Source organism: Watersipora subatra, chromosome 10 (genome assembly GCF_963576615.1).
Source record: "Watersipora subatra chromosome 10, tzWatSuba1.1, whole genome shotgun sequence".
Classification (NCBI taxonomy): Eukaryota; Metazoa; Bryozoa; class Gymnolaemata; order Cheilostomatida; family Watersiporidae; genus Watersipora; species Watersipora subatra.
Window position 1 is genome coordinate 57,273,764 of NC_088717.1, and position 72,089 is coordinate 57,345,852.

The 72,089-nt window shown below is 35.8% G+C and overlaps 5 protein-coding genes across 9 annotated transcripts in view; 4 read left to right on the forward strand and 1 right to left on the reverse strand.

Moving 5' to 3' along the window:
* The first annotated feature begins 1,103 nt into the window (after positions 1-1,103).
* Positions 1,104-23,043, forward strand: LOC137407415 (organic cation transporter protein-like). Of its 3 annotated transcripts, none has more exons than XM_068094066.1 (15): positions 1,104-1,237; positions 10,142-10,183; positions 10,991-11,134; positions 12,571-12,711; positions 13,929-14,053; positions 14,246-14,349; positions 14,951-15,105; positions 15,330-15,498; positions 15,746-15,878; positions 16,494-16,617; positions 17,945-18,109; positions 19,097-19,200; positions 21,063-21,140; positions 21,313-21,430; positions 22,470-23,043. In XM_068094066.1, the coding sequence occupies exons 2-15, from the start codon at positions 10,174-10,176 to the stop codon at positions 22,559-22,561; spliced, it is 1,662 nt and encodes a 553-aa protein (XP_067950167.1). In that variant the 5' UTR covers positions 1,104-1,237; positions 10,142-10,173; the 3' UTR covers positions 22,562-23,043. The 3 variants fall into 3 exon arrangements, with proteins under 3 accessions (XP_067950167.1, XP_067950168.1, XP_067950169.1); XM_068094067.1 differs by having other exon boundaries at positions 13,932-14,053; XM_068094068.1 differs by lacking the exons at positions 1,104-1,237; positions 10,142-10,183 and having other exon boundaries at positions 11,014-11,100.
* A 2,984-nt stretch (positions 23,044-26,027) lies between these two features.
* Positions 26,028-37,975, forward strand: LOC137407251 (polypeptide N-acetylgalactosaminyltransferase 15-like). The gene is made up of 12 exons (XM_068093857.1): positions 26,028-26,185; positions 28,949-29,158; positions 29,581-29,752; positions 30,022-30,129; positions 30,678-30,838; positions 31,953-32,118; positions 32,392-32,537; positions 32,778-32,868; positions 34,226-34,349; positions 34,915-35,018; positions 36,219-36,385; positions 37,727-37,975. The coding sequence occupies exons 1-12, from the start codon at positions 26,028-26,030 to the stop codon at positions 37,929-37,931; spliced, it is 1,812 nt and encodes a 603-aa protein (XP_067949958.1). The 3' UTR covers positions 37,932-37,975.
* A 1,386-nt stretch (positions 37,976-39,361) lies between these two features.
* On the forward strand, positions 39,362-44,125 carry LOC137405684 (myosin catalytic light chain LC-1, mantle muscle-like). Its single transcript, XM_068092026.1, has 6 exons — positions 39,362-39,457; positions 39,734-39,761; positions 41,503-41,649; positions 42,409-42,576; positions 43,096-43,182; positions 43,586-44,125. Exons 1-6 carry the CDS (start codon positions 39,455-39,457, stop codon positions 43,621-43,623), a joined length of 471 nt encoding a protein of 156 aa, XP_067948127.1. The 5' UTR covers positions 39,362-39,454; the 3' UTR covers positions 43,624-44,125.
* Positions 44,126-47,927: 3,802 nt separating this feature from the next.
* LOC137407252 (putative ascorbate peroxidase) lies at positions 47,928-57,189 on the forward strand. The gene is made up of 8 exons (XM_068093859.1): positions 47,928-48,089; positions 49,421-49,498; positions 51,721-51,880; positions 53,552-53,677; positions 54,215-54,403; positions 54,815-54,936; positions 56,408-56,538; positions 57,051-57,189. Exons 1-8 carry the CDS (start codon positions 47,928-47,930, stop codon positions 57,187-57,189), a joined length of 1,107 nt encoding a protein of 368 aa, XP_067949960.1.
* Positions 57,190-64,144: 6,955 nt separating this feature from the next.
* LOC137406088 (calpain-15-like) overlaps positions 64,145-72,089 on the reverse strand; it is a 25,566-nt gene continuing 17,621 nt past the window's right edge. For 2 of the 3 annotated variants that reach the window (XM_068092615.1, XM_068092612.1), the window contains exons 10-14: positions 68,703-68,864; positions 68,270-68,442; positions 66,958-67,085; positions 65,606-65,787; positions 64,145-64,665 (exon numbers count right to left, since the gene is read on the reverse strand). In XM_068092615.1, coding sequence (XP_067948716.1) covers positions 64,491-64,665; positions 65,606-65,787; positions 66,958-67,085; positions 68,270-68,442; positions 68,703-68,864 — 820 coding nt within the window. In that variant the 3' untranslated portion in view covers positions 64,145-64,490. Of the gene's footprint in view, positions 64,666-65,601; positions 65,788-66,957; positions 67,086-68,269; positions 68,443-68,702; positions 68,865-72,089 lie in introns of all 3 variants that reach the window. The other variant, XM_068092614.1, reaches the window with a different exon arrangement.

The following is a 72,089-nucleotide window of genomic DNA, read 5'->3' on the forward strand; positions in this document are numbered from 1 at the left end:
ATGTGAAGTAGTGTGATTAAACCATATAATCCAGGAAATAATAATTGTAGTAGATTATTGTGGCGCCATTCCTCAGTGCGTGTGTGAGAAAAAAAGGGATGTAGTTAGGTATAATATTTCTGATTGGTTAATATCCGTTGAGTATAATTGGTTATTATAAATGTTGTTATCCAACCAGGATGGTTGTCTTCATAGAGTATGTAGTTGCTATGATGATAATATAGTGGAGTAAATATATATATATACAGGAGAGGGTAATTCCCGTTGTATATTAACATATATGAGCAATCTTTATTGTGGTAATCAATAGTCATATTTTACAATATGTTTTCCACCAATGATATACAGCCCCCATATTTGGGCTGTATATCATTGTTTCCACAAGGTGCCACAGCAAGTAAACTAACTAAAAAGCAGGGTACAACAAAAAAATAAAAAAGAACGCAAAGTAACTATAGTCTGAATAAAAAAACTAGTGAATCGTCTAACTAATATAATAATGTTGGAACTGAATGCATAAAATATGTAATACGCAAGCTTGAGGATTGATATGAATATTGTTTAGACAAAAGTGGACAAATAAAACCTTTGTGAAAATAGTTATGCATATCTATGACAACAAATTTCTAATTAAGACAACAACGTGTAATATAAAAATGTTAAAATAGGTAAGGCTATATGGTGAATGGTATTCTTGGTCAGAGAATAAAAGATTGCAGAGGCAGAGTTCTTAAATGGGTGCAGAGGTTTTTAAATGAATTTCTAGGGAAAGGTATATGAGTGAATAGTACACATTCTGGGCTTTTCATTGGTTACTCCTGTTAGAGCCTTTGCTTCTAAGGAGTTAGATATTTCAAAGGCCAAAATTACAACAGTTCGTATTAGCTCTAATGGTATAACTGGATATCCGCCGCCAATGCTTTACCAGAAGTCGACCGATGCATCCACTTTCACTCTTCCACTCAGCCGTTTTCGAGAAGTCATGTGGGCTCATAGCCTCAGAGTATGTAATTAGCTGACTCAGGCGTCTTAACTGGAGTCCGATAAAATGAATTTTAGCTTTAGCACCCACGTATCGCTAAATTGAACTTTAGCTGCGGTATTGGCCGTCTCTACGCATTTTAAATAAAACCTAAGATATTTTATTAAAACAAATTGCATACCTAAGGCAAAATTGTTTAGCTAACTAAAGTGCAACCTGGTAGTAAATGTTGCACTAAAAGATAAGTTTGTAATGGTAAGTTATATTATTGTTGGTTCGTGTTACTTTGAATGGAAGTCACTGAGATCGATTCAACGGTAGCATGTGTATTACGATCAAGATTTTTTGAATGGAGCTAACATCTTAGCATATTATAGTTAAAAAGGCTTGGATAGACCAAATGCACTGTCTTCCACTGGAAGTCATTAGTGCTTGATATTATTAAATATTTTTGAATGAAAATGCATATAACGAAGAACATCGAGCGCCTTTATCATCTATCAGGTATCTGGAGAGAATTATCAATCTTAGTTTGATGATGCAATACAAAATACAGTACAAAGTACGAGTGCAGATCTGCCAAGTTCATATCAACTAGCTATTATGATGACTAACTGTGATGGCTAACTAGGACTAGACTAACTAGGATGACTAGCTGTCAAGTTGTTGTATTTTTCAAAATCCATGGGGGAATATTGTACACGGTATTGGCTTAAGGACCAAAAAGCGTAGTTTATTATATAACTATAACAAGTTACATACTATTACAAGTTACAAGACATACTGTTACAAGTGAAATGGAATTAGCCCTGGTTAGGGCTAATTATATAGTAAATATTGGTTAGTAAACATTGCCCATGATTTTAACTGGTGAAGTAAACTCAGGGTAACCCCTGAACCAGGTCAAACAAGAACTGATGCTTGGTTATAGTAGCTTAGACACCTCCAATTTAACTATACTTCCATCCCTGCCAGCGTAAGAGCCGGTAATACCGACTCGCTATCACACAGCCGATAGCAGACTGTCGATATACCAATGCAACTTCAACAAGAGCCGATAAATTAGAGTCTGTATAACAGCTGATAGCAGACTGTATATACCAGCGCAACTCCAACAAAAGTCGATAATATAGACTATATACTACAGCCGATAGCAGACTATAAATACCAATGCAATCCCAGCAAAAGAGCTGTTAAATACTGACTATATATTACAGCTGAAAGCAGACTATATATATATATATATATATATATATATATATATATACCAGCGCAACTCCAACAAGAGCCAATAAATACAGACTTTCTATAACAGCCGATAGCAGGCTGTACATATACCAGCGCAACTCCAACAAGAGCCAATGAATACAGACTCTATATACTACAGCCGATAGCAGACTGTATAAATACCAGTGCAAGTGATATCATAGTATGCCTCACCATACTAGCCAAGTCTTGACTGCTCCTCAAATGCAAAAACAACTGTTTATATAAGCGAGCAGAAGTAAACACAGCATATGATTGGTGGTTACAAGTAGTTGAAGATTGTAGGTCAAAACGGCAGTTACTTAAAAAAACGCTATTTACAAGTAAATACATAATATAACAATTTTGCTACATTTTTGTAATACAGTAATTAATATGGGAAAAGAGTTGATAATAAAACAAAGAACCAACAATTATTCTTTCTTGAAGTGGAGAGGATTTTCTGCTTCCAAGTCCAATGTAGCGGGTGCTTTATAGTTCTTTTAGTGGGCGCATTTTAGTTTGCATTTATTCCATTCTTTGTTAGCCATTCGAACACGTCATAATTTGAATTTCTTAGTTAGATAAATAAGCCCTGATATACTCGCTAGTGTAGTTTTAGCCTTTGCTCCTATCCTTTCCGCAGCCCCTCTCATTGCCACCAACATTTAATGAAGAGTTGTCCTTTTGCTTTAGTGGTCGAAAGTCTTTTTCGTAAATTTTACGCAAATTTACTACACTGGGATTTGCACATAGACTCAATAACTGCCAGGGTGTCTCAAAGGCTTGGTATGATTAAGCATGTTTTGTATGGCGTCCCCAGAGAAGTGATAAGGATCGCTACCTCACATTGGTTAGGCCAATAATGGACTATGCCAGTGAGGTATGGGACTCATATTTAATGAGACAGATAACACTTTTAGAAAATGTGCAAAGGAAGGCAATTCATTTTATTTCAGGGATTAAGGGTACAATGAGTGTATCGGTGTATGAGTGTATCAACATTCTTAATATCGAACTCTTAGCGCATCGACGAAAGAATGCTCGCATGACTTTAGTATTTCGGTTTTTATCCGAGGGTGTTCACAGTTCGATTATCAACAGTTTTGAACATATACAAGATTTTATTCACAACCTTGAAACCAGACAGGCAACAGGTTGGGCACCCCTGGTATTATCCACAAACCAAAAATTTTATCACCAAAGCTTTGCACTCTGAACTTCACGTAACTTGCGTGGCTATGATTAAAGGGCACCAAGTATTTTTTGCATGCCCATGTGCAAGCGTTTTTTTATGAAGCGTCATCAAATTGATGGCCTTATTTTACTTGGCCCCGGGGTCTAAAGGCCCTATTTCAACCTAGGGGCGGACAATTCACACTTTGGTAATTAGGTCCTTTTCCCAGTGATTATCTAGTATTATTGTCTTATGAGCCTACTTTAAAGATTCAGTAGCAATAACCAAATAATAAGACCACAATTAGGATCAAGACAACTTTAATTATTATTAAACACCATATGGATATAAAGGTTATCTAACCACTGTTGTCATAATTACCAAATATAAAGAAAATTCCTTAATACAAATAAAAGATACCAAGTCACAGTATAAAGTAAATGCGCGTGTCCTTTTGACAAGAAAACGTTTGCTAGACGGCCAAGCTCTTCAAAAATATATCCCAATCCTAATAACAACAAATCGATCCTAGCTTTTGCAAGGCTTTTTTAAAAAGCTAGCTTTGGTGCAAAAGCAGACTACGGCGAGGACAGGGCAACCAACCAGTGGTTGTGAGTTCACGGCCAACAAGCCACAAAACCAAATATCATTCACTTGCTAAATCCAGAAATCCATAACATTCCCTGTCTCTAGATGTTACATAGCAGAACAAAATGAAACATCGAAAGATAAAGGATCTCAGATACTAGTCTAAATGAGACCCGATTATGGCTTTAGCTGCGGAAACACTGCCCTGCGTACACTCTAGGTCAGACAGACCATGATGAACTTTCAGCAAAGTCTCTTCAAGCTGAGCATTCTTGGCTTCCAGGCGAGCACGTTCACACAAACAGCCAAGTCCCAGTCACCCTTACTAGATGTAGCAGACCTTGGAAGACTGTCTGTGATACTTCAACAATATTTCTTTCCAAGCTTCTTGAATTTTTGTGCCAATACATAATCTGAAACATAATCATAGTCATCAGAGTCATCATCCTCAGTATTTTCATCCTCAAATTCATCGTCATGGCATACGCTATTGTTTTCAGAATCTTCTGAGTAGTATGTATCTTCGCTTTCGGTATTTTATAACTCATAAAGCCTTGCATCCACTCTTTCACAAGCCTTCTTAAAAATAATTGCTGGATTGACATCATCTTGAGTAGGTGTAAGTTCTTGGTCCGACACCATTTATGAAGCAGTCTTAAAGCTATAATTTGTCCCCATCGAGCTCAACTGTACACGACTGACAGACTGAGGAGTACTGATTGCCATGCTTGGGCCAGCAACAGTTTGATTGTCCAACTCGTCTAGAAGCCGCTCGATCTTTTCAGCTATGTCCATGTTCATATTGGTAACGTGCCATAAATAAATTTATCACACACAAAAAGAAACAACATACAACAATTAAATTTTGCTTACACCTTAAGCTAAATTGTGATGCATATCATAGTGATAGTTTGCAAGACTAGCTATGATGTCTATCGGGGTACAGATAACTACCTGCAGTAAGTCTTAAACTGATGAATTTCCTCAAATCCCTTCACAGTTAATATTGTTAAAGATGAGGTTAATATTCATCTCATAGTTTGAAATAAGACAGTCATGAAGCCTCACAGGCCTCATGCGAACACGCCCCAACTTACCTCTGGGTAATAAAGACATGCTTAGTGGACAACTTCAGTCAGACGAGGCGCCAGTAAATGGGCTACCATCATCAGACCAAGCATATGTACCAGGAGAGGTAGGGAAACTTAGATCTTGTAAACTTGTTCTGTCTACTGCAACCTCTTGGGAAGGTAAGCTGACCTGCTAAGGCAGGGCATGGACTAAACAGTTTCAAGCGAGAGGTATTAACTGTTCCGCATTGATTCGTCCTGCATGTCCCATTCCCAAATACCCCCTGGAATGAGAAGGGCCCTTCAAGTTTTAATTGGACTAGGATTTAACCCCTTTCTCCTACGTTTAATTTGTATCAAAAAAAGTCACCAGGCTTGAATCTAGACTCCCTGACAATCTGCAGATCTCATGGGCAGCTGCTGGTGCTGCCGTAAAAGACTGGACCGACTCAAGGCGAGTTTGGAGTTTTAAAGCATATTCAGTCCTTAGTGATAGCTGTTGAGAATGGGTACCATAAAGCCCTTGGTCTGGTAATCTGCAATCTCAGCCGAGCATCAGGAAATTTGCATTCTATTCAGTGCTTGTCTGAGGAGTTGCCTGAAATGCTCTCAGGGCCTGAGGGAGGAAAATATCCTAGCTACATTGGTCATACGCGCATGGCTCAACAACAGGGTTTTTAGGGCATCACCCAAGGTACGGTTACCATGCTCGACTAATCCATTGAACTGCGGGTGATAAGGGGCTGTACAAGTTTTAGCGACATGTTACAACTCGCACAATTCTGTCATTAGGTCAGCCTCGAATTGAGACCCACGATCACTATGAATCTCTTCCGGTAACCCAAAATAACTAAACACCCAGCTATTAAGAACTTCCGCTACCACAAGAGCAGTTGCATCTGGTCTGGGTAACGCATCTTGTCATCTCATAAAGTGATCGTTAAGTACCAAAATCATTTGTTTCCTCTTGCGGTTGAAGATAATGGTTCAACTAGGTCGGTGGCCACTTTTTGTCAAGGTTTTCATTGATTTTTTTTATTTAAATCAATTTTTTTTGTTTCAAAAAAATGTTTTGTGTTCTAAATTGCAAGTTATTGCTATCAATTTGGAATTTATGATTTGCAGGGGTATTATGTAGTTTTATTACAACAATTAGGAAATGAAAAAACATTTACACATTTAACACACGACAAAAAGGACAGCATAATTTATGCGTTGGACATTAAAACCCAGAAACGAAGATGAAGACGAGTGGTTCGAGAGATCTTAGGTTACATACACACATATAAATACGCGCCTATCAAAACATACCCTTCCCCGACAAAGTCGTGGAAGGTAATTAGCATAGTGTGTTTCTCATCAATTGCCCAGACAGGATTAATATAAGTGCTAAGTAAAGTGATTATAAAAGAGGTTGAGATTCGGTATTTATGACTCAATATATTGTCCGAATATCAGCTTAATGAATAACTGCAATAACTCTTGGAGATGAAAAGCAAAATGTTTTCATAAGCTAATGCCTAGGCATCTAGTCTACTCAAATCAGTGCGGTCATTAAAGATTGAAATAAATTTAATTATCTACCAGATGACTTGTCTTCCCTTCCATTAGTTAACGAAAGGTGCAATGCTGTTTATAACCTCATCGTTATAAGCTATGGATATTAGTAAGCTTCTAACCCTTCCCTACCCACTGTATTGCTGCACACAATGAGCTAGATTGCTAGAATGGTCTGCAACAGAGCCTTCAGTAAGCTCAAGATACATAGCAAGGTTTATTTCAAACATCTACTGCATTATAGAATAAAAATCAGTAAAATAAAAAAATCAAGAATTTTTTGGGCGATTCAAATCAGACAAAAATTGCCTGATTTAAATCGGTTGATTTAAAGGCTGACTTGCAACAAAATTCACATTACAGTTATTTGGTATCATAAGATTAACCATGTCTTACTCTGTTGTGTTGTAGGTGAAAAATATATGGGAATGTGATTACAAGCTCTTAAAAGCTCGAAAACGAACAGTTAATCGCAGCCACACGAGACCGCCGTAGTTTGGATTCTCTTTCCAAAATGGCTCAAATGGGACGTAGTTGTTACAGGATGGTTTCTGTTTACACTTTCATGCAATCTCATTCGTTGAAATATTTTCACAAATATACTTCACGCATTTAATAAAACCATGTCTATTGTTCTTACGTGTCTGTTTTATCGTCATTGTAATGCTGTCACTTTTAGCACTGATATCTTATAACTTACCGTAAAAAATCGTTAAACTTTTTAACCTTAGCTCGAAGGAGTACATATCATTGTCTGATAATCATGACGAGCCTGTTGGTTACCTGTGATAATCGAAAAGTGCTGCAAAAATTATTTTCGAAGTATTGGGTCACATGATCAAATTACGACTTGACGATTAGTCCAAGCCGAAACAAAACTGTAAAGTAGCGAGCATCTATATTTGATACGGGGTCTTCGGTAAAACCCGTAGTGTTTGTCATAAACTAGTGCTACGCTAAGTTTTATATTGAGCTTTTTATTGGCCTTTCAATTCACGCGAGAACATCACATGACAAGATGATAACCAAACTGTAATGACTAAGTCAGATAAATAAAGAGATTCCAATCTACGGCGGCTTTTCGTTTTTGAGCTTTTAAGAGCTTGTAATCACATTTCCGCGTATTTGGCACCTACAACACAACAGAGTAAGACATGGTGAATCTTTTGATACCAAATAACTGTAATGTGAATTTTGCTGCAAGTCATCCTTTAAATCGTAACAACCCTGGTGAGTGGGCCACATAACCTGCTGTCTCATATTCTTTGGACAAACTATTGCTTCACGTGGTCTATTACGATGCATGAGTCAAACTACCAACACCATCCTCCCTTATTCTCATTAGAGAGCGTCATGTTAAGTTTCTTCAACACAGGACTATCCAAATTAACAACCAATTGATCAAGCTCTTGCTGATTGAGAACAGCACCATATATCATTGCTGCATGTTCAGACAACTTCCGTTTTTCCACCAGAGTGGATGCATGGTCACCATCTCTGGCATAATCTGGAAGGTCATGGCCATGGTTCCCGGATTGGTTAGATCAATGATTTTCACACTAGTGTGCCGTGAGAGATCCTCAAGTGTGCCGTGAAAAATTATCCAATGTCACTTTTTTCAATTTAAAAATTTTATAAAACATTTATTAATCACTTTCTGTAAAGAGTATGTCATTGTCACCGTGGTGTCCGTGCTATAAAGACTGGTAGGATAATTTATTGTGAAACCTTTATTTGAACGCCTTGACATTATATTTCTCAACTCTTTTTGATGATGACGTTTAATTAGAGGTGACCTTCAATTAAAAGGTGGCATTCAATTTTTCAACTAGCTGCTCAAGATTTTTGTAAGTTAAATTTCATTTAGCGACTAACGAACAATAACATAACATCCAACATGAAGTTATATTATAATTTAATGAACAACGAACGATAAAGTATTAACCAGCATAAAATTATAACACAAGAAATATAATACAAGACATATAATACAAAATAACATTATGATTACTGGTATGTAATAGAGTGTTTAATGTTGAAAATCAAATGATACATCGCTACATCATTCTTTAGAACTGTCAAATAGTTTTAGAATCACTCTAGAATCAGTGTTGAATAGGTTAATGTCATTTTTATTGGTGACGCCAGCATTTGCCTGCACTTGCTGGAAACACTCCAGTCTTAATCGGGCCGTCCAACCTGAAACGATGGATCTTGCTATCCTCAGAGCCGTTTAGAGCATTGGTCAGTCCATATCCCTTGAACGACTTGCCGATTAGCATCTTCGGATTCTGTCTGCCAAGGTTTATAGGTACGCTCTCGTAGTGCTCTGAGGAAGTTTAACACAACTTATCTGGTAGGAGCATTTTAATTGAATGCCCAGGCCTCGATGTAGTAGGCTCAATCTTCAGGCACCATGATCTAGGTGCGTCTATTCAAGCGTTTGATGCATGGTCAATGCATTTAATATTGGCCCACAAAACTCCAAGTTCATCGAAATCGGACTGGTCGTTTAGTACAATATGCCTAGTTAGATACTTTTGATTACTACTTAACGTGATGAGTGTCAAAGTATCTCTCAAGTATAAGTGGCCTTCAAATGAAGATGGCCTTCAAATTAAGGCTGGCACTAGGATATTGGCTTGGTGTTCATTTAAACAGGCCCAGGTTTCACACTGTCTGAGTATAAATAAATTGAGAAATTATATTGTGATGAAATATACTGTTCAGAGTGTCATTTTATAACATTTTTGGTTAGTGGTGTGCCACCCAATTTTTCAAATGTGAAACATGTGACCTGGCTCACAAAAGGTTGAAAAACACTGTGTTAGATAGTCCCTGGTCAACAGGAGGTGTTGCTCCAACAGGCTTTTGGCAGTAGAAACAGTTTCTCTCGCTCTTCCGCTTACGCATAGCAAAGTCTTCTAATGCTTCAAGACGTTGGGATATAGAATATAATTTTGTACCTAAATGACCTAACACCTCTTCTGTGTCACTAGGCCAACTGCACTGCTGAAGTATTCTATCCTGTTCTTTTATAACGGGGTGCTACTCATGGCTTACCCGGTAAAGTCGAAGAAAAAGGCCCAACCCGATCATACTCTTCAACTGCTTGTATGACATCTTCTAACTCTTTTGGTTTGACTGCAAGTAGGTGCCACCTGAGAGCCGGGTCAGCTGTAGCACGATCAAAATGTTCAAGAGCCAGCTGCTTCTTCACTTCAGGACCAGGAACGCCATACGCCAACTGGCTAAACTGGTCAATACGATACATTTTACAAGTTGAATGATACACAGTTCACCTACGTAGATTGCTTTAGCTGTGTTCAACTGATCATTCAGTAAATGATGAAATTTCTAGCAGCATAAATGACGTTGCAAAGGTTATTCCCATTGGTTGTTTCTATAGCATCAGAGCAGACGTACTCAGGAGTGTAGATACAAGTTGAACTTATTAGCATTACATAGGTTGGTACTAATGCTAGTGGCTATTCATTCTAATCTGATGCTAATATATTTTAGAGTGAAATAGAGGCAGCAGCTGGAAACTAAGCATGTCGTCAGGTGGGTAATGCTACTACATTCTTATTTTTACCCTGCCACATGTCCAGCGAAAATTGTTTTAACATTCTTTCATTGACAAAGTGTATCACATGTTTGTGTAGAATGTATTATCTCAGCATTTGGTCAAAGGTTGAAGTCTGTTCTCATTATTCCTTTTAGCAAATATCCACTGCACTGCTAATAAGTCCTGACTGACATCTGACGTTGTGATTGTTCAATATATCACCCTGTAACTTTCTATACTAATAATACTATCAGATTTGAGACGAGATCCGAAAACTTGATAACATTGACATGTATAATTTCAGTTACCATAATGATTGGAGTTTGATTAATTTAGAGTAAGCTTTTAATAGATAGTTTAGTTTCACCATATGGTTTATAAGACTCAACAGCAGTTACTGGTGAGTTTTACTTGTAGTATACAATATGTGGCTCAGGACTATGCTCTGTATTGCATTTGTCAGATAAACTAAAAACTCACCACAGAGTTCTTTAAAATAGTGAAGTAATCATCAGATTATTATTGGGGGTTTGAGTTCTGGTGATTGTGTTCAGCAGCAATTCTTAGCACTAGGCATCCTTTCATGTTTGCAGTGAAGTGTTCGCTTAGTTTATTTTGGTGGCGAGACCAATATTTGTGTGACGATAGCTTCAAACGTTTAGGAGAAAATCCTCTTTGCTTGCATGCATACGCCGTGTTTTACAAATTCGTTTATCTAGCCTGCTACCCACACATTTTGCACCCATTACCTGCAATATCCTGACCCAAAGCACTAAATAGTTTCTATAATATTTCCTTGTTAGAGGAAAGAAATCAACTGCTCGCCGATGAGTCAAGTACAGACGAGTTCAGCTCCATCAGTTCACAAGAACATCGAACTTTGACCTGGGAATTCGATGAGGCTGTCTGCAAGGTTGGCTTTGGACGCTACCAGTTTATCTTGTGGTGTAAGTGGTAGAGTCATCTATAACCTTTTGTACCGAGTCTCTGCTAAGATGAGACCAATTGTCCAGTAAACATTCTCAACTCATAACAACTTATCTAACAGTGACCTTTTGATCCTTGAAGGCAGTTCTATGATTTCTGATAAGGTATGGGGCATTCTCTTTCTCTGGTCATATGAGAGATTCTCTGTTTGTTTTATACCGGATGCTATATTCTACAGTTAGTGTGTGAGTATGTTATACCTTATGTTATATTCTAAAGTTAGTGTACGAGTATGTTATATACCTTATGTTATATTCCATAGTTAGTGTATGAGTATGTTATATACCTTATGTTATATTATATAGTTAGTGTATGAGTATATTATATACCTTATGTTATATTATATAGTTAGTGTATGAGTATGTTATATACCTTATGTTATATTCTATAGTTAGTGTATGAGTATGTTATATACCTTATGTTATATTCCATAGTAAGTGTATGAGTATGTTATATACCTTATGTTATATTATATAGTTAGTGTATGAGTATGTTATATACCTTATGTTATATTCTATAGTTAGTGTATGAGTATGTTATCTACCTTATGTTATACTCTACAGTTAGTGTATGAATATGTTATATACCTTATATTATATTCTACAGTTAGTGTATGAGTATGTTATTTACCTTATGTTATATTATATAGTGTATGAGTATGTTATATACCTTATGTTATATTCTATAGTTAGTGTATGAGTATGTTATCTACCTTATGTTATATTCTATAGCTAGTGTACCAGTATGTTATATACCTTATGTTATATTCTATAGTTAGCATATGAGTATGTTATATGCCTTACGCATGTGTAACTTTTTATTGGCAGTTTTCATCAACAATAGAATGATTTTCATTACATGTCAAAACAAAAATGGGAAGACAACTCAAGAATGATTGAGTGAGCTGAACAATTATGTTTTAAAAGTAGGTGATCTAATAGTATTGCGGAGGAGTCAGGATAGTGAATTGAAGTTTGTAGTAACAGAAAATTCATAAACTGAAACGTGTGATGTTGGATGTAGTATGTTGGTGTCACAGAATAAAAAACAATGTTTGTCATGTGAGGAAGGATCAATACATAATATTATATTATAATATATAAAATACATGTATATAAGATATATACTCAAATACAAGATAATATATATGTGAAGAGAATGTTTCCCTATTGTATAAACATGCCAGAAATAGCAAACATTGTATGCTCAAAGGGTCAAGTATTGGAAGGTGAAAAAGCAAACAGCCCACCTACCTGTAGGTTGCTTTGGACTAACAATGCATGAAGAATGAACATGTAGTATCTTTCATAGTTTACTTAGCTACAGCAGTATCCCTATACTGGCATTGTATGGTTTAATTCAGACACTGGTTTCACTTTTCCTCCCTTTCATTCAGTTTTTTTAGTGCTTGTGGCAATGTCATGCGGGTTCAACAATATGGCCATGGTGTTTGAGGGAGGCAATGGTGGTCAGATATGTGTGATACCTCAGAATCGGACATCTCATGACAACTCAAGTCTAATTACATACTCCGCAGGTAAGTCAAGCACAACCTTTATCTTATTGCATTCAAATTGAGACAAATTAGCATGATATATCTCACAATGACTTTACCTAAGTCAATATCTAACTAACTTTGTTTATCAATTGTAGTATTTTGAGCTAATAGGTACAGCTAAGGTCAATGATGCACATTTACGAAGTAAACTAAGGCTAGACAACTCTAATTGTGAAAGACTTGAGCACTCTAAGTCCATTGAACACTTCATCTATCTATATATTTAAATCTAAGTGGTTGTTGTTCGTATGTCCAGTTTATAGCGATTGATTAAAATATGCACCCTTGCAGTCGACTACAAAGTACTATTGGTTTCTACTGGCACACATGCAGTGCCATGCATTATGAGAGATCATGATGTGTAACAATTATATGCAAAATTAATCCAAAACTTCTCATGTGAAGGAAGAGTTATAATAACAGACTGCCACAGCTCCACAAGCAGTATCTACAGCTTATTTAATGTGAAAAAGTAGGCTTACTTCAAGCAATACTGGGCTCAATTGGCAATCTTAGAACTTCTTTTTTTTACATAAATGCACCACTATCCATCTAATTATAAACTCAAACATGTGCCTTCACATGTATTAAGGACAAATACCCTCAATGGATTGCTATCATGAAAGCAGTTTAGCTGGTAGTGGTTACTAAATATCATTCAAATAGCAAACATTCAGAACTCAACAATGTGTAGGAACTCTTTTGCCAAGCAATGGGTTTTTGTTCAGCCGCATCACTGCAGAGTTTATTCTGCAGTTACTACAGCATTTGAAACATGTCGACAATCACCGTGGCTAGTAACTAGTCAAATTTCCAATTTTTCAACCTAATGAAGTGAAAACATTTATGTTTGGTGTATAGCCAGCAATAAAAGTGTGTTTCTCTCGAATGCGCTAGTGTATATTTGTGGGGTAGGAGGAGACAAGTCTAGTTTTAACGTGATTCGATTTATTGAAAAAGTTGTTCAGCTGAAAATCTCAGAATTATGTTCTCATACCTATTTTATCTTTACCTTTAAAATTCTTTATTCATGCCTATTTTATCCCGTTACGTAAATAGTGTTAGCTGCAAAGATAATGTGAACTTCATGTTTAAGCCAGCATTTCTACTGATTAACAACATTATGTAGTCTGAACCATCTTATAAAAAAATTCTCACCATGTCAGGCAAGTTTTAGTATTTTGTTTACTATGTAGTAGATACATGTGAGTACACAAAGACTACTACTAATCTGGCTAACATGAGCTCTCACTCACAGAACTTCAGCTGCTCTCACTGGATATATAACAGAGAAGTCTACAATTCTACTATCGTTACAGAGGTATCTACATACTCAATCAGTCTGTGTGTACAACTGTTTGTCTTTCTGTTCTTGTCCTGTCATATGTTTGCACACTCTACATGTACTACTATAGGTATGTTTAGATGCCTTTAACTGTCAACAGATATTTCAAAACACTATAATCTATATCTCTGTGTCAGTTCATCTGTAAAACTAAACCTTGTATCATAGTGGGATCTCACTTGCAACAAGGAGTACCTTGTAGACCTGGCTTCCACTATCTATATGCTGGGCTTCTTTGCTGGCTGTATTATTCTTGGTGATGTTGCTGACAGGTTAGTATGACACCGCCTGACTATTTGTTTCAATGACACCATATAACATGTGGCTATTTGTTTCAATGACATCATGGCATGTGACTGTTTGCTTCAATGACACCATATGGCATGTGGCCATTTGTTTCAATGACACCATATGACATGTGGCCATTTGTTTCAATGACACCATATAACATGTGGCTATTTGTTTCAAAGACACCATACTACATGTGACTATTTGTTTCATACCTTTTTGGCTTTAAAAGCTAATACCCAGAGCCACCGTGCTGCCTTAATCATATACCGTATCACCTACAATGAGAGTCTTACCCAATCAAGAGATTAAAAACCTGGCTAAATTAGCGTATGTAAAATGGAAGTTGTTTTCTCAACAACATTTATATGGAGATGGCAAAACATATCTAAGATTCTAAGATGTGTTTATGGGTAGTTCTACATTTTTGTGCTGAAATGAGTACATTGTACATTGTACTATGTGTAATAGGAAGATGTGTTTCCACATTATACTAGAAATGCTGCCCCTGCCCTGCTTGCTTCTGAACGAAGTCATACCTTCACTAAGCTGATGGTTCCTTCTGCAGCCCACAATTGTTTGCAGGTTTGGGAGACGCCTGATGCTACTGCTATCTGTATTACTATCATTGGGTGCCGGTGTAGGAGCTGCGTTTAGTCCTGTCTATGTTGTGTTTGTCATTCTAAGATTCTTCGTGGGTTTTGGCGTCGCCGGAACAAGGAACTCAGCCTATATACTTGGTACGTACATCAGGCTAAGATATAGCTTACTCAACCAGAGAACATAGAAGACACAACCATATACTGACCGGTTTCTAGGGCAATGCGTTCCAGTTTAGGGTCACTCAATTTGGTTGATTCTTAACCAATATAGGCAAATATCATAGTCAGTTTAGATACCTGTTTAACTTGCTTTCAATGTTGTCCCCTTTTTGGTAGCCATACCTCCTCCGTTTTCATTTCAGCGGCAGAGTATGGTCGACCCCAAGACAGAGCCACCCTTGGTCTTATATCAGACATGACATATTCATGTGCCTATATTTTAACTGGACTAATCTTCTACCTTGACCCTAACTGGAGACACTTTCAGTTCTATATCGGTGTTTATCACGTGTTCTACCTCACATATTTCTTGTAAGAATTTATCAGTTACGTTTCTAATGAGACTTTTTTTACTGACCTTGTGTGGTGCCCATGTGATTCACCAGCAATATGCTAACCTCCTTTTCTGACTTCGCTTTTATAGCTCAATCAAAATGTACCAGAGTTTTAGCCAGTGTTCCTTGAATATACCTCACATGTGTACATATGGTAGAAAACTTTCATCCTGTTACCTTGAATATGTAAGGCCACACTTTGCATCACTCCATCATATTTGTAGTTTTATGCCCGAGTCACCCAGGTGGCAACTATCAAAGGGCAAAGAAAAAGAAGCCCTTAAATATTTCAGAACCTCGGCCATAGCCAATGGAAAGCACATGCCTCCTGCAGTAACTATTGTACTTCCCAAGCAGGTAGGTGTGCGTATTAGTTCTGAGGGGGTATTGAAAGGAGACCTGCAAATGAAAAACTGGCCAACTATTGCTAACCAGTGCAGTTTACTCTTTTGTTCTGTTATGTCTCTTAAATTCTATTTAAATCCTTCAAACTTCCTCAAATATCTGTGTTTATCAGTGGAAAGTAAGGGTAGGAAACTCCCATTTCGAGTGATTCATTGCTTAACTGAAAGTTATATATTAATTCTATCCAAATCTCTCAAACTTAACGTTAGTGACTTGCAGTGGTATCTAAGACACACACATGTCCAACCATAGTAGTAAGTTATCAATCTACTTACTGCACACTTTTCACTATTTGTATAAAGTGGAGATAACAAACTTACCGTATCTACTATTATGTTTCTGAATTTTTGTTGTCCTGCCTTTTTATTGGTAATCATACAAAGATTTCATATTTAAACTTTTTTTATCGTGTAAATCTGCCAAGACTGATGAAGGAAGGTCAAGGCCGTTAGATTTTATTGGTTTCGCATGATAGAGATTGTATACTCGCTTCTTTCCTTATTGACAGTATTGATAAAACATTACTGTGACAATAGTTGGACAGTTTTTATGGTTTGTCGTTTGCAGCCCCCACAGAGCCATTCTACTTTGGATCTTGTGAGAACACCAAATATGAGAAAAATTGGACTCGTGATGGCACTTTTGTGGTTTATTGTTTCCTTCGTTTATTTTGGCATGTCGTACAATGTTTGTGAGTTGTCCTTATTCTCTCTAGACTTGAATATTTGATTAACTCTTTGACTAACTGCTAATTAACTATGGAACAGTTTTATTGAATAGATCTAGGAAACATTCATATTATCTTCATGTAACTGCATGGGTGTTCAGTATATCATAGCCACTGACAGCATCTCTCTGGTAAAGTTGCAGCTAGCACTCTATCCCTGGTCACTCATCAAGGAATATAAGTGTTTTTAACAATCGTGGAATGAGGAGGCTTCTACTGGCGCAGTACATGATAAAGTTGATGCCAAATTTAGCAGCATATCGAAGAGTATACTGTTTTATTTTTGGTTGACCTTGCCATAGTATATGATAACTGAACCTGTAAAACTATCTCTCTTTGGTCAAAACCAACAGTGTTTCTCCCCTTACAACTTTGCCCTTGACCATGAAAAGCACAATCCAATACAATAAATAATGACTTGACAATGACATTTTAGTTTACTAATAATATAAAATATATTAAGAATAAATTAATGTAAGTGTAAATAATACCCCTTTATATTACCAGTCTAGTCTGTAGCAACAGTCAAAGTTTTTCACAAAGGATAATTGCTTGGTGATCAGTTAAGGTCAAAGTGCAAATAACAGTTGAATCATTTTCAGGTTTCAGTGCCAATTTTTTTTGGTGTAACATTTTGGACCGTTGTTCAGTCTTTTAGCCTTGTATATTTGTTGTCTTAGTAATGAGAAATACCAAAAATAAACTTGCGCAAAAATTTGAAGAATTCATCAGAAAGTATCGGTATTTTTCTATCATTCCCGATTATTTTTGATATCTAAAATGATCTGACTGCCAGAATGTTTTAAGATTATAATTAACAAAACTTAATTGGGGTGAAACGCTCAGAAGAAAAATTTGTGCCGAAATGACATCACTAGTTTCTATATCTACTGTGGTTTTTATCACCTATTGCGTTCAAGTTGCGGCATTACGTGTCTCTATTCGGTCGGCCTCTTTGCAACTATAGATGTCATAATTGCACTTTCGCTCAAAGCTGACCATTTTGACCAAGATCAAGTTTTTCAATTTTAATCTTGAAACATCGTGGCAGTCAGGTCACCTTAAACATCAAAAGCCTTTATTTACTATTAGCAAATGATAGTAAAATATCAATAATTTTTAATAAAATTTAAAATTTTGTGCATGTTCATCTTTAATGGCTTACAAAGAACTTAATGAACAAATTTGATCTGACTATATGGTTGGTATCTTATTTCAGAGTAAAAGCCTATTATACTTGTCTGTAGTCTCTCTAAGCTCATCAGTGAAGTCATTGTTTTATGTTTAACAGCCAATCTGGAAGGGAGTATTTATGTCAACAACGCCATTCTTGGAGCAGTCGAATTAGTCGCCAATGGCCTATGCATATTTGTTGTCAAGTTCGGCAGGCGCCCCGCAATATTCACCATGTTCACGATAGCCTTAGCCGCTATGTTTGCCATCATTTTTGCTCAAGGTATGTTTCAATTAAATTAGTTCTTTTATTACATTTATAGATTATTTCAGACAGCCTGTTGAATTACTTTGATGAATTTATCATAAAATGATGTCACTACGTAAGAAAAGTCAGGTCGCTGTGTAAGCGAATTTAGTCGCCGAATTTAGACGAGTGAAGAGCTGAGATCACGGTGTGGAGAAAGCAATAATTGTACAGAACAAGTTAGTTTGATTTCACAAACTTGAAAAATAATGTAAATCTTTCTAATTTGTTCCAAGACTAAAAAGCTACATGTATTTTTTCTAACCGGTTTTACATTATTTTACTCGGAAAACTGTAAGAAGAGATCAAGCAGTATATGAAGTACATCAAGTCTCTCATAAATATTCTATTAATAGATGAGGTGAGATTGGGGAATACAACACTGTATCACTAGCAGGTGCTAGCAGATGCTACCCTGCCCTCATTTTCTCAGATTTTGGTATAAAATAAAAAACTATAAAAAAGGTTTGTGTGTATTTTAATTTTGTATTTTAACAAAAGGAGAAAATACATAATACACTAATACACTGCGCAAAACGCAGTATTTTGATAACCACTACAAGCATGTCTTTGCACAAAGGTTAAATGCTCAAGAATATCAGAGAGAGGGTGTTTGAGTTCTGAATGGGTGAGGTAAATTAGGTCATGACATCATCAAATTAGGTCATTGTCTGGTGTATTTGAAAGGGGTTGGGTGGGCAGTTTGAAAATTACAGAAAAATACAGAAAGGGTTTGAGTGTGTCTTAAAGGAGATTCTGTATTTGCTTTTGTAAATCTACAGTAGATAAGTGATGAGTAACTCATCCCTTGTACATGCGATATCCAAGATGTATCAATAGGTATAAAAGATCTCTAGATATCTATACTGCTGTCACCCAATGCTGCATTTCAATACTTATTGTTGGTTAAAGCTGAGATGCATAGAAAAAATCATCTGTTGTATTGCTATTGTATCGTTGCAGGCTCATACTGGGCTGTGATTATCCTCGCCATGATAGGAAAGTTTATAATTGCTCCATGCTTCAGCTACATATATATAGCTACTATAGAACTTTATCCTACACAGGTGAGCTTCTAGACTCCATAAAAGCATGAAAAAGCCATATGCTGACACTAGAAATAGTGACTCCATTTTCGCTCTGTTTCAGTGTAAAAGGGCAGTATTTAGTAGTCTAGTTCTGACTTGAACTCTTTCGATACCAAACAAATTTATTTACCAGAATCACACCGTGAAACCTCTATTTGAATGTCACTTTTACTTAATATCATCTCTAATAGAGTGCCACTTTAGGAACAGGGTTGAAAATCTAGTTTCACCTTTTAATTGAACGCCACATCAATTTGACCACCACTTTAACATTCATTGATCTTTGCAAACCCAAAAATAGAGCGCCACCCTCTATTTGAACACCACCTCAATTTGAACGCCCCCTCCGTTTGCCTGCCACTTTGACATTCATTGATCTTTGCAAACCCATAATAAAAAGTGATCAGTAGAAAAGTGTTTACAAAATAGTACTAATAATAACTTAGTTACATCAATAACAATTAATTCTTTCGTTGCTGTATTGGTTGCCATGATTTTAGTTACGGTTTGCCTGCGGAGATCAATCGTCACAGTCATAAAATTAAACTCCAATTTGAAGTCATTAAAGTCTAAAATCCAATCCATGGTTTTCAGATTTATCCATGATGTGGTTTACAATCTCGTCTGAACGTTTTGATGAATGATGAGAATACTCTTCAGGAACACTATATGACCTAATAGCAGCCATGTTTAAGGCGTATCAAAGTCCGTTTTGTAACTTCAGAGTGGTTTTTCTTTAAAACTTTGGACGCGACGCTATCGACATAATTAATAGCTGCATGCGGCTAATATGTTTCAATCAAAGGAGTTCCTTGTTAAGTCAGTCTGGCACTTCAACGTATATGAAAAACAGGTTAACAAAAATTCTGAGGTCGGCAGTATTAATGGCGCTCCACCCGAAGGAAAGTGAAAAATGTAGGCGACATTAGCATTGCTTTGCTTGTGGAAGGATTAAATTTATCTTCCCAAAATTGTGACAAGCTAGTTAAAAAGTACAACGTCATCCTTTATCTGAACGTTATCTCTATAAACCGCCACCATAGGGAACGGTTAACAAATACAGCACCGTGGCGTTTAAATAGAGGTTTTACGGTAATTACATTTACTGTAAAACCTAATACGCGACAATGGAGGTTATAAATCGTCATAACCTTTAAAACACACAGCCTATAAAAAAAATTTTGATACCAGATTAATCAGCATAAAATTTTACATCAACTGATGCCATAAAATATGCCACAAATGTGTTGCAGGATGAACTTATACAGTTTGTCGGCCATTTTAAAAAAGATCATGAGCATGCCTGAGTCGGACGATATAAATATTAATACTGCTTAAAACCACACAAAATCTCCTGATCTAAAGTTAGTGCAAACTCTGTAGCTGTAATGCGTCTGCCACAACTGGTCATTGCTAAAAAGAAATTGGGATTAAAAAATAAAAGATTTTGCAAAGCGAAACTACGCTCAGAATGGGTTGTAAACATATTTTAGTGGCTCAATGCAAACAGATAAATGTTTTCTTTCATTAGGCACAGATATGATAGGCTAATTAGTTAAGTATTCACTAATCAGAAACGATCAGTAGGAAGCCTACTAAACGCAACCTCTTTACCAAGTCGTACTACACGGATCGTAGTAGCAGAAGAGTTAAGTACATTTTGTAACCTGATCAATGTATGAATTGTGTTGCAACTCGCCTGATGTCCCTTTCCAGGTCAGGTCCAGGTCAGGTATTTCCCTAACAGTAGTCAGAGTCTAGATTTGTGTTCATTTTCCCATCAGGTCACATAACTATACATATCGGGCTGGTGTTTTATGTTACATTCTGTTTTGTTTTAGACTAGAACTTTAGCTCTTGGAGCTGGTTCTTCTCTGGCCAGATTGGGTGGTGCTGTTGCCCCCTTCATACCCTCAACAGTAAGTATGTAAGCTGACCATTTATGGATATCAGACTTTTCAGTTGCTAACTTTGTCACTCTTGTTGCGTCTCTCAAGTCTCATCGCTGTGTAATAAAAGTGCGCATTGTTGAGTGTACATGCCAACCTCTATATCACCGTTTAAATATAGTCAATTGACTTACATTTGCAGGTGAGCTATTGGGATAAACTTCCCTATGTAATATTCTCATCGGTTAGCCTTATAGGAGCCATAGATGCTCTTTTCTTGCCTGAGACCAAAAATAGACCTCTTCCAGACTCTATCGAACGTAAGTTACACTAACATTCCCTTTCTAGTGGTGTTATCATTGTGTAAATGAGGGCAACTCCTAATTTGTAGATATGATTTCAATCATACACCATGTTCAGTCTATTAGTTTAGTGTTTCACCCGCTCTACACTGTAGTGACAGTATTACTTATCCATATATACATAAATCTCAGAATTTGTCTTTTTGTCTGTCAACTCTGGGTCCAGCTGTAGCGATTAAAATAAAGCGATGAAAAATTTACATAGCACTGTATCTTAGAACCTCCAGATCTAGATGCGACAAACATAACAAAAAGACTACGGTACCCAAGCGATAAATGATCGTTAGGACCTTCATTATATCGGTTAATATACCATCGCTTAAAGCGCCTGGGGTCATTAGCTCGCACAGTTGGCAGTTACACCTAGCGGAATGACACAGCAATTGTCTGCAAACATAGCAGTTGTTTTTGTAAAGGTAAGCTTACCTTTGATAGCTTACCAGGTAAGTTACAAAAATTCATTAGATAATTATTCTGTTAATCCATTAATCTATTAATCCCGCAACGCACGGCATTCATTTAGTACTTCATATTTAACAAGTCAGCTGAAAATTTAGATAGTTATACCTTCTGTATATACAAAGTGTATATACATACACTTTGTATATACACCCTGTATATATACCCTCTGTATGCATGGTGTATATACAGGGTGTGTAAACGCCGTATATACATTCTGTATATATATACATTGTATATACACCACCTGTATACAGAACTTGTATATTTAGAACTACTGCTATTGGTTGTTATTATTACACACTGCTCGCACTCCCCAAGGTTATTAAAATCTCTCCTATTGGATAAGGGACAAGGAGACCAGTAGTTTCTTGAACTGTCAGCGCCCTAATTATATTGCAAAACAGATCATCAAACGATCAGACCATCTTTTTTGGATGCTTTTATATCACACTTGAACTCATTTTCTCTTTGCGTCTCATGAAAATAAATTTTAACTGTCTTCTTACATAATTCATGTTAACTGTCTTCTTAACAGGTGCTGAACAGGTGAATATAGTCAAGTTCCATTTGCCATGTGACTGCTCAGGGCCTATCAGCGTCGACCCTCCTTTAAATGAGGAAACTTAGTGATGCGATGCAATTCATATTTTATTTTATGTTTTAACATATATAATAGGAGTATTTTACTTGCCTGAATTATATAGGTCAGCCTTTTACATCAGTTTCCCTGACTTATGTTATCTTTTTCATACTAAGCATAGTACAATATTGTGCTTGTATTATTTCTATTATTTTAGGATTTCTAACATTTTATGAAAAAGATTATTATTAAAAGTTATTTATTTGTTTTAAGTTTTGTATTCACGCAATTGCTACATCTTACCTCTTCTTTCACATTTTATCATCTGTTATAGGAAAATATTTGTCTGATAATTTACTTATAACTTGGTTTTGTTGGAGATTATTTTTTAAGGTATTATATCCCTGTCATTTGCAGTGCAAAAGATACCATTAAGCCTAGATTGAGTCTAATTGTATTATTTCGAAGTTTTCTTTATATACAATGTATATACACATATATTTATATATATACTTTATCCGGTCCTGGTTGGGATTGCGCTTATAGAAGTACCTAAAATTTATTACAGGAATACATCTATAAACCAACCTGTCTTAACACAAAAAAGCCTGGTCTCCCATTGGCATCTGTTTTCCTTAGTAATAATCGATCGCTTATTATAACACGTTAATACTATTCCTCTATTATTACACATGAGTGCAAATGATAAACAATATTTAGCTGCTGAAATTATATACCGAGTGGTGAGTGTTATATTATATTTCTTCAACATTACAACATAGCTTTTAGCTCAACTATCAAATGTCGACAGGATGATACAACATAACTTTTAGCACGACTGTTAAATGTCGACAGGATGATACAACATAACTTTTAGCTTGACTATCAAATGTCGACAGGATGATACAACATAACTTTTAGCACGACTATCAAATATCGACAAGATGATACAAGATAGCTTTTAGCTCAACTATCAAATGTCGACAGGATGATACAACATAACTTTTAGCACGACTGTTAAATGTCGACAGGATGATCCAACATAACTTTTAGCTTGACTATCAAATGTCGACAGGATGATACAACATAACTTTTAGCACGACTATCAAATATCGACAAGATGATACAACATAGCTTTTAGCTCAACTATCAAATGTCGACAGGATGATACAACATAACTTTTAGCACGACTGTCAAATGTCGACAGGATGATACAACATAACTTTTAGCTTGACTATCAAATGTCGACAGAATGATACAACATAACTTTTTGCGTGATTATCGAATGTCGACAAGATGATACAACATAACTTTTAGCGAGACTATCAAATGTCGACAAGATGGTACAACATAACTTTTAGCGCGACTATCAAATGTCAACAGGAAGATACAACATAAATTTTAGGACAGCAGATGAGCCTGATAGCTAGAGCCACTCACGGATATAGAGTTTAGTTTAGGAACAGTTTGCCAGGAAATAACAGTAAAAGGTTACACTTGTTAGTCTGAAAATATCGTAGATTAGAGCTTGTGTATTTGACTAGGTCTCGGTAGCATTTGGTCGAGTGCGGTGAAGTCTGGAATAACTAGTACAGTAAAGTCTGAAATAAATAGAACAGTGAAGTCTGGAATAACTAATACAGTAAAGTCTGAAATAAATAGTACAGTGAAGTCTGGAATAACTAATACAGTGAAGTCTGGAAAAACTAATACAGTGAAGTCTGGAATAAATAGTACAGTGATGTCTGGCATAACATGTACATTAAAGTCTGAAATAAATAGTACAGTGAAGTCTGAAACATTTAGTACAGTGAAGTCTGAATTGATTAGGACAGGCAAGTCTGGAACAACTAGTACATGTACAGTGATGTCTTAAATAACTAGTACAGCAAAATCTAGAACAAGTAGTAGCGACATTTTTGAGATACTTTCAGCAAAACCTTACTTGGAATTGACAGCATGTGCAGGTGCAGAACTCTGAGTGCTCATTCTAGCGAAAGGCTTCTCATGATTGTAGACTTTCTATTAATGTCAAAATGTATAAAAGTGCTTGTAAGAATACTGATAAGGACAATTATACTGGTTTGTGACAAGCAATTGTAAGGATGTCTCTGTCTAACTTTTAGAGACCACAAAAAGCTTTTTTCATTACTTGGGCCATGGATTTTCATGTAGAATAAATGTAAACAAGATTTGAAATCATACAGAACCAAAGTAGGAACCTTTTGACCTAGATAGCAAGGCAAAGTAGAAACCTCTTGACCTAAATAGCAAGCAACAGCATTTCATTCTTTTATTCAGTTGCCACTCAAGTTTGAACTGGAGAAAGAAGTTGCCCTTCAGAAGAAGGGAGCCACTTTCTCATCTATTTAAGCTGCTTTCCTTCAAGGTCCCATTCATAGTATTACGCAACTGTTAGCAATTTTATTTGGCAAGTTAACAACAGTGTCTAAGAGTTTCAAACTTCACTAGTAAAGTTGCCTAAGGCTGATTCACACTTTGTCGCCGTCTGTCGGCATTAGTTCCACAATACTTCGGTGTCCGTCTACAATAACAATGTTAACACATTCACAAACTCATCTCCCTTTACATCAGAGAATAGTCTAGTGCATAACATTCTCATTCTACTATACAGTTGCATAAACGATTAAGCGCTAGTCCCGCAGCAACTGTCATAATAGACAATATACATGTAGATCCAACGATCCTTGACAGCCAATTGCCATCGCCGAAGTGGTGCACATTGCACGAGCTGTCGTGGATGCTCGACGAACTATCAAGAAAGATTAACAGCTGTAATTTTTCCCGGCGTATCTATGTTGTTTAGGTAATGCCATCGGTTTATTGTATACATAGTTGACAAACCATCGCCATGAGGACACCGCCAACATAGGCCCTTTAAGAAAGGGTTCATAAAGGTCACTAGAAAATTCTACATAATTATGATAGTAAACAGTTGGTGTTTGACGGTAAAAATACTAAAGCAAGTGCACCATTGCAGCAAGCTATAATTGTTTCCTTAAATGTGATGTCATCTTATAATTTCTGACAGCACTGTAATAAGATAACTCTACACAAGTTTGGGGGCAGAGCTCAAAGCTGCGTTTAGGTATACATGTATATGTTTCAGGTATCTTAAAAGTATTGAAACAAAGTAAAAAGCCCTTTATCTGCACTTACTATAAATTACAGCAAAGCTTATGCTAATGACTGTCTAATGATTGCCAAGATGTTTTCCTTAAATGTTATTGGCTATTTTTACAAGCTTCTTAACGGTTTTTCCATTTGAAGACATCGATGATCGGAGTAACTCTCAGATGTATTGATTGCTTGTTTGTGGTCCCCAAATTCAATAGGCAAGGCAGCTCCTTTCAGTGATGATAGGCCACGCTTATGAGTGCATTGCCGTAATAAAAGCTACATTGTCACATTCTGAAAAGAAATTATTGCTAATCCGCCGGCTGTTGTGAGAATGGAAAGCCACCGTTTGTCACAACGGAGACACTAGTCTAGATGTTGACACATCAGGCGCAGAGAAATGTTACGAGAACCTTTGTTGGTTTTCTGTTCCTGTGGATTATTGTAACTGTCATAGAGCACCACACTCAGGTAGAATCCGATGAGCAGCACGAAGTGGTTCCTGTCACTGAGGAGCAGGTGCTACCTGTCAGGTGAGTCAGAGGTCTTGAGGTTGAAACTACATACGTATATTCTTAGTCAAGCATATGTGGAACTATGTACTTGGTGTCATTGTAGTGAAATTACAATCATATTCTTTCAATAGTGCACTAAATATAGGCTAGGTAAAGTACAGCAAGGCCTACAAACACTGGCACTCTTCATTGTGCTAGACGCAACGTTTTTGTTAGCAGACAATGCATAGCTGTCCAGTTTATAGTGAGCCCTAGCAAGGATGAGCCACGTTTTGCTTTTTGACTTGTGACCTGATTTAAGGAAACCAATAGGTATGTTTTATTTTAATCTTCTTTGTTTTGGCACTTTTTTTGTATTCCATTCTTATAAATTGCATACTTCAAAATTTTTCAGTATTGCTATGTTAGTCTTGAAGGTGTCATGATTATGATCCAGTTTGCTAAAGCCATGAATAAGCAATTTTGGCTTTCAGCATGCGCAGGCTTTAGGCTATCAATATACCAGTTAGTTTTATATATCCGAGGACTCCATAAGCTCTGGGAATATTTAGCACTGTTCCTTATCCAGACACTCATTTTAGATCAGAAACTGAGGCTAACTCTTTACTAGAGACTTGACATACAACTGTATATGCCAAACCACTGCTCGGGCAATGCTTCCCTGTACTAGCATATATGACAAGCTATGCTCCTGCAAGGCAACTGCATCTTTCCACCAAGCTTATATATACACTAGCAGTATACCCAACGATGCCTGAGATTTCTTTCCATTTCAATCCGATAGCCTGTGGCCGGGTGTTTAAGAAGCAGGTTCTCAGCAACCCAACACAGCTTTGAAGTTAAACAAATCTCAAATCCGAGATGATAAACAAGCATAGTAGAGGAGCAATCATTTTATAAAGATCTATTGAGGAAATTCTATTGATGGCTTTATGGTAGCTCTATTGACATAGCTTTATTGAGGTAGATCTATAGCGAGAGATCTAGTAAGGATAATCAATTGAAGAAGATTACACTGTAAAGGAACCATTGCGGCAGGTACATAACCTTAGACCTATTGTTGAAGGTGTACCACAACAATAGTATTAAAATATTTAAAGATTTTGCAGCGTTCCATTTTTTGGATCAATTAGGTACAAAGGTTTTGGTTCTTGTATTGCCCCTAAGAGCTCCCTTTCAGGCAGAAGTTCAAGCCGACAGCTTTTACAAAGTATTTGATGTATGCCAATAACTCAAATCTTAACTGATGCTTTCCATATTGCCAGTGGTTTGAAAAAGCTTCACATAATGCTAGCTGGTGGTGTTAGGAAAACAACTCCAAGTGTATACCTTAAGCTGGTGCACCAGTAAATCCAGACTAATAGATGACATGCTGATATATGTGGAATAATGTGTAAATGCTCCAGTAGATAAGTAAGCAAACCTCGGTGATTGTTCTCCTGCAAACAAATATGTGTAGCAGATTTTGGTAATGAGAATCACTGTCTCAAGCATCAGAGCCAAGCTACAAGCATGGCCTATCACTGTCTTTAGTTTATCAATTTCTGCACTTAAGGCGCATAAGGATTCCTGATATATCAGACCATAATGGTTGGTCTATAACAAGCTATTAATTGTGAAAACATGTATTGACACATCAAGGTTTAACATGAGAAATTCAAAGAGTAAAAACTGTGCAACAGTTGCCAGACCTTGAAAGTTGTGTTGACTAGTCACTTTGACGGACACACTGCAAGTACATACATACATGTATGTACGTGCATACGTATGTACATACATACACACATGTATGTACATACAAACACACATGTATGTACATACAAGTACTAGCCGGTGTTGTACATGTTGTACAGCCTTTACAACTGTAAAGGTTTTCAAAATTTGTCAAACAACTTTTAAACTTCATATCATGAGAAAAATGTTTTGTGCAGGTCAAATAAATTTAAAAAAATAAACGACTATAAAAATGTCTAGATGTAAATGCAAAATAATTAGCAAGTGATAGCTAAATTAAGTCAGTTTTGCTACGATTACAATAAAGCATGATTTAGTAATGAGACAATTCATACAAACTGAGCAAACAAAATAAAAATCTTGAATATGTTGAATTAATAATAACAGTTCTTGCATAGAAGTTTTTCTGTATAAAAAGGTTACTGTTCCACAAGAAGCTATCCATCAAAACTTTGAATATGATGATACTGGTATTTCTCGATATCGGTACAAATGTAAAAATGAGATATCGTACTGTTTTTGTCTGACCGAACGGAGAGATAATATTGAGGCTGTTCCCATGGAGACAATATAATTGTCTGCATGAGAAGAATTAGCTTTGACCCCAGATATAGTAATTGAACCTTACAAAAAACATTCCTTAACATGGGCATCGTAACGCGTGGCCACATGGGTAAAATAATCAGCATGCGCTATAGCCGGAATAACACACATATCCAGACACATTTTTGAGAAATTTATATATAGATGCGCAGCTGCAGTGTGTCTGTCAAGCACATTGCAGCTGCATATATGCATGTATCTATATGTTATATATATACTTACAGTACATGCATAGACAGACGTACGTACATTTGTATGTATGATATCAACAAATAGGTGGAGAATACCAGGTAATAAAAAGTATTTTTGGGTTTTAGATTTTTTCTAGACATTGAGTATGTATGCTTCCGGCACTTACCTTTCACTAATACTGGCGTACCTTATTGTGGTATAGCTCCAGAACTTTTCAGTATTTTGGAATAGCTGCACTCACCTTTCTTTTAGTTTGAAAGATGCAAGCGATAACCTTGACCTTGAAATTCGACTGCAGAAGTTAAGGTGGGCACTCTATAATGTTTCGCGACCAGATGATGAAAAATATGCTATTAATGAAACGAAAAGTCAGACATTGTCTGTGACAAGAGGCATACCAGACAACAGACCACCAGAGTGCTTACAAAAAATATACAATACATCAAACCTTCCCACAATAAGGTACCTGAACACATTCTTTGTATAGTTTATCATTTCTCTTTAAACCAACTTATCAACTCCATATAGAAATATCCAAGACTAGTGAAAAATACCATAACTCGTGTTATCACCACCGAACCACTCCTCTGGTGCTGCATGGATGAAAAAGGAACATTCAAATCTTTGGTTCTCAAATTTTGGTAGTCATAATGGGTAGGGTAAAGTGAGTCTCTATGTGCACCCTCCATCAAGTGTTATCAGATGCCCTACACTTTCTTTTACAATGTTTACATCATTACTATGCTCTTCACTCTTCCTTGCATACCTACCTTCTTGCTATACTCTACACTTTCACTTGTACTTATGCAGTAATGTTATCCTTGCGCTTGTACTTACCACTCTCACTTGTACACTTACACACTATAATACTATACTTTGTACAGTGTAATCATCCCTGTGTACAATGAGGCACCATCCATGCTTCTCAGGACTATTCACAGTATCCTGACAAGAACTCCTCCATCACTTCTAGCTGATGTCATCCTAGTAGATGACATGAGCACCAATGACAACATGAAACAAGTGCTCACTAACTATGTTGCAGAGCTCCCAAAGGTCAGTTAAAAGATTCATGCAGCATTTGAACAGACTTGATTTTTAACACAATTTTCATTATGTATTAACGAGGCAAACTTAGTAAATGTTTTAGATAATAGTGATGATAATAATAGTGATAAAAAAGAAGGTAAATATACAATATTATTTCAACAGTGTGATTAATGCTGATGCTTAACAATTATTATTTGGAACTGTCATTTTAACGTAAATTCCCATCACCAAGTTTAATAAATGTCACACATTGATGTCACATCGCATTCATTTAGGTGAAAATAATGCGTCTGAAGAAAAAGGCGCATCTCATCAGAGCACGCATGGCAGGAGCGTCTATCGCTAAAGGAGATGTACTGCTATTTCAAGATGGACACACCGAGGTAGTGCTGTCAGCTAAAATTGCTTTCATGCTTTTATAGCTGCTGGCTTGTCGGGTTAGCAAAATTGAATACATAGCTTTATAACAGCATAAACTATATGAACTTATAAACTAGTTCGGAACAGGTTGTGCTTCTTGCTCATCAAGAAACATGGTTTGCACAAGGGAATTTTTTGCTATATTTAAACAGTCATGGCTTACATTTGACATAAGCTACATTATGCCCTATAAATTTTAGGTTAGTCTGTTAGTATACATGTAACCATAGTAACACATGTTTATCGTGCAAGGATATATTTAACAAAATCGGTCAAGTGATGACCATTTAATACAAAAGGGTCCAAGGTTAGCTTTGGTCTTCACATAGGAACTTGAGTAAATACTATGAGTTATGAGCAACTACAAAACCTGATACTATCTGTAACATTCTCCCATAGATATTTAGAGCATGTATTTAGCTTATACCAAAGAAACCTACAAGTCAGTGCTTGTTTACTTGAATATCGTGAGCCCTTCTATATGACAATTGCCGCATTTTGCTTTTTGCAGATGAATGTAGGCTGGGCGGAGCCAGTTCTTGACTATATAAGATCTAATAGAGAAGTAGTAATGCAGCCCACAATAGACGATGTAGATCAATGGACCATAGTCTACCAACCAACACATGACCACAGCATCAAATGGAGGGGAGTGTTCCTTTGGGACATGAGGTTACATACTATTTTTTTCATTTGCACAGTATTCTTTGAGAAGGACTTTCTAGAATGAAAATTTGTTACTCATCTCACAGACCTAGGAAAGACAACATTTTCCTTTCACCGAAGTCTGGGTAAAATAGAAAGCCTCTGACTCGCACAGATTGTTGACATGCCGATAGCTTCTACTTTCCAAAGCTTGGTTACAAGGCTATACCTCTCTGCAAGCTTCTAGTCAAGAAACTTGCTATTGGTGAATTTTAATGCTTCTGAACTCTAATGCTTTTCAAACATAATTACCTCCAGCGAGTTACACTGATTTGTTGAAAGGCCATAGTGGAGTTGTCCACTCACAGTTAACAGTTGATTTGGATGTATAGTAAACCACAACTTGCATACCAACTGACATGCTGTTTATATGTTGAGAAAGAGATCAGTGATGCTGATATCAACAAATTCACAACTTGTATAAAACTCATAGATTGTGACTAGCATGCTCTGTCAGCAGTGACTTCCTTGGGTCTTACAGTAATAGTATGCGCCTGCATGGTGACTAGCATACCAATATATAGGCTGGTTAAAGGTTAAAGGTTAATAGCTGGTTAAAGGTTGGTATGCTAATCATATTCTCCTTTTGTAAATAACTTTCATGTAATATAATTCAGAATAATACTACATGACATAATGCGATGCAATGTGATACGACCGACGCGATGCAATGTTATGCAATGTATTGTTATGCGACGTGCTGTTGCTCGTAATGTTTTACACATTATGTTACTAATGAGATGATAATATACTTCAGCTACTCAACTGCGTTTTTGAACTCGCAATCTTTCAAGTATAGAATTGTTTCATAAAACAAAGTATACAAATTACTGTTAATGATGCCTTTGCTTTATACAGAGAAAGCTCGAGAGGACACATAGGTTTTCTTTGCTAACATTAAAAGCTTTCAACTAAGTTAACTAGCAATGTTACAGCATGAACAATGATGACCAATATTCAAAGATTTGGGAAGTGATTAGCATGCTCACTCATACTGCAGGTATGAATGAACTGGGGAAGTTTTTTGGCTGTGGTAGAGGTGCTGGCATACCATACCAAGGTGCACACATGTACATTGTAGGTATGCATGGAACCAGGTTCCCCGTTACTACAAGTCTTGGCTATCATCAGATGCAGAACCATATCCGTGTCCGGTTCTAGTTGGCTGTTCTATTGCTGTTGACAGGAGTTACTTTTATGAAATAGGAGGTTTTGATACTGGTCTAGACATTTATGGTGGAGAGCAGGTAAGCTCCATATAACATGCAATTTTCTTGCAGTGATAAACTTTTCTTAATCAACCCACCAGTTACCCACCGCTCTCTTCTACAATTTCAGAACTACAGTCTAAAGTCTAAGTTTCTAGGTAAAATCAGTATTTTATGTCCAAACTAATTGACTGTTTCAGATGTTGAATTGAGTCGTATATCCAAAGAGCTATTGTCTATGGAATCTCTACTAGTAAAATATACAAGCTTGTAATGCTCGGGATGACCAAGGTTCTTGTTCTAACGTTCTAGATTGAGCTCTCCTTCAGAACTTGGATGTGTGGAGGCAGGGTTTTTATCCATCCTTGCTCACGCATAGGACATGTCTTCAAACCATGGATGAAATCGGATGTTTATTGGAGAAAGAGAGAGCAGGCAATTGCTAGAAATAGCATCAGGTACAAACATCGCGCCATTGTTCTGCGCGCATGCAAGTTCTTTGGGAGTTGTTTGACCATGTAATGAAGTTTATTTTCTACACTACCTTAAGAAGACAATTCCATGTTTATTTGTAGTAATTAGCAATAAAGTAATTCTGAATGTTTTTTGATAGATTAGCTATTGCGTAGTTTAGTTTACTAGACTAGTTACAATTATAATTATGTGCACTTTTATGCAGTGCTTTTGGGTTTTTACAGACTGGGAGAAAGTTGGATGGGGTCATATGTCAGCTACTACTATGCTTCTAGTAGAATTTATGACTTCAAACAAGTGGAACTTAGCCTAGAGGTAAGCATCTGTTTTTATACACAAAATTTAGGCTTAAAGTTAACATTATTACTGATATTTAACATTCTATCTATCAGTTAACATTGTGACATTGCAGCTCGAGTTGTAACTAGCACAAACAAATTAAAGTTGTTTCTGTTATATATGTATTATACATATATAACAGAAACAACTTTAATTTGTTTGTGTTATATATGTATAATAATGTTAATATGTTGTGTTTGTGTTAATAGTTATGTTTATTTATTGTTATGCTGTGTTTATATTTGTTATTATCAATTATATTTATTTGTATTGTTTATTGTTATTGCTCAGTATAGATAAATATTAAAAACTCGTTTTGACCTTTGTACCAACATAACCTTTCTGAAGTACATTCTGAAGCATTACAAAAAGTACCGTTACATCTGACTTTATTGACTTGACTACAGTGAGTTTGGGTTTTCAAACAATGATGCAAAAGCATACAGATATTTGAGGCAAGCATTCTACATGAACATGTATCTATGTCTGCATTTATATCTGCAGCTGTATGCGTGTCTGTATCTGTGTCTGTACCTTTACCTGTACCTGTACCTGTACCTGTACCTGTACCTGTACCCGTACCTGTACCTGCACCTTTGTCTGTATATGTGTCTGGCTCTGTATTTTTATCAGTATCTGTATCTGTACTTGTTGCCTTATCTGTGTCTGTATCTGTGTCTGTATTTGTATCTGCATCTGTGACTATATCTACAACTATATATTATCTGTATCTGTGTTTGTATCTGTGTCTATACCTGTGTCTGTGACTGTCTGTGACTATATATGCGATTGTGACTATATCTGTGTCTGTGACTATATCTGTGTCTGTGACTGTCTGTGACTATATCTGTGTCTGTGACTAGCCTATATCTATATCTGTGTCTGTGTCTATACCTGTGTCTGTGACTATATTTGTGTTTGTGTCTGTGACTATACCTGTGTCTGTAACTGTCTGTGTCTATATCTGTGTCTGTGTCTATACCTATGTCTGTGACTATATCTGTGTCTGTGACTATTTCTGTGTCTGTGACTATATCTGTGTCTGTGACTATATCTGTGTCTGTGACTATACCTGTGTCTGTGACTATATATGTGTCTGTGTCTATACCTGTGTCTGTGACTGTCTGTGTTCATATCTGTGTCTGTGTCTATACCTGTGTCTGTGACTATATCTGTGGTTGTGTCTATACCTGTGTCTATGTCTGTGACTGTCTGTGACTGTCTGTGTCTATACCTGTGCCTATACCTGTGTCTATGTCTATATCTGTGACTGTGTCTATATCTGTGATTGTAATGACATCTGTTTATACATCTGTGGTTCAATATTTTACAGGAAAAAGCTGGTATTTTAACAAGAAGACAGTTGGCCAGAGAACTAGACTGTAAAGGTTTCAACTGGTACCTGAATAATGTTCTTCCAGAGCTCAAACCTCCTCACATAGACTCTACCTTTTACGGTATTGTATAGATGCATTCTATATTACATGTGTCAAACTCACACAGTGCCAGTTTGTTATAGATGCATTCTATATTCCATGTGTCAAACTCACACAGTGCCAGTTTGTTATAGATGCATTCTATATTACATGTGTCAAACTCACACAGTGATAGTTTGTTATAGATGCATTCTATATTAAATGTTACAAGATTAGAGATACATGTTACTATATTAAAGATACAAAAGTCAAACTTTAAATTACAAGTAAGACATGTTAAAGGTTTACTTATGATTGCTAATGCTAACTAAAGCGGCTTTGTACTGCAGGTTAAGAGTTCAAGAACGTGTTACAAAATCTACTTCTTTTAGTTATTTCTTTTTCTTTAATAATCTAGCTTGTTACGAGTTGGTTATGCATTTCTACCTTTCAGTTATCTAGTTGAACATGTGTCTTTTCTCCAACCTCTTCACACTGTCACAGCTTTATGGTAATACTACTTATTTCTGTTAAATTGAGCATAAAAATTAAAGAATAAGTGAGCATCCATGTACAGTCTTGCATCAGGAGATTTGTAATTTTGTAGGAGAAGTGAGTAATGCTAAATCTTCTCTGTGCCTGGCAATCGCTGATGATGGCTATGTCAGTCTCACTTCAGATTGTTATATCTACTCAAGGTACCGACAAGAGGTTGGTCTTCCAGACAGACCTTGTATAACTGAGTTATTCTAGGGAATAGGAGTTATCCTATCACGGTTGTAGTAGAACATCACTGAGTGTAATCTTTCTGGAGAACAAAGAAGCAAAAAGCGACAAAGAAAAAAGAAGATTTGTTTACTTTGTTGAAAAATTAAGTTTAAAATTGTTTCTATTCATCTTTTAGACATTTACAAAAACTTCAAAATAGTTTGAGAGTTAGTTTTAAAAGCTTTATATCATTATATTTTGAAATAGCATTGAATTATGTTTGCCGGTGCTAATTCTAACATATAAAGTGTTGTGATAAGCACACATTGTCTACATAATCATACTCCCACATTCTTGTCTGCTCAACTGCTGTATAAACCTTTTGAGTACAAATATCAGAATATGGTAAACAAATTAAATGTAAGCAGCTTACCTCTTTAGGATAATATCACTGCCTCAAGTAGTCAGTATGATTGTCTCTAGTAGTTAGTATCACCACCCCTAGTAGTTAGTATCACTACCTCTATTGGTTAGTATCACTACCTCTAGTAGTTAGTATCACTACCTGTAGTAGCTAGTATCACTACCTCTAGTAGTTAGTATGACTACCTCTAGTAGTTAGTATCACTACCTCTAATAGTTAGTATGACTACCTCTAGTTGTTAGTATTAATACCTCTAGTAGCTAGTATCCCTAACTATTCTAGTAGCTAGTATCACTACCTCTAAGAGCTAGTATCACTACCTCTAGTAGTAAGCATGACTACCTCTAATTGTTAGTCCCAGTATTTTAACTAGTGAGTACTGCTAACTCTATTGATTACACATTTTAAACGGGCTAACAGTTTTCTTCGGATTGGATCGAACTAGATATACACTGAATGTCATTACTCGTAACTCTTATATTAGCGTAATAGAAATAAAACGGCTCTACAATTATTTGAAAGTAAGACTAAAGGAAGGATTAGATATGTCTATGCGTTTTCAAATCTCAGTAAGATACAATATGCAATAAACTAATAAATGATTCTAGTCCTTTGTTTATAGAAGCAAGCGGAGAGCTGTGCATTTTATTTTTAGCTTGGATAATAGTGGTTAAAAAATTCTAAAAATCTTTCTTCACTGCATACTTTTAACTAGATAGATTTGTTTCTCATTAACTGCAACCTATTTGTGATGTAATAAATTTTTATACGCGTTTTAGGCAGAGTTTTCATTTCGCTCAACTGGCCAGCTAATGCGGGGAACGCAGTGCGTGATGGTGGATGATGTCTCTTTGCTCCAGCTCGTCTCTTGTAATGCTCTTCCGCCGAACCATGGTGCCATAGTCTTTCACCAAGTGGGAGAGCTGCTAACTAAAGGAAACATCATGTGAGAGTTGCACCTACACAAATATTTTCGTGTTTTATTTTGAGTAAAACTTATACATTTAACAGCTAATCTTTCTGTACAAATATTTAGTAATTATTGTCCAAGACAGTTATTTTTGTTGGGACAGCTATATAAAGATGATTTTATATGTGTTTGATGTCTATGCATTAGGCCAACTTGCTTCAAGCAAGCAAATTTTGTTGTTCAATCGTTAACCTGGTTTTGAAAAATTTGGCTATTTGTTGAAAGCGATTGGTTGGTCCTGGCAGCAATCTTAAGCCTTATAACTTAATTTTGAATTGCACTTTCAAAACAAGCAATTAATTTGCCTTTCAACATGCAGTAACTAAAAATGTCAAAACTTTAACCTGAAAGCTCCTGTACAATGAATCTGTTAGTTCAGTTCTTTGTCATGATATGGATGGGGTGCCACTGCTTTACAAAAATGGCTACTGCAAACTATAGTTCATCACTTTCAAGCAGTTAAAGCTGTGTTTAGCAGCCAATGAGGAGAGAAAACAAGCTTTCAGCCTTGTTATGTAAATAAATTTGCTTTTGTTAGTATGCAATGCTAGATCTATGGCATATAGCTTGAGCTCGTTTCCATTACTTCTACGGATCAAGGCAAAAGCATCATAAAACACTGCCTATAAGCCTGGTTTCGTAGGAGGCAGGCTGGCTCAAGGGGGTGAAACACGTGTAAAACTTATCCTCTTGGGCTATTTAAAGTTTACTCAAAACTAGAGGGAATTTATTGTCCCACACGGAAGATTTTGAGGCAGGTGTTATAATGTCAAGTTAGCGGACATAAAGCTGCCATTGAATACATGCACAAATGAGTGCTGGTTGCATCTCACGGGTGGCCATGATGGAGGCAGAAAAAAATTCCCAAAACTGGCTTTATTATGTGTAGACAATATTAGTCAGCGACATACGACAGCAATTGTGAGCAGTGTTAGCAGTGACATGCGACAGCAAGTGTGAGCAGTGTTAGCAGTGACATGCGACAGCAAGTGTGAACAATGTTAACAGTGACATGCGACAGCAAATGTGAACGGTGTTAACAGTGACATGCAACAGCAAGTGTGAGCGGTGTTAACAGTGACATGCGACAGCAAGTGTGAGCAATGTTAACAGTGACATGCGACAGCAAGTGTGGGCGGTGTTAACAGTGACATGCGACAGCAAGTGTGAGCGGTGTTAGCAGTGATATGCGACAGCAAGTGTGAGCAGTGTTAGCAGTGACATGCGACAGCAGGGGTGAGCAGTGTTAACATTGACATGCGACAGCAAGTGTGAGCCGTGTCAGCCATACTGTTTTAAACTCTAACCATTTTACAGATATGTAAGAGAAGGAGAAGATGACCAGTGTTTGGAGCAGATCACTAATGTCCTGTCTCCTCACATTGATGAACAAATGCCACAATTTCGAGACTGCGATATAACAGACACCGAGTTTAGTCAATGGCTGATAAACTACCACTTTGAGTATAATCTCGTACCTCCTCCGCTGTTTGACGAAGATGTTAGAATTAGGGCTAACTAGTGTCAGTTCTACTAAGAAAGTTAGTCAATTCGTATAGCCCAGGCACTTTTGATGCTAGTTTTAGTACAATCTAGTCGTGGATGATGAGAAACAGGAGTGATATGTTTAACTAAACTTAACTGCCAATCTACATCTTTGGGTATCTTTTGATATAAGTCCTATAGATGGCTCACTTCTTGTTCTGCATAAAGCATTTGTGCTGCCAACAATATAATTATGTGTCTTTCTAAATTTTCATACAAGGCTTGTCTCTCACTCTAGGGCGTTTCTCTACAACTCATATTATCATTCATCTGTAAGTGAGTTTGGTAGAATTCTGTGCTGTTGGTAGTCATAATAGTTAAAGACACGCCCCTTGATCTCTTGTCATATCACAAAGGATGAGAATAACAAAATTTCTCAGATAAGCCAAAACATAAATGTTATGTTTAAATTTCTGACTCATACATCAGTATCTAGACAGACGGAAGACTTGAGAGTACAAAAATAAGACTAACATTTTGTCAGGAATAATAGTATTGAGAACTAAAAGAGCAAGCAACAATACCCTCCTGAGATATGCTAAATGTCATGTCAACATTTTTTTCTTTACATGATTATAAATTCCCGAGTTTATTTGGAAGCATAAGGGAAAGTAGTTAACAGTTGTTACATTAGCAGTTTAACAAAACACATATAGCGGGATGGTGTTTATAACTAACCTTTAGCATTCATAATATATTTTTAATCTTTTTTTGTAATTCCAAGCTTGGCTACTCAAGCCGACATACATAGAGATGTACTCGTACACATGTGAGTGTGGTACAGTGTGTGTGCTGGGATGAAGAGAACACCTAAACCATGGATGAACGGAGCAATGAGTAATAAAAAAGCGAGTATGTGGTTTGAGTGATTCAGATAGAGGCAGTAGTTGCAGGTGTGTGCGGGTGGGCATGATTTGCTTCTGAATGAGCAATTGCAATACAATAGACCGTAGAGTTGAAGTTTGTATATGATCTCACAGCTCTGCAATACTTCCTTGCAAATAATTATAGCAAGCAGAAGCCTTAGTAACATGAAGCCTGCAGCCCACCCGTTAGATGATATTGGGCTAATAACACTTCAGGTCTAGCTTAATCCCTTTACCTTTTATGGCCTATAGACCTTTACAAGAGAGGGGTGGAGCCTGCTTCTTCTGGGATTAGAAATTAACCCGCTAACAAAATCATCAAAAACTGAAAACTACATTTGAAAACAATAATTATTTGAAGAGACGAGTTAAAATAATTAATAATATTTCTATTAATTTTATTTGTTCTAAGCAGACATCACAGCGCTTCAGCCCTTTGTTCAGGCTGACCAATCAGAAGCACTGTACACAGAGTCAGCCGCTGTTTGCGGACAATTAAAGAATACTTGCGCAAAGCAAGGATTCTATATCTACGATATACATTCCATGACTCTGCCACATTTGTGTAGAAGCATTCGAGTAAGGGAGTCATTGACTGCTCTGTCTATCTTCGCTAGTAATTCCACTCACAGAAATGGTACGTATAGTCAACCATCTTCTCTAACTTTCAATTATAAACTGTATAATAGCCTTAGCTCTTTTGATTTGTATTTCTCCACTATTTCGCATCAAGGTATGTTTTTCTCCATCATACTGGTTTTACATTCGAATACAAACTGAACTTATCTGGGAATTATATTTATGTATCCATCCTATCTACTGTGCTTGTATGTTGTGGTGCCTATGGTCCGTTTCCGTCCCTGTCTCCTTGCAATCAACATGATTGTATGACAAAATGTTATGTGTATTTTAGGCCAAGTTGTCAGGAGACGAAATTGAAGGTAATTAAACTTCTTTGATCTTTTGTATTTTCGCAAGTTGTTTCTACTCGAGTTATGATCTATACTAATACTAGAATAGCTGGCAAAGTTCAAAATACTCGAATACATGTTAGAGACATTTTACCTGCTAGCAGAAAGTCTGACGTGTGCATCTATTTATTATGTTTTATCAATGATATACAGCCCCCCCATATGCATATCTATGTCTATTATCTGTCATTTGGGTTGCTCATAGACTGTATTGTCTAATAGTCTCAAGTGCTAAGAAACAGTCACGGCACATATATGCATTTTTATATGAATAAAACATCAAAGAAATGTTTTACTAGTTTATCAGCTAAATATCAGTTTATCACAGACTTTGGACGGACCTAAACTAAAAATCATGTTTTATTCATAACAGCATTAAATATCTAGTACAGGGGGTATCTACCTATTTGGTCTTTTCCTTTTTAATGATAGTCTTATAGGACAGCATTAAATACCTAATACTAGGGGTATCTACCTATTTGGTCATCTACTTTTTAATGATAGTCTTATAGGGCCAGCATTAAATACCTAATACTAGGGGTATTTACCTATTTGGTCTTTTACTTTTTAATGATAGTCTTATAGGGTCAGCTCCCTCCCGGAAAGACGTTGCATGTTTTACTCATTAACTCGTTCATGAGATGCCGGCCTTGAGGGCATCTATAATAGCTGAAGGGATGCAGGAGTTGACCACGCACTTCAAGCTCATATACTCATTAGCGCTATAGGTTATTATTAATTATACCCACAAACCTTTCCATGCTTAATGGGCAATGAGACTGTACCTGCAGACTGTGTTCTCAAATTTACTCGGCAACATATAGCATGCTGACCATATCATCGATGGTTATGCACTGGAGGTAGCCTCATCCACGGATTAACGGTCTTTGATTACACGGCGTGTTTGATTATGGACGTGCTCGTACAAGCAAAGGCCGCTCAGCAGAGCCTCTCCTATTTACTCACCGCTTGAATTAAGCTTTCCTTATATGGATCAACATGGTCTGCATTAAACAAGCAATAGTGTTGCACATATACCGCATATACATTGTGGAAACGACTCTAAGCTTTGCATAGAATCTATCAAAACATTTTTTTTAGTAGTGTGATAGTATTGGAATTAAAGCCTTTCAAAGATTTCTAAGGCTAGTTACCTTGGTTGGTGGCATTCATGACCTGTCGATGGCTTTACAACTAGACTTATTGTAAAATCAGGTTTTCCCCCTTAAAGGAACAACAATCTTTGCTCTTAAAAGGTGAAAGGCAAAGATGTTTTTATGCCATACGACTACTTGACTATATTATTGTATAAGACAGACATTGTTTTACATAAGGCCTCATCACTGACCATTGGTAATATTATTATCTAGTTATAATCATATCATTCTTATACAATCCTCCGTCTGCCAACTATGCTGCAGCAGATTATTAAAGCAGGACTTTTCCTTACTTCCTATTGGTCAGTGCTTATACATAGCTCACTGATCTTTTGTCCGCTAAGTTTGTTATGAAAAAGTGCGATAGCTCCCCAAGCACCTGCTGCCACTTTCTGAGATGTCATTGAATCATAAAGAGAACAGCAAAAAAGTATTTTGTGGGCAGTAAAATGTTAGCTCTTTCATCATACATTCTATAAAAATTAACGTTTATGTTTCCCTCGAATACAGATTTGATCAAAGAATAATGAATAGCAATTGGCTACTGTTTTCAGAATGCACAGAAGTATTCGATCTTTTTGACTTCTGGGATGGTCGTGATGGCCTGGTAGATGCTGCTAAAGTTGGTGACTTCCTGCGTTGTCTCGGATTGAACCCTACAGAAGAGCAGGTTCTGAAGAGTGGTGGTGTTGGCAAGATGGGTGGGTTCCCCAAACACTTCAGGGATGAAGATAGATTGTGTGAAGAAAAATTGTTAAAAAAGCCATAATTTTCTTATTGCATGACGTTATATGCACTACTACCAGGTTTTTCTAAGATATCATTAGCCATCCTACAGTGTTAAACTAAATGCAAGCAAACCAACAGAGTGAAGAGATGGTCTGGTAAACAGCTTTTATGATCAGAGAAACTTCGAACGATCTAGAGATATTTCTTTCTTAATGTTAGATAAACTATAAAACTCTTCATTGACAATTCATTCTTTTAACAACAAAAATAATTATTTTTGAGGAGGTTTGACAGCGCTTGTTCGTTATTTTTTTCAGCGGTTAGCGAAAACATCAGCAAGCAAATAAATTAATAAAAATTGAACTACACAAAGCTGTATCAGTGCTTTGAATCGTAATATAGAGACAACTTGTACCCGTCTCTGTAGTATGTCAGACTTACTCAAGCTGATAACGCAGTGCTTTTTATCATCTTTGAATCTTTACAAATACCGGCTTGCATTGATAGCATCTTTAAATTCTAGTCTACACCGTAATACCTTGTGTAGTAAACTTTTGCAAGCAATGTCATAATTTGGTAGTTTTTGCTTTGCAGTATGTACTAGATGTTTTCATGGCCTGCGCTAGCTTACTGCAACTAGACATGTAAAATACTCAACAAACAAAGAAACAGGGAGTCAGCGTATGTTCAAGTGTCAGCTCCCATGTGTCAGATGCCAATGTTGTTTTTAGGTGAGAAACAGTATAAATTAGATGAGCTCATGCCTATTTACCAAGAAGTCATGCTTTCTAAGAGCTCGGGAACTGCCGCAGAATTTACTGAAGCCTTCAAAACATTTGACAGGGAAGGACAAGGATTTGTTTCGTCAGCAGAAATTAGACACTGTCTCTCTGCTATGGGTAAGCATTCATTTATTTACTAGGCAAACATTATTTCAACGCAGATCATTTGGTTAAATTCATTGTTACCATCAGAATGAATATGGCATTGCTCTAGATCTCATTATCAGCTCTCAAGTTTTTTTACATATACATGTAGCTATATTGCACCTCATCGTTGTCTGGTGTTGTCACCCATAAAGCAACATCAAACATTGATTGAACAAAGCTTCAAGCATCAACTGCTGCCAACCGATATTGTTTATATAAAATATTTAAAACTTTTTTTATAGTAATTGAATCTTTTAAAGTTTTATTTACCGTATTTTTTTGTAAACCAACGACATGCATAGTTTATCTGTTAATAATTTTGCTAAAGCTGACAGCATATTTTTGGAGTCAGCTCTCCTTGTCAGATTGCCAAAAAACAAGGGAGACAATTTTAAATTGAATGAGAATTATATTGATGAGCAGTAATATGAAGGCTATTGAGGTCTACTCTGTTACAGTGTGTAATGTATGTTAGATATTGTTTAACAGGAGATAGGTTAGAGGATGAAGAGTTGGAGGAGATCCTTAAGTTCACACACACAGAAGAAGATTTAGATGGTAACATCAAATATGGAGGTGAGTACGAGTGTGCTGCCTTTCAGTATTACTAGTTATCAAACTTTCTCTATTTCTCAATTTATATATATCATTTGATTTATAAAATATTTTTGATTCGGAATTTATATTTTAGATATTTTATAGTAACACTAAAACTATATTATTTTCATCATTTTATTTAATTTTTGTTTTTTGTAACCTAGTTCTAAAAATAACTTACCATCTTATGGGTTAGCCAAGAACTGGAAACACTAAAATGTGATGTGTCTAATGTGGCTCTATCAGGATACACCTGGCATATTTGTTTGATATTCTCATATTAACAGCATTATTTCACAACCAAATATTATAGGGAACTGTGCTATGTGCGCCTCGAGTCTGCTACAATAAATTATGTTTGATTTTACAATTAATTTTACAGAGTTTATTGACAAAGTTATGGCTGGACCCGATGCATAAGCTAAACCAAAGAACAGACAACTCTTTATTATCATCCAAGAGCATATTTACATTTGAGCCTATCTCGATCATCAAAATAGGCCTGTCAGCAGCGACGAATGACTTTTACATAAATATCCAGCTTTCCCCAGCTGTACAGGAACGTAGCCTTAGTTTATGGCTGCCAACCAATAATTAGAATGGGTTGGAGTATGTGGTTGTCCACAATCATATCTAGATTACTGTCTCCTGACTATTTTGATTTACTTACCTTTCCTCCCCGTTCTATAATTGAAGTTTAAGATGTTAGCTAGATGTTAGCTGTTGGATGGTATTGCGCTGATTTTCAGGGTGATTGGGGTGGTACCTTCTTGACCCTAACATCTTCTTACACCTTTTTAAACGTCTGAGCTAAGAATGTATCAAGTCTTCATTGTAAAAAGCAATTGTAATGGTTAATCGTGCACTTGTCTCTTTTCATATAAGAATGGAAATAACTAATCACTAATGTAGAGACACTTCATACGTCTGATGCAATTAGAAGGAGTTTGACACTTGAATCACCGATTTAAGAGCTGAGGATTATCTCCTAACATGGATTAACTGGCTTAAAGATCTAGTGGCTCCACTTGCAGGCCAAGCTGAAGTGTGTTACCAATCTAAAATGTTTGCTTGCATAAGTTGTTACCTTATGTAAGCAAACATAACTTTGATTTAAGAGCAAAATAGTTGGCGGTTATGAGATGGCATCTATTCAAACATCAGAGGTTAAGGCAATGAGTATTCTGTCTAAACAGATAATAATTGATAGGATGTTCATTTAGTTTGTTTCACTAAACAACTACAGGTGGTCTAATTTTTGAAATTACAAAGCTTGCTAAAATGTTGATGAATTGAAGGTTTTTGTATGGTAAAACAGCAATATATCAACCCAAGTATCCCAGCATGCAACAGCATAGGCACAATAACTGACAAGCACTGCTAATAAAGGGTGTAAGAATTACTGAGCTTAGCATAATCAATATTGTGAGAGGGATAACTTTCAGTGTAAGAACTGTCTAAGTAAAAGTAAACTGAAGGTCAAAGTAAAGGTCAAGAACTTGCTGTAGCGGCCATGTTTGGTCATTGCTTCAAGATAATAAACGAACACGCACTGGGAGAACTGTCTAAGTGAAAGCGAATTCACAAGACTAGCTGCCATATTTTGGGTGTTTTTGTCTAAGTATTGCTTCAATACACTAGCAGGATGCTAGTCTGGGCATCCTTCTCTTGCTGATCTAACGACTACAGCTTAAATACAAATAAACAGTAATTTATACAGGTGTGTCAGATCAGCAGCCAAGAGAAAACAACTTCCATTCCCGAATTCCTTGCTCGCTAACGAGGCAAACCATAGTACGTGAAGTACCTGTTTCGATTAAATTTGTCAAATGCAACTTTAGCAAAAATAAAATCTATCTTACAGCTACTGTAGTTTATATAGCCTTATAGTACCTGCCTAAGTTATAGGAACTGTTCCTCAGGATTGCAAGTAGTAGTACACGAACAAGTCTACACTTTGCCTGTAATATTGTAACTGTAATGCATACAGGCAATTTTTCTTTGTTCCAATAGTAGAGCAGAAAACTAAAGCAGATCAGTATACTGAGGCATGGGAATGGATACTACACCCTGCGGTGACATACGGTGATGCAATACATTTCCGTGTTATGTCCATGATGGAACTAAGAAATACTCTAGACTCCGAAATAGATAATGATGAAGATTAATTTTGCAGGATTCTCTTGCTTAAGCCTCTATTTCATTAAAAACAAGTAAATGTCAATTTGTCTTCTTTAATCTTGCAACTGATGAGTTGTGAGTCTTTGTTTTGTTACAAAAAGGCGTGAAATAAATTAAAGTAGTATTACTCTGACAGTCATAAGCTGATTGTATTTTTTGTGATTAACCCTCCTTTGGTTGTCGAAAATTTTCTTGGTTCAGCCCATCAGTAAATCCTTCTTTGTTTAAAAGGGGCACAAGGAGTTCATACACTCTGCTGTATTGCTAGAGTCGCAGTAAGATGAATGATCACAAGGAGTTCATACATTCTGCTGTATTGCTAGAGTCGCAGTAAGATGAATGATCACAAGGAGTTCATACACTCTGCTGTATTGCTAGAGTCGCAGTAAGATGAATGATCACAAGGAGTTCATACACTCTGCTGTATTGCTAGAGTCGCAGTAAGATGAATGATCACAAGGAGTTCATACACTCTGCTGTATTGCTAGAGTCGCAGTAAGATGAATGATCACAAGGAGTTCATACACTCTGCTGTATTGCTAGAGTCGCAGTAAGATGAATGATTTGGGTAAGCCTAAGAATAAGAATTTGATGTTTTATTGTCACTAAAAAGAATGAAAAATTTAAACCTTGGGCAGATGAGAGAAGAACAGCTACAGCTTTTACAAATAGTTTTGGAACTTCTGGAGTACCTTTGTAGCTAAATAGAGCTCATTTCAAGTACAGTAGAACAGAACTGTATTATTTCAGGTACAGTAGAACAGAACTGTATTATTTCAAGTACAGTAGAACAGAACTGTATTATTTCAAGTACAGTAGAACAGAAAGAACTGTATTAGTTCAAGTACAGTACAACAGAACTGTATTATTTCAATTACAGTAGAAAAGAACTGTATCATTTCAGGTACAGTAGAAAAGAACTGTATTATTTCAAGTACAGTAGAACAGAACTGTGTTATTTCAATTACAGTAGATCAGAACTGTATCCTTTCAAGTACAGTAGAACAGAACTGTATTATTTCAAGTACAGTAGAACATAACTGTGTTATTTCAATTACAGTAGAACAGAACTGTGTTATTTCAATTACAGTAAAACAGAACTGCATCATTTCAATTACAGTAGAAAATAACTGTATCATTTCAGGTACAGTAGAACAGAACTGTATCATTTCAGGTACAGTAAAACAGAACTGTAAACTCTTCATTTCCACGTGTCGTTGGTTGCGTTTTCCAGTATCAAGACAGCTCGCATGTTCTGACCATTACAAGGGGTAGACAACTGTAAACCTTGTTAGTCGCCTTCTTTATACCAGAATATGCTTGTATTTTTGTTCTTGTAAATATGAATGCATGTACATGTGTATACATGTACATCTAACTCGCTGGTAAACTTCCTTGTACGTCGGTATACATAGCGATTGAACTGCAGGTGGGAGAAATAAATTTTAACAACAACCAGACTAGCATTAATCCTGATAATAATCAGATTATAGAGAAAATGCCCATAAAACAAATCCTGTGGTACAAGTTGGAACCCCAACCCATCCCTCAATTTACATCTATTATAGATGTACATGTTAATTAGAGTCTTTTGAAGCCATTTTAAAATATTCAAATAAGATGGGTAAGAAATTATGACACGCTTGAGGTACTTATCCGTGGAATTATATCGAATTAAATTGTAAATTAAATGACCTGTTTTAGCCGCAGCAGTCCAACCAAAAGCCTTAAATGGATCAGCATAACTATATAATGAAAATTCACAAAAAGTTCACAATTTATAAAATCTTGCCTAAAAGAAAATTGGTGACACATTTACCAGGACCGCTATCAGATTATTTTGTCATAGCATTTAGAATAGATAAACAAGCTATATTTTATAGCAATGTCTAATTAACATTTTATATCAAAGCAATGAATCTAATTATTCAGCACCTGAAGGAAAACTTCATAAGGTTCTATATAAGTATATTGGTTATAACAATGAGCAACCACCAGAGTGCACTAAAAATACCTATAACAAAAATGGCTATAACAAAAATGGCTATAACAAAAATGGCTATACCAGAAATGGCTATAACAAAAATGGGTATAACAAAAACAGTTATAACAAAAATTGGGAATTGAATAATGCTTCAATTTATATTATTTCTAATAATGAATGAAGAATTTTAATATTGTGTAATTTAAAATATATACATGTATAAACATATACGTAGATACATGTATATATTTTATTGTTTGAAATACTACTTTCATAAAGAATAATAAAGAGCTGTCAATGCTCTAAATGTAAAGAGAATTATACTAAAAAGTATAAAGATATATAAACTATAAAATACAAAGAGAATTTAGCTGATTGCCAATTCATCAGCTAAGAAATCAGTATATTGTTTTTAATCTTTAAAAAACTCCCCAGATTGACATAAATTATTACAGCTTATTAGAAATTTCACATTCTTATTTATGAAACTTTGTCTCTACTTATACGCTCACCAATATATTCTGCTGAAGCCTATCAACAGGTACATAGTACGTCTACAATGCTGCCTGATGAAGCCTATCAGCAGGTACATAGTACGTCTACAATGCTGCCTGCTGAAGCCTGTCAGCAGGTACATAGTACGTCTACAATGCTGCCTGCTGAAGCCTATCAGCAGGTACATAGTACATCTACAATGCTGCTTGCTGAAGCCTATCAACAGGTACATACGTAGTACGTCTACAATGCTGCCTGCTGAAGCCTATCAACAGGTACATAGCAAATCTAAAACGCTGCCATTCACATGATGTCTGAATAGCAGTAATTTGCTCACAAATCTTTCAAGTTTATGATTGTGAGACAAGATGATCAGGCAGCTAAATACATTTCAATAAACTAGAAATCTATTTGTGCTAAACAGATATTCTTGGTAAGTGATTAGGTAATGTTGTGAACATATAAAAGTATGCTTGCAAAGTTTTTTTAATGACCAGCTAAGTAGAGGCGGGGTTAAAAACAACCGCTTTCATCTTCTAAATATGGTAGCATTTCCTGATTGACATTTTTCTCATAAAGCTAGCATGACAGTGCACATATAATACACACATACTCACCAGCTCGCTTATTTTCACCTAAAATGTTTCCAAGACATTTTATAATTCTAAGGTTGCGGTTAATGCTCAATAAAACACATCTAAGTTTTATGACTGGTCATGGCAGTCTCAGATGACAGATGGTACAAGTCACAGCAACGGTTAAAAGTGTTAGCAATGATTAATGACTGATTTAACCCTTGGCAGGAATGTGAGGGTCGAGAATAAAAGGCTGCAAATGGTTTGGGACTCACAAGACGGCTCTTGTCTTTCATGGTAGGTGCTACTAGATTACACTACACTTGACATAAAATTAATGTCTGTTTCTCAAATTGTTTAAATTTTACCAGGTTCTTTTTTATTACAAACAAGCTAAATTGGGCTGTCATTACATTGTAGTGTATGTTTTATATCAAGAAATGTTTTTATTTTGTATCAATATTTCAAATAGTAAGTAAAAAAAGTGAAAAGGAATTCTAAACAACTTTCTGGAATTTGTCAAAGTATTATCAATTTTATGAACTAAATTAAAAATGAAAAAGCAGTACTCAGCGACTGCATGCAATATTTCTTTGTGTCAGCGAGAACTAAATTGTTTTACAATTAATTAATTTTGTAATGCTGAAATAGCTTGGTAATAAATTGTAATTGATGTTATAAAATAATGTAAAATAAATTTTAATACCGAATATCACAGCGTCTAAGCACCTTAATAAAACTACTTGATGTTAATAAATGATTTCAACTCCTAAAATCTTGTTTTAAAATAAGGGTTACATTTTATTTGAAATTTTCTTTAAAGTGTAGAATATAATTTTAAAAAAATTTGTTTTACCTTCACCTGGTTGCAACTTGTAAGCTTTGATATGTTACATCATGAAAAGAGCTTCTATTTTAGATGAATTTGAAGCAAACTGTTATGTTTGTTTAGTCTATATCCATGTATTGGTTTTCTTTACAGAGCAAAATGCAACCCACATTGCTGTTCATCTTGTTGGCTGCCTTCGCAGGATCACTCTCCGCACTGACAACTACTGAGGTACAGTCACTAATTGTTTCTCGCTACAAAATTCTTTTTTATATATGTTACCAGTACCACAGTTTTTATAGATGTTATTTTGTACCCAGCTGTCAGTACTGCTCCATTTTTTCACTTCTCAGTTTTGTAGACCGTATTTATTTTATTTGTATCAATAAGTTTGCTCGAAATGATGCGAAAAGCCTAAAAAAATTTGCAACTTTGTTACTTCATTTTAAAGAATATTTGGTCTTCATCCCTATGTCTTTTCCAATCTAACATTGTCAAGGTAACCTGTCATATAATAAATTAAAAATAAGATAAATTTTTAGAAGCATATGAAATGCATGAGTGAGTGATTTTTGGCATTTTGGTTCTCCTAACAGTATAATTATTAATGAATGACACTTCCTGTTCAAATACACTCCTAGCTTTGCTTTGCTGGCTTATTTGGTACAAAATGTTAATTCTAATACTCGATACAGTGATGTATGTTTATACAGATTTACAAGAGTATTAAGATTAATTGTAGCTTAAAATTGAAGGAAATAATATTTAATGTATTGTTGGAGGCAATTGGACTTTGTGTAAAAAATAAGAGGAAACGAAATACAATTTAACTTTCGAGATGTCAATAATGGCTTACAAGAGAGAACAGTCTTTTCTATAACAATGAATATTAGAAGTCTTGTTCCACTGTCAACTGTCTTATTAAGGCCTCATTAGATCCATAAGGTATGTCATAAGTATAAAGTAACAACACCCTCCTTGAAACACTCTAGTATCATATGAAGTATTCAGTGCAACTACATATACGCGTATATCGAGGGTTGCATTCATATTTAATGCAGCTCATTGAGTTTAAAAAAGGAATTAATGTATCCAGTCTGATAAATAGTTCTGAGTGTAATTATGCAACTAATTCATTAATTTGTCTCATATTTCTTTGTCCTGCATTACAATATGTTTATGAAATTATATTATATCATTTCACATTATGTTCTAGTCTATTAGGTTGCTATTATATGAGAGTATATCATAATAAATTATACTTTATGGTATTAAACTGTAATATAAAGTATAATAGTTGTTATATATAGTATTATTATACTATATATAACATTGTATTATGTTGTGCTGTACTATATTATATTATATAGTTTAAATTAAGTTATATTATGTTTTATTATTTGCTATATTATATTATGGTATTTTATAATAAAATGCATTACATCATTTTTATTATGTTTTGTTCTTTTATATGGTATTGTATTGCATTATGTTATATTATTATATTATAATTTTATGTAAGTTATAATATATATATTAAAATTATATAAGATAAATATAATTATTATATATTATAGCATATTATATATTATAACATAAATTGTACTATAATATCTGTTATTATAATATAATAATATATATTATACTATTTAGTATATTAATATAATGTATATTATAATGAATATATACTATAATAAAGTATATTATATTTGTATATTGTAATATATATGTATATTACATAAATATTATATTCTAATGTATCATATTAGATTGAAGTGTAAAATATATTGGTATAGCACGTTATATCATACTATGTAGCGATGTGATAGCTTATTGCACATGGCATCATATTGTTTCGTATCATATTATGGCAGATTTCACTATGGTATATTATTCTATACTTGATAATACTATATGCTAAGTTATACTACTGTACTACTACCGTACTACTACCGTACTACTACCGTACTACTACCGTACTACTACCGTACTACTACCGTACTACTACCGTACTACTACCGTACTACTACCGTACTACTACCGTACTACTACCGTACTACTACCGTACTACTACCGTACTACTACCGTACTACTACCGTACTACTACCGTACTACTACCGTACTACTACCGTACTACTACCGTACTACTACCGTACTACTACCGTACTACTACCGTACTACTACCGTACTACTACCGTACTACTACCGTACTACCGTACTACTACCGTACTACTACCGTACTACTACTGTACTATAGCATAGCATATCTACTTAACAGTACACTACTGACTATTCAACTAGACAGTCCGTATATATACGAAAGCCACTCAATCAGGTGAAATGGTTTATAAAAAGAGTTCTATTATAAATAGAAGCTTATAATTTTTTATTTTTCAAAATAATCTCCTTGCAATGACACGCACTCGTATACGCTTGGTTGACCATTCTTATAGGAAGCAGCTGTTAGGCGGATATGTGCTGAGGTAATCACTCAGCCAGGAGAGAATATGATTGCTGGTCTGGTAAGACTGATATTTCATGATTGCGTGGGTGGATGCAACGGATGCATCAACCTTGAACTTGTGGACAATGGTGGAGACTTTGCTAATAGAGGTAAGCAGGCTTCATTATCCAATTTTACTTCTTTTCTATTTAAAGTAAAGAACTCGAGCTACCTTGGATATTAAAAAGATAGCTATGCGTGAATGAATCCAGCACTTGGAAGTTGCTGCTTGAGTTATTTCAACATAATTAAAAGTTGACTATTTATAGGGCATTACAAGACAAATGGCAGATTATATAAGCAGAGCAAGACAAGCAGACACCAACTTAGGGCATTGACCTTAAAAGCTATAACATCAACTTGAAAGGATAGGTTTTATAAAAAACAATATAATAAAATACGACATAATACCATATAATAAAATGTAATAGAGGAAAATATCATTTGCTATAATATTCTATAATATACTGGTACTTCAACCATCTGAAAGCCCAAATGGAACAGATAATAAAAAAAGTTTATGTAGAGAAAATTTATTTTTAATCCCCATATATATTTGTTCAACATTTAAAACAAGTTATAACCAGTGGCAGGTAATACAGTTGCTATTGGGTAAGTTTCTTCACCCAATTAATTTGAGTAACTTAAGCTAGTAACTTGAGCTCTTCTAAATCTTTGCTATAATAAGAGATGTGCCTATAATTGTGCTTATACTCATTACATTACGCATCATGATTTTCAAGCTAGTAGTAACCGTTAGTATTTTTGTTAGCACCTCGAGCGTGCGTGGTTTAACCGGTGTAATAAGTAAGTGTACAATTATATTCCATAGTATGGCAAATGAGCTCGAAACCTGTTTGCAGAACAGGGGTTTCGAGATCAATTCCACTTCGGAGTAGTTTTTGCATTCCTAAAACTGGACATACAAACAACAGATACTCACATTTACATATACAGATAGAAGATAGAAAATAGATTTAGATGTACATAGATATAAATGATAGATATGATATAATACAACTTACTGTAAATAGTGTTATATAATGTAGTGTAATACAATATGATAGAATACCTCACGACATAATCTATGTATATAAATCTTTGTGTTTGTCATTTGTCTGTTTGTTGGTCTGTTGTTCATGTGTCCAGTTATGGTGATGAAGTTTTAGGAATGAAAACCTCCATGTCTACAGACAGGCACTTTAAACAGCTAGACTATGTGTCCAACCGGCAGTAGCAATGAATAGTTGCAAATACACTTGTGTGCCTGCTGATCTTTAATGCCGATTGGTCACAATACTCACGATCACTCCGATTGGTTACAATACTCACGGTCACTCCGATTGGTTACAATACTCACGCTTCAACTAGCACGCTTAAAGATCTCACCTAACACTGGCTTAAGTTATAGTAATTGCTTTTACTATAGTTCTAGCTTAAGTTACTAGCTTAAGTTACTCCAATTCATCGGGTAAAGAAACTTAGTCAATTAAAAATAAATTTTTTATGCAAAAACTTTTTTATTAACCACGCAATGCTGGGCATTAATCTAGTGTTGTATAATACTATATATTACAAAATAATACCAATTAATATAAGTTACAACAATAAAATATACTATAGTATAATAAAATATTATAGAATGCCTTGCAATATTATATATTGTAATAAAATATAATATAACCATAGATCACTCTGTTGACATAGTGTTACACTCTAATAAATGTGCTCTTATACCTTCTATTGTGTTAGCCTGATCTTTCAAATTAACTGCGTTGTAGGATTAGCTCGGTATATTGACAGACTTGATGCACGGTTTGAAGATGCCCGTAATGCTGGAATTGAAAGTCGAGCAGATTACTGGGCTCTTTGCGCAGCCGAGGCTTTGCGCCATGGCAGAGCTAAAGGTTTGTGATTTTTGCTGAGATATTTAAATCACAGATTTCTTCTTTTTTTAATAAAGCGCTTTGGTTCTTTTAGAATCTACTTTTTCTCAAACACTGTAGTCGTCAACACCAACAGCCCAGAGAGGTGCTCTTTCGATAAACAGCTATTGCAAGAGATGTTGATTGTGTAAATTCATGCATTGTTTTGATATAACATAAACTGTTTTGTCATTTATAAAGGAATAGAAATAAAAATAATAAAATAAATAGAATAAAAATGTTTTATTAAGCAAAGTTCAGACTGAAATTTTGGTAACCTTCAGTTGAAAGCAGATTAAAACCTGCCAAAAACTGGGACTATGGAAGAGTTTTGAAAAAAGCCGTGTTTTTAGAATCTTTAAAATGAGAAGCAAACTCTCAGTACAACCATATCAAAATCTTTACATCATGAACTGGCAGAGAAAACCAATTTTTATGGCTGCTTTTCAAGTTACCCCTTTTTTGTTTATGGAGCAAACAAAGAGAACATGTCCTTGTGAATCTTTGTGGATGTTACAGTGAATAACGCCGCCCCTCTGATAGTGCCTATGCGATATGGTAGAGCGGACTGCAACTCCGATTCACCTTCCACATCCGACACCTCTCACGCACATCTATTTCCAAATGCTAAACTGGGGTTTAATCATGTAGTTGGGTGGTGTGCTACAACATTCGGCATGACGCAAACGGAGTGTGTTGCACTACTGGGTAAGTCGGCTATCACAGACTAAGGCAAAGGGGCATAACATAGCATAGGATCCTGTAATTGTGTGAGTGCATCTTGGAACAATTAATTTGCGTTAGATTAACTGGTGATTGTGGGCTGTAGATATTATTTTTCATTTTATAGGATGCTAGTTTATAAAATGACTAGCATCCTATGAAAGAAAATTAATATTAATGTAAAACATACATGTACTGTGCCAAATACGTGATAAAGAGGCAATTGAAAAAGACAAGCGCAAAGTATTCCTAGCATACTAAGTAGCTGGTGTCATTACAGCTTCTTCTCAACTAGTTGAAACAAATAACAACCTGCTATTTACAAAAGTTTCTTTGTGAAATGTATTTTTAAATGAAGAAATTGACACAAAGTTTTTATATTCTTGTTTGCTATAGGAGCTCATACTCTAGGAAGGGCTGAGGGGCGGTTCTCAGGCTATCAAGGACCATGGGTGCAAAACGAAGACGCCCTTGATAATCAGTACTACATAGATCTCAGAGACCAGCTATGGTCTCAGGTAATCGTTTACATTTTTTTTTAGAAATTAGTTACAATTGCATTTGCAATAAATTAATTTATGAAAACTTTAATTTTATAAAGTTAAATGAAGAAACAGAGAAAACAATAGATTTTATGCTTTAAGCTTTCATCCCCAAAAAGTATAAGCATAGGTGAGAAGATGGGAAGGCGTCAGGTACCTTCTTAACTCTCAGTATATGATTAATTCAAATTTTCTCTACTTTTCACACCGATGACCGATGATTTTTTTATAACTTTTATTCTCGTTTAAAAACAGTAGAAGCATTTATGTAGTTAGCACTGGAATAATACATATCAATAGCCTCTCTTTCATCGATTGAAACAGAACAAGAGGAGAGAGAAGCGGTTTTTATGCTAATAAATTGCATGTTAGTAAAGAACAACTTTGTTTGCTTCCGTGGCTATAAATAGTATATTAAGCATGACGGCCAACCAGTGAAAATAATTGTTTAGCAGTAGTTTAACAGCATCTTTGTCCAACAGGGAGTTGTGCCCTCATTGATTGGTAACAGTATTTAAACTATCAGCAAACTATTTTTTTGACTAGTCTGGTCAAACTGTTTTCTGTTTTGTAGTAGACTGCTATTCAATATTATATAATTAGAAATATCAATTATTTGTCAGCGTGTAGAAGTTGATATAGCAAGGAATTACTATAGTCATCCTAAGAAACCTTTACTATAACGAGAGCTTTGTCCATCCGTTTGTCCGAAGTCACGCTAAGAGTATTAAAAAAAAGATGGCACCTCATGAGAATCAAACCCGTATATTCAACTTTCAAGCACGCTACCACCTGCACCAGACGACCATCTTTTCACATCTAAATTATCTCTGTACCTAGTTAGTACACATGATGATCTCTCAAGGTGCTTGAGACTGCCAGGGTGCTAGTCTATATATATATATATATATATATATATATATATATATATATATATATATATATATATATATATATATCTCAGTTTGTCGATTGGTCTTTCCAGCTGTAGCTATTAAAACCTAGTAATAAAATATCAGGGTTGTGCTGGATTTGATCTCTGAACCTCCCATTCACCAGGCGATAAACTAACCCATTAATCTATGCAAAATGAGTCATTATCTAGGTTGAAATACGCATAGCACTCTGTGTTATCGTGCAACGGTACTAAAGCTTGCTCTCACGACTCTTATTAGTAAGTTTAGCAATATGGATACTAGGACTCTATTCAAATTAGTCATTGGCAATGTGCTAGGCTAATGGCAAGTAGCAGGCAACTACATTAGCTGCCACTGTTCATAAGCTGTTTTAATACCCGTGCAACGCAGGGAATTCCGGCTAGTCTAACATAAAAGGGAATAAATGGATGCTGTGACATTTTTTCAATAGTGAACAAGAAACCTCAAGCGGCTCTGATAGAGATCAAATTAAATTAGACCGTCTTAATCAAAAAGTTGGCTTGATGCAGGTTAACGTCGCTGCTTCTGGTCAGACACCTCGCTGGCAATACGCAACAGGTGGTGGTGGGATTGGTCAGCTGATGATGCTTAATATAGATATGTGCCTCTTGAAAGACATTCAAGTAGAACCAGATGGAGAGTAAGTTTTATGACAACCTTTATGTGTTTTCTTAGTAACTTTGAAGGTATGTAGTTGTAGTCAGAGCAATGATCACATGTTTATAACTGTCCATAATTCCAAAAAGCTTATAGCTTCAATTTGCTGAACAGTCATGCCAACATGAATCATGATGCATCACAGCTTATTGCACGAGTTCATCAACTAGTAAAGTGCTAGCTGCAAGATTGTGCATCCATGCTTTTGCGTAGTCCTAAATATGACTACTACTCGTATGTAAATACAATTAACTAAACTGTCAAATTAAAAGTTTTTTTCAAGATTACTTCTTCAAAAGTCTACTGTAAAACTGAGTCATAAAAACATAATTATATATTTATTTATAAATATATAGAATATATGAATATACATGTATATATTTATTTATATATATATATATGTATTTAGAAACAAATAAATATATTCATATAGGAAACATATGACTATATTCATTTATAAATTTATTCATATATATTTGATATATATTTCTGCAGAGGTCCCCAGACTTTGGATGGTGTTTCAAACTCACCGACAGCAGCAGTAGTAGAGAGATATGCCAACAACGATTACCTCTGGATACGAGATTTTGAACAGGTAGGAACATGGGGTGATACAAGGGTACAACAAGTTTAATATTGACAAGCTTATCTAAGCATCAGCCGTTCTATAAAGCCTTGGTACAGGCACACAGTTAATATATGAAGCTGAAATGAGCTGGAAATACGTTATTGATTGATTGATTGATTGATAGAAAGTGGATGGATTTAAATAGCAAAGTCTGACCAGTATAGATATAGATAATTATATAAAAATCCCAGTTTAAGCTCTACTAAAGTTGGGATAAACTTGAACTTTTTGTTACCATAAAGCGATGCTTACCAAATTGGCAATACTTGAAAATTGATTTAAATCACAAAATGAACCCAAATGTACAATTATCAGTGCAAGATACATTGCCTTTGCATAAGAATAAGTTGCTGCTTGTATTATTACTGGCTAGTGAGATATTACAGTTATATTTTATTACAGTCTCATTTTAGCTTCCGTGGCACTCTGTTCATATGCCGAGCCTTTCAAAATATTCTTATATGATTGCAATGTATTTTATAACATTTGTAGCAAAAAAACAACATTAAAAGTTTCAAGTAATTACATATTGTATTAAAACCCGTGCATTACATAAACTATAAAAATAAGTTAATCTAAAAACCTAAATTATATGTCAAAAGGAAATTTAAAAAATAATAATAATTAATACTTTACTTTAAGAATACAAACAATGCTGAGGTTTAGTTTTTAGACCAAGAGGTCAAGACTCAACAATGCTGAGGATTAGTGGTAGACCAAGAGATCTAGACTCACCAATGTTGAGGTTTAGTGGTAGACCAAGTGTTAGAACTATGTAGTGTAACTCAGTTTTACCTACACTAACTATAGTTTGAATTAACTTTATTCAAAATATTAACTTCAGACTATCTCTACAAAAAGATTAGATATAAGCTGTCTCTTTCAGAAGACATTAACGACACAAATTCTTGTGCATGTAGAGTCTTAAAAGGAAAAATATACCAACAAATCGAGTAGACAGGTAGATGGATAAAAGAGTAAACGGTTGAACAGAAATAAAAGGTACATAACTATTTTATTAAACAAACAGCCAGGCTATCATGCAGGCATGCTAACAAACAGCCAGGCTATCATGTAGGCGTACTAACAAACAGCTAGGCTATCATGCAGGCATACTAACAAACCGAGAGACAACTGAATGAAGAATATACACACAGTCAAGTACCAAAATTATGTACTGCGTATGTTGATAAATACAAATAGTAGATACAGTAAAATAAAAATAGCTATAGGAATAAATGCAGGTTCACAATAAACTAGCGAGAACTGAATTGATAGAGCGGATTTTGTAAAGTAGTTTAAGAATCCCTGCTCGGCGGTAAATAATGTTGTGGAGTTTAACTTTGATAGAACTTTCTAGTGTTCTTAGGTTTTCTGTCAGCTAATTTTAGACAGTCTAAAAGGCTGCAATATTGTACAAAAATATTTTTATCAATTTTGCTCAAGAAAAAGCAAACAATTTTAAGCTACAATAGCCTCTTCTTTTTATGAAGTTCATGTTGTTCATTGCTTTCAATACAAATTACTAAGTTCCTCTTATGTTATAGGTATTTATTAAAATGATAGAGAACAACACACCTGCTCTAAAGCCAGCAACAGGTAGGTGTTGTCTTCTCTTAGCCTAATATAGTTTTGTAATAGCCTTATATCAATACTTCTATGTAAAACTGTCAACTTTGTGGTCAATTCGTGACACAGTTTACACAGCTTCTTATTAGCTTATAAAAATTACGATTTTAGTATATTAGATTTTCAGAAAGTCTGTCTATAGTGAATCCTAGTTTGTTCGGGCTCTATGCAATGTTTGGAAAAAAAACTAATGTTGACAAAAGATTGCACTTGGTCAAGATTTCCATAGAGTGAATAGGCTAACTCGCTGGCTTTATTAACAGAGTTAGATGTATTGCATTTATAAATAGCCCGTGATCAACATAGACTTACGAGATGAGAACCAACAAAATGAGCTCCCATTAGTTTTGAAGTCAGGATACCTGTCCTTACACAAGTCTAGAGCTTGAAATGTTATTATAGAACCTTACGTTAGGTATACTATACAAAGTTGCACTCTGCTGCAAGGCATTGAAGTTTTAGTGTATTATCACTTTTTATAATATTATAATTTCTTCACACAAATAGACATTATGTTTTAATTATGTTGTATTATACATTATATCAAATTATATTATTTCATATTTTAATTGTATTATACATATTTGACATTATATTATGATACGTTGCATTATATTATCTCATCCTGGGTTCTATATTATACAATATGTTATATCAGCCTGACCTTTAGTGTAAAACCTATTATGTTAGTCAAACATATTATGTTCTACTAAGTTGCACTAGGTGAAAGGCATTGTAGTTTCAGTATATTGCCACTTTGCACTGTATTCTGCATTTCTCCAGATGGTTGCAACATTTTGCTGGTAATGTCTACTCCCCGTTGGTTATTGTTTTAACTAGCATAATATCTTGAACAATTTGTTACTACAAGTTTAATAATTCAGCGCAGCAAATAGGTAGAAACAGACCGTTTTATGAAATCTAATTTCAGCGGGAAAAGATGTCGTTGGTATTTGTTCAGTTTATCACTTGAAATAAATTTATATGGGGATATATTTTAGGTCCTTCTGTACATCCTGGTGGAGGACCAGGTGCAATAATTGGTGGCGGTAGAAGAGATGGAAGGATAAGAGAAGGAATAGGTGGAGACAGAAGAGGTGAAAGAGGTAGAGGTCAAGAAGGTGGATCAAGAGGAAGTAGGAATAGACCAGGAGAATTCAACCCAAGAGAAGGTGGAGCAAGAGGAAGCGTGCCAAGGGAAGTGAGAGGTGGAAATCAAAGAGGAAGAGGGAATTCTAGACAGAGAAGCAGCGGTGGTAGAGGGAGAGGATTCTAATGCTTTGAATGACTGATAGTTGATCAACACTTACTCATTGGTGATAGGCTCTAAATTCATAGACATATATGTATAGTTATTGTAGAAAAGGATGTATACTTATACAAATAGGTTTACTTATGTAGAAGGGATTGTATACTCGCTGTATACATATATGTATACCTAAATGGAAGTGGCTTTATATTTATATATGTCTTATATACATATATATATATAAACATATAAGTATATATACATATACTTATATACCATATATACTTTTCAAACTCAATCATCACCTTTTCTTAAATTTCTAACATAAATCATTGTTTTTGCTTTAAACTTTATAGTCCTGTAGGCCTACACATTTACCATGTACATACCAGACCAGCAAAATATACATAACAATGGTGTTGTTTTTGACCATTGATTTATAAAAAATAAATTTTAATTTAGAAGTGGATCTTAACTCAATGAGTGATAGTTTCGATGTTAAGTCAGCATCCCTCTAATTCTATAATCGCAGTGAGAAAACGATAGGGTTTCCTACAAAGTGTGGGTGTTTTTAATACAAAACAGTAAATTCTAGCAGCTGATAATAAAATTCAAAACTGCATATTTTATTTCTTTGATATACAACTGATAGGTTACCCATGAGTCTAAAAGTATTCGGTTTATCAGCATAAGATCATGAATTCCGATTCGATGTCAAAAGCGAGTTACTATGAAAAACCTTTTGGTCAATCCTACATCTACTAGTTTGAGGAGTCACGCCTTGAAAACATTTGAATCTTTTTCAGAGGCTGTAATTTTGCTGAAAGTAATAGACAAGTTGTTATTGACGCCTTCAGCTCAAGCAAGCTTAAATAATAAACATCTAAAAAATCGTTGCTGTTTTTGCTTTTTTTATAGCGTACTAGATGCTATCTCGCATCATGGCAACCATTAAAAACAGCACACGATACGGTTGATATAAGAGCTGTAACGATGGCAATTATTTTATGGGTCAGGTGTGGCGGATAAAATAAGGTTACAAAGATGCACTATCTTCCATTCAATGTGCCACTCATATCTTGCTAACTTACTATACATTCTTATCATTCTCATGCTTTTATAAAATATTCTGAATACATTTGCAAGCTAAAGGTAAGTTCATGCAAACATTCACTTACTAGTGTTCAAGACTATGGTAAGTTAGCGGGGTGAATGGGATAAAATGCAATCAAGCTGGAAGCTTTTTACAAAAAACTTCCAGACATTTAGACTTCCCTTAAAATAGTTAATAATATTTTTTTGTGTAAAAACTGAGCAAAATTTAATAAAGAAATCTACAGTAAGTGCAGTAAGTGCATGACTTTGAGAGATGTTTTGATCAACTAACTTGATATAGATTAGCATGTATTTATTAAAGCTCTCTCCTCCCTTTGCTATAGGCTTAAAAATCGGCTTAAAGACAGTAACATTGCTAAGGGTTCTCATACATGTAGATTAGGATGCTTAATATAAATAGTATATAGACCCCACCAAGTTAGAGCTTGTTTGTGTAGAACAACTAGCTGACTAATTAGTGGTGGTAGTAGAAGCATTAGTACTAGTAGCAGTGTTGGTAGTGTCAAAAATCTATATATATATATATTTCTCAAAGTATGTCATCTGTGGATCTGTCATTCCGGCTAAAGCTATTAAAATCTTAGAATAAAGAATCTCTACCTAAGAAGATTTGATCTCGAACACTTCCCTTCGCCCGTCCAATGCCGTACAAATTAAACCACAAAGATTGATTTTTGGCTATCTGATATATATCGCTACATGAGAGAAAATACCCAACGGCTATACGTACTACGCAGGGTGATTGTGTAGCGTGAGACAAATAGCTTTCGTTAGGAAGCTTATTCAAATTTTCCATTTGCATTGTGCCAGACTGATAGCAAGTGGCAGGCAACTCTCATTACTCCTCATTGTTTACAAGTTGATTTTGAATACCTGGGCAGCGTTGGGTAGCACAGCTAGTAGTATATATAAGTAAAAATAGGGGTGCTGGTAGAGGTCGACGTACTAGCAATATCTGTAGTACTGATAGATGTAGTAGTACTAGTAACACCTGTAGTACTGATAGATGTAATAGTACTAGTAAAAGTAGTTATACTGGTGGAGGTAGTAGCACTTTTAGTGTTGAATGCTTTCATCAGCTGTATGAGCTATTGAACTGTTTAATCTGCCTTACCAATTGACAGAAATTGATAAGATCTTGAAGGGAAGAAAAGATATTTGTTCATGGAGAGCAAAGAGATTGGTAACAACTGCTGAGGTTTGATGTGTGTGTGATTGGCAGCTAAAACTTGGTCAACTCTTCCGATGGGGCAGAAAAGTTGTTTTTGTAGGCAACAGCGTAGAGCGCGAACACAATATCAAAACCAAGTGTTGCAAGATGTTGAACAGCAACACTACCCTGTGTTCCAACAGCCAGTCATGTATGAACAGCCATTTGCTACCCAACAATACTTCATGGTGCCACAACAGGGCTATTTTTCACCGCAAATGATGCAACCCCAAATACAGCAACCCTTAACACAGCAACCCCTAACACAGCAACCATTGTTTTATATTCCTGTCATGCTAAGACAAAGTACAGGAATAGACGAAGAGCAGCTAAACATGTCATATTGTTACCATTACTGGCAGCAGAAGATTTGGTTACAACAGATGAGGCTGCTGAAAGAAAAGCAGAAGAAGGTTCGTCTGCAGCAAGAGAGATTGCTCCCGTCTAATAGCAGCCAACGTGCTTGCATTAATAGATATCCTCTTACTAGAAGGAAACTGGAAACCCTCAGGAACACGAATAGTTATTCAAACAACCACCTCAACGGCTAAAAAGAATCAATTTTGTCACCTATCAATACTAGTATATAACACACACTCAAAGGTTTTGTGTTGCTAGTCAGAATTCAACAAATTTTGTCTTAAAGGAATACAATTTTAAGCTTTGAATTACAGATACAACATTCAAATATACTGTTCAAATAGCAAACCTTTCGATTGGTTGCAGCTGTTATTTGTATCTTAGGCAATAGAAATTTATAACCTACTTCTCTGGTATGTCAAACAAAACAATTTAACAATATAAGCTCACATATGCATTCTCGTCAGACCAGTGATCTTAACCTTTTCCTCACCAATCCCGACGTATGTCAGGATAAGAGAACTGTCTCAGCGTACCAATCCCGACGTATGTCGGGATAAGAGAACTGTCTCAGCGTACCAATCCCGTAAGTTTCTGACAGAATTCAATCAAAAAGGCAATAACTAAGAGTTATTCGCTCTTTTGTATGTCGATGTAAAAATGAACACAATTCTTAATTTTGTGTTTCAGTGTTCATAATCAACAGTTATTCATGAAAAACCTTTATGCTGGTAACTTATTACATACAAGCCTAAGCACTCTTATTTGAGCAATGGGTTGAGACTCGCCGTGGGGCACTTTCGTTATGCAGTGCTTCCACAAAAACTCTGCTCTTCAAGAGTTCATAATACCAGTAAGGAAAAATATTATAACAATTGCAATAAGTTCCAAAGAGCCTTTGTTAATTTCTATAAAAATGATAAACAGTAATTTTAGCAAATTTTAAAAATAAAAGATAATAATAAAATATTGATATATTGGCTTTGAAGGTAATTACAGAACGATAGGATCCTGACTGGATGCTGCCTGCTGATCTAAACATACACATATTTAGACATGTCTAATAGACAACTACGTATTTTTGACTTCAGAGAATGTTAGTGACTCAGCATCATCAAATCTATCAAATGCATTTTGTGTCAGTCAAGACTTACAACAAATTATAACACAAACCAAATTCGGCTGCCTGAAGAGAGGGCAACTCTATCTATATTAATAAATCTCCCTGTCCCATTGTATGTGTGTTACCTCAATTATGTTCTTTGATTGGTGAGAAAAAATATTCGCAAAGGTCTATGGTTTATCTCCAGGTTAGAAAAGAGCGCATAACTCCTAGGCTTATACTCCATGTGATGGACGCCATGTACAAAATAACACTACAAAGCAGGTGCTAAAACTTAAGAATAAAATCCAGTTATTTAATGCTTATAATTTTATATCAAAATCTTACAAATTTCCAGACATATATCATTTAAAAAAATCAATTTAAAACAGCGAACTCCTTTGGTTTAAAATGCAAATAGAATTGAGCCAGAGAATAATAAAGCGCTGTTATGAAATATAGCAGAACAATGTAAAGGTAAATAACAAAAAGACAACTGTCCAAAAATAAAAGTCACCTAGTTGAGTCAGAACGAAAAGTTATAAAGTTACGAAGTTAGATGCATGCACCGTAAATTAGTAGCCTGCACTAGTCCTATCTACCCATTATGAAAGCTAATTGTCTACAAGGCAGTCGCGGAGCTAACATCCTCTAACGCCGTGCAAAGCTAACATATCTTTCGTAATAGATGGATTGTGTTCTGTTCTATAGCCCCAGCGCTGAGGCTGGGGAAATCGGGCCCCAACAAAATTTTGCTTGCAGCGTAATGAGAATGATGCAGTTCTTTCTAGCTGGGTCAGTATATTCAGCACCTGGCTATAACAGAAAAATAACAAGTTGAACTTTTCTAGAAGTTATACCTGTGGCTAGTGAGAATATAAACATGATTTGCTGTAAAAGAATAAAATGTCCTTGACATGAGTTACTTGCAATCTCTCACAACAGGTCGCTAAGAGCCTGTATTCTGATTATCACTAGTAGCATTTCATAACTATTTGTACTTGTTTGACACCTAGTAACTAGTAGTACCTTGTACCTAGTAGTACCTCGTACCCAGTAGTACCTCGTACCTAGTAGTACCTCGTACCTAGTAGTACCTCGTACCTAGTAGTACCTCGTACCTGGTAGTACCTCGTACCTAGTAGTACCTCGTACCTAGTAGTACCTCGTACTTAGTAGTGCCTCGTACCTAGTAGTACCTCGTACCTAGTAGTACCTCGTACCCAGTAGTACCTCGTACCTAGTAGTAACTCATACCTAGTAGTACCTCGTACCTAGTAGTACCTCGTACCTAGTAGTACCTCGTACCTAGTAGTACCTCGTACCTAGTAGTACCTCGTACCGAGTAGTACCTCGTACTTAGTAGTACCTAGTAGCATAACATCCAGTTTAAGGTTATATTTACATATTACAGATAAGATCTAAAAGCAGTCGGAATACGATTCAAATCTTTAAAACAACCACCAAATCAAATCAGATTAAATAAAGAATTAAAATTTTCAAAGTATTTTTGAGCACAACAAAAAACCAATTGATTCAAACTTCTATGGGTTAGCCTCAACTCTGCATTACCATTCTATAAAGAGACAAACACACACCACAAGTTTATACTCACAGCGTATAAATATTCTACCACAGTAAAATCTCACTATACACATCAATAAAGTGATCGCGCATAGCAGGTAAAATCTCACAACAATCGAAATGAAAAATGAACCTACTAGTAAGCAGTTTTGGGGCAATACTAAATACTGACCTGCAATTTGGGGGCACAATATCCATGATGGTTGCATTTCTACTGAAGATAAGATTTAATGACTCCGTCCACTCACATTTGACATGAAAAAACCGAGAGGGGTGATTATTGACAGCAACCACAATCTGGCCAGACCATCCCTTATCAAGGGCGTACTTCCTCATCAGGCCTGTATCATCGCTCTACGATCGTACATGAATACATGTCACGTAACATAAGGTAGCACCGTGCGGAGAGGCTAGTCATCCAGTCCAATTTATCATCTACTAGTACCCTAACAGTCTAGTGTGGTGTGAGTGATCGTCCGTGTAGTAACTATAAGTACGATGGTGTTACAAGTTGGTCTAGCAAGCTGAATGTCTCAGGTTCGAATCCAGTATGATGCAATTTTTTTTAACCTTCAATCGTGGCTTTGTGAATATCAAAGACCGAACACACTAGATGCTAGTATTGCGCAAAATCACAGCACGATGACAAGAAGGCAGCAGAACAAAGTGAAAGGCTTACTCAACAACCTTGCGTGTGGAGAACGACATTTGAGAGTTTTTATAAAAACATGAAAAATTTAATCGGCATACACTTTGGTGAGCGTGTTAACAATGATTGTCACCACACAATTGCCTAAATAAAGACCATTTTAAGAAGCAAATAAAATATTTCACAAATGTAAGCAAACATACCGACGGAGACTGGCCATCAACTCGGGTCAACCGGATCAAGAGGAAGACCAGTTGGGCAAAAAGCCAGCCAGCAAAAGAAAGACCAAACGTCAAAGAGAAGACGAGGCGGTGAAAGGAAGACCAGCCAGCAGACGGAGGGACAGGAATAAAATGTATGCAAAGGCCAGCAAAGCATTCCGAGAGACAGGGAGGAGGCAAAGGAGAGGAGCACTCAAGAGAGATAGTCGTCTGCTTTACTTTGTACCATGCTATTTACTATAATCTGCTAAATCTACTTATATAATATATAAGAATAACCTTTGGAACAGCTCAAAGTAGCTGGTTCATAAAGTGGGGAGAAATGAAGGTTGCACAAAATCCTTAACAGTACTACACGTGGAAAGTGCTAATTTAAAACAACTCAGCATAATGATAATAGAGTCCTATCATGATATAATTCTGCCATGACAGCCATCACGAGGCGGCTACAATGGTTCAAATGAGGAGACATGACAGGTGCCATGACACCCATCATGACACGAGCTACAATGGTTCAAATGAGGAAACATGACAGGTGCCATGACAGCCATCACGAGGCGAGCTACAATGGTTCAAATGAGGAGACATGACAGGTGCCATGACAACGACACTCACGTCTATAGAAACATAAGTTAAGGAATGATAAGCACTTACCATAGTAAGAGTTCCTACGGCCAACACGAGACGTATCAAAGCATCTGATATAGTTGTGAGGGGAAGAGTTATTTGCTCCATTATGAGTGGATTGTTTGAGTGGGCGACTAGCGTGTAGTCTATATGTTCTGCAACAAACCATGTATGAGTGCATAATAAGTCTATTTTATGTGGATGGAACTGAGGCTAAGCTAATAAGGAACATGACACAACAATTGATCAATATACATCATCAAGTTACTTTGTAAAATGACAATTACAAAAACTCTATTAAAATGATCAAAAGATTATTGTGAAAATAATTACATGTTTTCTTACATTTCTGGTCACGTTCCACCATGTTACTAATGCATGAGAAAAGCCAAAGTAATTCATTGTTTGAAAACGCTAGGATTTAGTTTTTTTAAAACGAATGAATCATAAATAAAAAACATTATTATAACTAACATATTAAACACAGTATGATAATTATCATGCACACAGCTGCAATTAGAACACAGGAGACAACTCTTTTACAGAAAAGAACAACTCCTGCTGCACTCCCACACATTAACACAATAACGTGTGACCATGGTAATAGCATATTATTTATTTAAGCATATATATTTTGCAAATGTTTATTCGAGTAGAAATTTTCGCATTGCCATTCCTGATAGGGTTTTCATGAAATACCATAACTCCAGAGATCAAGCCTTCGTGACTCGGACATCGACCTTGATGAATTCACCATAGCGACATCCTGACAAACTGAATACTGAACTGCTTTAATAGATGGGATTAGAGTGAACATACCATTATCAGCTGTAACTACGAGAACTGACAACTATACAACTTTTACGGTATAAATACAGACAATTGGCCGTTTGCTATAGCCTGGTTCCAATATATGTCGCAAAGCACCGGCGACAGCACTGCAGGCTATCAGCGGTGAAATGTGAACCTACGCACCGGGTACCGCCGAGTACCGCCGGTAGTTGCCGGCGGTCGACGCAAGAGTTTAAATTTCGTTCAAGTATCGCAAAGAGCCGCAGGCAAAACCTTCTCGAAATGCACTGTACAGGTGAAGGTCAGCATTATTGAAATGGCATGGTGAGCGAACATTTTTTATGCGATTATTAGGGATGCAGCTTTATGTGAACAGAAGCTGCCGAGTCTAGCGTCGCAAGCGTTTTACTGCGCAAGATTACCGCAGGGGTCTCGCGATCGATATGGGAACCAGGCTTAAGAGTATCTCACCCCCTACTTTATGGTTGTTATTAATACTGGTAGCTTTCAGGCTCTGCTAGCAACTGGGGGCAGTTGGCTGACCCACCTCTAGACTGCCACTGCGTGAAGGAGAGGCAATACACGTAGTATGAGCCTGTTTCAAGGACAACCGAGCAGGTCACATGATTACGGATTGAGCGTTTTGTGTGAGCAACAAGCCTCCACTTGTCATCATAGACAAGGAGTAGGATATCTATCATGTCAAGGTATTTCTCCCCTCTACAATACAATAGTTGCAGTCAATCTCTCGCACGCTATGGCTTTTCGACTTTGTAAGTACAGTTGATCTTATAACCTCTAATTCGTCAACAGGAGCAATTATTTTGCACGGTGAAAAAAATAGTCGCCGCTTAAATTCACAAATAAAAATAGCCGTTTCACATAGCCATAAAATAAGACAACTCCAAAACTTATTTACAGCTGCGGTGAAGCATATACTGCATTGATAACATTTGGATACACTTCATTGGACTAAGAACCTGGTAGATTGTTGGTGTAGACTGAGATCTACATTAGTCCTCTCTAGGATATAAAGGATGGAGCTGTTTAGATTATGATCATGAGCATTAGGGAACTTGTTGAAAAGACGGGCTTCGTGTCCAGAATCCCTTACAAAGCAGATATGAACCGCACTGAAGTACCTTGAAAAAAGAACAATTCCTAAAATGTTACAAAATCACTTTTAGAAAGAGATCCGATTATAACGAATTGTTGTGGGCAGATTTTATGCTGTGTCATAAAGGTCTAAGGTTTATGGCAGTCAGTACTCTTTATATAGAACCATGGTATTAGAAAGAGAATTACCAGATGAATGAGCGTTGTGGAAGTCAGTAGATGACATAAATAAAAATAATGTTGCCTAATTTAACAGCCTATTATAATAAACTATTATAATAAACTAGAATAAAGCCTAATCTCCTTCGACTACTGAATAATCAGTACTAGAGTTGAGGTTTGATGGGAATGCTGCCACTAGTACTACACAACCAGTAAATACATATACTATGATACGTTAATAAAAAAATATAATAAAAAACAACTCCAAACAAACTGACGCTTTCTTCCAACGAATGTTGTCTGACTCCTGAGCACCAGCCATTTAAAATTTTAAACACTCATCTGGTTAGAAACTCATGACTGCATATTCGCATGCAATAAGGACTACTGCTCTCAATGACTGCGCTCATGGATTTATATCATAAAGCACTGTAGCATTTTGTGGTGAAAATCTACACACGTGCTACAAGCTATCTGATTGGAAATAAAGGAAATACCGGGCAATGCCGGTCTTACTGCCAGGATATGATAAATAGCTGTCAGAGATGCAATATAACATAGCGCCGTATATGCCCTAGAAAAGGATTACGAAGATAGAATATAACACACACAAAAATATGTATGTGATAAATAAAATATTTATGAACATGCTGTAGCACACTTTAAAAAATGTGGAAAAACGTGTCATCAGATTATGAAGTGTTCATATTAGTCCCCATGTTGCTAATAACTTTTCATTTAATTGTGTCTTGCAATCTCCTAAGCATCAATCAAAGGCCTATACCTTATAATACATATATTTATAAATATATATATACATATATATATAATATATATTATATCTATATTTCTCAAAGTATGTTTGTGGATCTGTCATTCCAGCTATAGCGCATGCTGATTATTTCCCCAATGCGGCCACGCGATAAGATGCCCATGTTAAGAAATATTTTTCGTAAAGTTCAATTACTATATCTGAGGTCAAAGCCAATTCTTCTTACGCGGACAATTATATTGTCTCCGTATGGCCGTATTCAAAGTTTTGATGGATAGCTTCTGGTGGAAGAGTAACCTTTTTATACACACACTTCTATGCAAGAATTGTTATTATTAACTCAACATATTCAGGACTTTTATTTTGTTTTCTCAGTTCGTATTAATTGTATCATTACCGAATCATATTTTATTGTAATTGTAGCAAAACTGACTGAAGTTAGCTATTACTTGCTAATTATTTCACATTTACATCTCAACCCTTTTATAGTTGTTTTATTTTTTTTAATTTGTTTGACCTGCACGAAGCATTTTCCTCATGATATGAAGTTTAAAAGTTGTTTGACAAAGTTTGAAAACCTTAACATTTGTTTTTATTTTCTCTCTCAATTTATTTCAATTACAGAAAACACTTTTCTCATGATATGTAGTTTTAAAATTAGAATGGCAAATGTTATTATATGTTAAATACAAATCAGTTTTTTGTCCAAAGACCTTTTTATTACCCGGGTAACGCCGGGTTGTACAGCTAGTATCTATATATATATGTACTAGTAGAATTCCCGGCATTGCAAGATTAATAGAATAATTACCCAATGAATTTGAGTAACTTATCAGGTAAGATAGTAACTTAAGCTAGTAACTTAAGCTAGTAAAAACCTTTACTATAATAATAGCTGCGACGCCATCTTAACATTATGCATAATAACGTTATGCGTAACCTCAAACTGGTCAATAGTATTTTCGGAAGCACTGCATGTGCGACCTATTATTCCATAGTATGGCAAGGACAGCTTAGTGTAATGGGTTGGCTCACCAGTCTGCAGACCTGAAGGTTCTGAGTACAAATCCAGTGCAAAATGGATTTTCATTATTAAAACTGTATCACTATAATTGGACATACGAAGGACAGCCAAACACTGTGAGATATATAGCATCACTTTTATAAATCTCTTATACATATACATATATATATACATACTGTATAAATATATATATATTTATACAGTATGTATATATATATTTATACAGTATATATATATATTTATACAGTATATATATATATATATATATATATATATGGCCTAAGAATGCCAAATGGTACCATCAAAGATATAGAAGAAGGGTACAAGTACTTGGGGATTATGCAAAGCAACATCAACCACGAAGCCGAGGTACGTCACAAAGCCATTACCGAATACAAGAAACGCCTTCGGCAGGTCTTACGGAGCCAGCTCAATGCCAAGAACCAAGTCATGGCAATAAATACCTACGCACTGCCAGTAATAAGATATCCAGCAGGCATAATAAAGTGGACTGAGGAAGCCATCAAAGAGACAGATATAGCAACTCGTAAACTGCTGACTATGCATGGAGCACTCCACCCAAAATCTGATACTACTAGATTGTATCTCGATAGGAAAGATGGCGGTAGGGGACTCAAAAGTGTGCAGCAGACAGTGAAAGAGGAGGAGCAAAGCATCAAAGCATATGCAGCCTCCATGGCCACTTCAAATAAGTTGCTAGCTGAATTTCAATCGGCTGCTCTTACAACGGACCTACGCCCTGATGATGAGGAAATTGACTGGCACACGAAACCTCTTCATGGTGCTTACCACCGACAAATATCTAAGGTTGGCGATCTTCACCAGACATATATGTGGCTGAACAAAGGAAAGCTAACGGCCAATACAGAGTCGCTAATCATGGCAGCCCAGGAGCAAGTGCTCCCAACAAGGCAACTCCAAACAAAAATCTATCACACTAGAGACGATTCTAGATGCAGACTGTGCAAAGATGCACCTGAGACCATCCAACACATCGTCAGTGGATGCAAGCAGCTAGCAGGAAATGCATACACTGAGCGGCATAATCATGTCGCAGGTGTTGTGTATAGAAGTCTATGTGATGAGTATGGCCTTAATAAACCACAACACTGGTGGGAAGCTCCTGGTAAGGTGAATGAAAATGACCGCGCTAAGATCCTCTGGGACTTCTACATCCGAACTGACAAGCATGTCCTAGCAAACCAACCAGATATAGTGGTGGTAGACAAGGAGAACAAGAGGGCTTCCATAATAGATACAGCAGTACCCAAT

Excerpts from the sequence above, each read along its gene's own strand:
- LOC137407415 (XM_068094066.1), top strand. Across the intron at positions 11,135-12,570 it reads CTACCAGTTTATCTTGTGGT|TTTTTTTAGTGCTTGTGGCA; the intron begins GTAAGTGGTAGA and ends CCTTTCATTCAG. Across the intron at positions 16,618-17,944 it reads TGGCATGTCGTACAATGTTT|CCAATCTGGAAGGGAGTATT; the intron begins GTGAGTTGTCCT and ends TATGTTTAACAG.
- LOC137407251 (XM_068093857.1), top strand. The coding sequence starts at position 26,028 with ATGTTGACACATCAGGCGCAGAGAAATGTTACGAGAACCTTTGTTGGT. Across the intron at positions 32,538-32,777 it reads ATTGCTAGAAATAGCATCAG|ACTGGGAGAAAGTTGGATGG; the intron begins GTACAAACATCG and ends GGGTTTTTACAG. Across the intron at positions 34,350-34,914 it reads CATAGACTCTACCTTTTACG|GAGAAGTGAGTAATGCTAAA; the intron begins GTATTGTATAGA and ends GTAATTTTGTAG.
- LOC137405684 (XM_068092026.1), top strand. Across the intron at positions 39,762-41,502 it reads GTCAGGAGACGAAATTGAAG|AATGCACAGAAGTATTCGAT; the intron begins GTAATTAAACTT and ends TACTGTTTTCAG. Across the intron at positions 43,183-43,585 it reads TGGTAACATCAAATATGGAG|AGTTTATTGACAAAGTTATG; the intron begins GTGAGTACGAGT and ends TTAATTTTACAG.
- LOC137407252 (XM_068093859.1), top strand. The coding sequence starts at position 47,928 with ATGCTGCCTGATGAAGCCTATCAGCAGGTACATAGTACGTCTACAATG. Across the intron at positions 49,499-51,720 it reads CCGCACTGACAACTACTGAG|GAAGCAGCTGTTAGGCGGAT; the intron begins GTACAGTCACTA and ends CCATTCTTATAG. Across the intron at positions 53,678-54,214 it reads GCGCCATGGCAGAGCTAAAG|TGAATAACGCCGCCCCTCTG; the intron begins GTTTGTGATTTT and ends TGGATGTTACAG.